This window comes from Panthera uncia, chromosome E1 (genome assembly GCF_023721935.1).
Source record: "Panthera uncia isolate 11264 chromosome E1, Puncia_PCG_1.0, whole genome shotgun sequence".
Taxonomy (NCBI): domain Eukaryota; kingdom Metazoa; phylum Chordata; class Mammalia; order Carnivora; family Felidae; genus Panthera; species Panthera uncia.
Window position 1 is genome coordinate 4,503,159 of NC_064814.1, and position 68,321 is coordinate 4,571,479.

The 68,321-nt window shown below is 54.2% G+C and overlaps 1 protein-coding gene, 1 long non-coding RNA gene and 1 other non-coding gene across 7 annotated transcripts in view; all 3 read right to left on the reverse strand.

Annotated features, from left to right (window-relative positions):
- The window catches only part of SEC14L1 (SEC14 like lipid binding 1), a 51,962-nt gene extending 51,746 nt beyond the window's left edge, over positions 1–216 (reverse strand). For all 3 annotated transcript variants that reach the window (XM_049635617.1, XM_049635614.1, XM_049635616.1), the window contains exon 1: positions 92–216. The gene's annotated coding sequence lies outside the window, so the exon portion shown is untranslated. The remainder of the gene's footprint in view (positions 1–91) is intronic.
- Positions 217–34,070: 33,854 nt separating this feature from the next.
- Positions 34,071–36,726, reverse strand: LOC125926320 (uncharacterized). 3 transcript variants are annotated; one of them, XR_007459075.1, is made up of 3 exons: positions 36,680–36,726; positions 36,211–36,330; positions 34,071–34,290 (listed from the first exon to the last, which is right to left on the reverse strand). It is a non-coding gene; the product is annotated as an uncharacterized LOC125926320 (long non-coding RNA). The 3 variants fall into 3 exon arrangements; XR_007459074.1 differs by lacking the exon at positions 36,680–36,726 and adding an exon at positions 36,453–36,668; XR_007459073.1 differs by lacking the exon at positions 36,680–36,726 and having other exon boundaries at positions 36,211–36,445.
- On the reverse strand, positions 35,986–36,174 carry LOC125927738 (small Cajal body-specific RNA 16). The gene has a single exon (XR_007459425.1). It is a non-coding gene; the product is annotated as a small Cajal body-specific RNA 16 (non-coding RNA).
- Positions 36,727–68,321: the final 31,595 nt, after the last annotated feature.

The window sequence follows — 68,321 nt, forward strand, 5'->3', positions numbered from 1 at the left end:
GCCGGGGGGCCGCGAAGGGCCCCGCGACGCCGGGAGGGGCCGGGCCGGGCCGGGGGCGCGCTCGGAGCCCGCCGCGGCGACGCGCGCCTACCTCTTGTCAGAAAGGCCGGGCCCGGAACGCGGGGCGGCGGGGGGAGCTCATGCCGGCGGCTCCGGGGTGCCGTCGCCGTTCCACTGCCTGCGATCGCAGCTCCGCCGCCGGTTCCTGGGAGTGGACCGGGGGGGGAAGGGGGGGCGGGCAAGGGAGGGGCGCGGCGAGGCTCCAGTGGTTGTTACGGGTGACGGCGAGGGCGGGGCCGGGCGGCCGGAAGGGGCGCGCGTGCGCGAGCGCGGCCGAAGGACGGAGGCGGGCGCTACGACCGTTGCTAGGGGAAGGGGAGGAGGGGGACGACCCGGGCCGAGCCGCGCTGCGCAGGCGCCATCTCGGCGGCCGGCGGGCGTGGGAGGAGCTCGGAGCTGGCGCCGGCCCTGACGCAAGGCTAGTCTCGCAAGAGGCCGCTGGCCCCGCCCTGTTTTCGTCACAGGGCGTGGCTAGGCTGAGGGGCGGGGCTCACGGGCCGCGGTGGGGAGGGCGGGAGGCGGGGCGAGACACGGGAGGGCGGGCAAGCTGGGCCTGGAGTTGCGCCGAGTTGGAGCAAGCCGGTTCCTGCCAGGTCAGAGTCAGCTCGGGGCCGGGGCCAGGCCGCTGCTGCGAGGCCCGGCCGGCGCCGGAGGTCCGGTGCCTCCTCATTTTTTATGGACTGCTCCCGGGCGGCAGGCCTCCCCCTGCAGCGCCCTGACCGCATTCTCGCCGAGTAATGCAGCGGAGGCGAGTGCCAGGGCTTGGGAGGGGCTGGGTGGAACCGAGCATCGTCTTGTCAACACGTCCAGGCCGCGCGATGGAACGAACGCGGGGCCAGGTCAGCCCCTGGGGACCAGGAGGGCTGCATTCCAGCGGGACAGCCGCACTTCCAGCTGTAGCTTCAGAGCGCGAGGGTGATGCACCTTGAGACCCGGCGCCTTACGGGGAGCGAGGGCTGGAGGGGGGCACGGCGCACTTCCCCCCCACACACTGCAAGGCTGGCTTTACCGCCAACACACAATTTCTCCGGCCGTGTCACTACTGCGCCCTTTGCATTAGTCACCCTGGGTGGCTGCACTTCGGATGCTGCCCCTGCACAGGACACTTCCGGAACTGCTTTGGAATTTCCTCCAGGGTCAGTTTAGCAGACACCCAAGAGCACCATTTACAACTTGATCACACCCTATTTTTCTCTGACCCTCATTTTCCAACTTGAGCAGCCACACTGCTCACTAGACTCAGCTCCGACGGGCTTCGGCCAGTTTGTAAAAATTGCATCCACCTTCAAAAGATGCTTTCAGAAAGAAACATCCCCGGAATGATGAACCTCCCGGTAGGAGTAAACAGCGGCACCCATGAAATGGCCTTGTCAAAAATTGACCTGATCTGATAAGCTCTAGGTGTAACCACCAATTTACTGGAAATAGAGAACAGAGAAACGTGCCAAATGATTTCAGGGGAAAAGAATCGCCCAAGTTTCAACTGTGGGAAACACTGCATGACAAACATTATTTATCGAATCAATTCTAAAGGAAAAAGGGGGGGGGGGGAAGGACCTAAAAGAGATTGGGAGATCATTGAGCCATACACTTATGGTTTGTAGGCTTTGGTGTATATATAGTATACTTCAGTTAAAACTTTTCCAAAAGGGGCACCTGGGTGGCTCCGTCGGTCAGTTAAGGGACCAACGCTTGATTTCGGCTCAGGTCATCATCTCACGGTTTGTGGGATCGAGCCCCAAGTCAGACTCCTGCTGCCAGCACGGAATTGAAATTCAGTCTCTCCCTCTCTCTCTCTCTCTCTCTCTCTCTTTCTTTCTCTCTCTCTTTCTCTGCCCCTCCCTCCCTCACACGCGTGCCCACACGCTCTCTCTCAACCCTTTAAAAAAAAAAAAAACTTTTCAGAGGAAAAAAAAAAAAAACAGAACTAAGACATTGACCATGAACCTTATTTCTGTCTTGATTCTCACCAGTGAAATACACTGTTATGAAACCGGGGAGTTTAAACACTTTGAACATGTTACGATACTAAAAAAATTAATTTTTTTAGGTGAGATAATGGTATTATAGCTAACATTTTTCAAAGAAGCCCTATCTTATAAGGATGTGCCCGGAAATATTTTGCAGTGAAATGATGTGGCGTTGGAAATTACTTTCAAAATAATCTAGGTGGGGAGAGGGAGGAGTAAGGGCTAAGACGAAATAAGATTGGTCCTAGGTTGATAATTGTTCATTGTATGATTCTGTCCGCTTTTGTACACTTGGAAATGACCAATGTTTGAGTTACCACATTTGAAATTACCAATGATAAGACGTTTTTCACACACACAAAAAAGATGGCTTGTCACCACTGAGGCTTACGTTGGATTGTTTTTAAATCAGTTTTATTGGGCAATTGTCGAAAATGCACAAGAAACTCTCCCGAGCGACATACCACAGAGTTACGTGAAAAGATCCAGTGTCCAGTCTTTTTTTTTTTACATGTACATGGACCTCTTATTATGTGGCAGACACCGTGTGAAGTGTAAAGATAAGTACAGTGTGGGGGCGCCTGGGTGACTCAGCTGGTTGAGCGGCCGACTTCAGCTCAGGTCATGATCTCACAGTTCATGGGTTCGAGCCCCACATCGGGCTCTGTGCTGACAGCTCAGAGCCTGGAGCCTGTTTCGGATCCTGTGTCTCCCTCTCTCTCTGCCCCTCCCCTGTTCACGCTCTGTCTTTGTCTCAAAAATAAATAAACATTAAAATATACATATATACAATTTATAAAATAAAACATAAGGGGCGCCTGGGTGGCTCAGTCAGTTGAGCGTCCGACTTCGGCTCAGGTCATGATCTCACAGCTCGTGAGTTCGAGCCCTGCATCGGGCTCTGGGCTGACAGCTTGGAGCCTGGAGCCTGCTTCGGATTCTGTGTCTCCCTCTCTCTCTCTGCCCCTAACCTGCTCACAGTCTGTCTCTGTCTCTCTCAAAAATAAGTAAACATTAAAAAAATATATAAAAAAGATGAGTACCGTGTGGAAGGGGAAACGGAGAAGTGCGGGGGTCAGGTCTGGCTGCCGGTGCCCAGGACCCCCAAGCAAATGTGTCATGACAGAACAGAAGTTTATGTCCCTGTGAATGGCGTCCAAGGCTGGTATGGTGTCTCATCATCACTATCAATTGCCGATTCCCCCAAAAGGACCACCCTGATGACCCAAGGCTACGGTGATTAAGTCAAGTCCAGCAGGGGAGAGCTCCACCTTAACCAGAGTCAGCCTGGAGACACTCTTGGTGGGTCAGCTGGGGGAGGTTGGGGGCACATTTCAGGGGATGTGAGTCTGGGCTTAAGCGTTTGAGGCAGCTGTCTCAAAACCGGGACCAAGAAGGACTAGGTCTGTTCGGTGATGTAGTTGTTTAGACCTGATGGGTACAGCAAGCAGCGGGTCTTGAAGATTTGAGCCTCGACGAGTACACGGCCGTCTGCTAAACAAGCTGTTTGCCAAGATGAGCCATCTTTTGTTAGAAGACATTATTTTTTCATGAGTTTCCTGAAGCAAACGGTGAAGCCGTTCGTTGGTTTACGGTCTTATCTTCCCCGGCCAGGAATTTTCCAGACACACAGCGAGTCGTGTCGACACAGGAGTCCCGATAGTCAGGCTGTGTGGACGCGGGCGGTCTCGTCTCTCATCGGCGGGGCCATGGGGTCCTTCCGTCTTGCTGCCTTGTCTTATCTCAATGTTTCCTGCACCCCCAGCCAGCAAGGAGGAGGAGAGCGAAGGTGAGGACCTAACACCCCTCCTTGATGGCGCTTTGTGGATGTAACGCGTGTGCGCGCACGGTAGTGTGTGCGTGACAAGGCAAAGGGCAGGACGGCCGGTGGGACGGCGGAGCACCGGTGGAGGTGACGTGACGCGGCCCCGCTCATCTGCCGCAGCACCCCTGGCTCTCTTCCTCAGACTCGCAAGTTGTACTACGAGAGAATTCTGAGACACCTGGAGTGAGCCCCCAGCTCCATGAGCCTTCTTCCTAATAAGCTCCTCACCTGCTGTCACCTCTCGTTGGGTAGACGGAAGCCTTGATGGGGACCCTGGGATGGAAACCGAAGAGTCCCAAGTTCTGGCATCCATAAAGAGACCCTCTGGTTCCTTTGGGTTGCTCAGCTGAGTGTCCACTAGGAGCCCGAATCTAAAGCTCCTGTTTTCCGTGTGGCCACCTCCGGCTGATGTGGATGGATGTGGACCCCTGGGCTGCTCACACCTGGGCCGGGGCACAGACCCTGTGGCTGTTAACGTCTTCCCCAATAGAAGTAACCTGAGCTGGGGACACTGTCACTGTCCCTGCAGCCACATCTTCTCCATCGCTCTTGGTGCCCTTTCAAGAGTCATTCCGAGGGAAGCATGGGAAGGTGGTGACACCGAGAGGTTTGGGGATATGTTTTAAGGGGAGGGTCATTCAGGGGAGAGACGCTGGGAGCCAAGTGACAGTCTCAGCTCAAATTCCAGCCTGTGGAGCCCAACCGCTTCCCCACAGCAGCCAGAGAAACGGGAAATAAGGTCTGAATGATCCCTTTGAATGTGACTGAGAGTCAGGGTCAATTAAGTATCCAGGCTGTGTGATAGGCCCGATGGCACTTATAGTCCGGCGGCCCTCCCCCCCACCCCCGCGTTGGTCCTTTACACATTGGTCAGTCACAGGGACATGTCAGCCCTCTTCCACGTCTGGAAGAGATTACTTTCTCCTTTGGTGGCAAAAGACAGCCTTGCAAAACGTGACAGATTCTCCTGACACGGGCCATCTGGCGAAGTTTCCAGCCTGGGGAAGTCTGGGGGTTGGGGGAGGTAGATTCCCCCACAGGCACAACTTCCTAATTGCGCTCTGGCGGTCAGCCAGTGGCCTTGAGCGAATACCATTGCCTCATTTCCAACCTGGGAAAACTTGAGGCCAGGAAGCCAGATTTGCAAAAGTTATCATCCGACCTTACCCGTCTCTGAAACATTTCCTTTCAATCCGGAGAGGGCAGAGCTCCCGCTTTCTTAATTGGTTTGGCCGCCCAAGTCTTCCCTCTTCCAGGGCACCCTTGAGGCTGCCGGCAGAATATTCTCTCTCGAAACCACCAACGCAAACTCACCCCTTCACTCGACACCTGCACTGACGACAGAAATCAATGTAAGCATCGAAGCCTGCCATCCGAGGTCTTCTATAAATCTGGTCCCCAGCTTTCCTCTGTCCAGAATGATTTTATTTCCATCCCCCCGCTGCCTGTTCCCTGATTCGTGCCTTTGTTAACTGGGCAAACACTTATTCGGCTCCTTAATTTATTCAGACACCATATCGAGCGCGGGAGTGTGGGAAGATACACTATATAAAAGCAGATTTTCCCTCCAGGTGCTCAGCCTATGGCACAGGACAGACGTGGAAACGGCGAAGAGGTAGCTGCTGAGTTCCCACAGCCCTCCCCGAAGCCTTTCTTGTCACCTGCTCTTTCTCTAGATGCTTATGTGCTTGGCACTTCCGTTGAAGGCAAGCCGTCTTCAACGAGATTATAAAAGAATCGGGTCAGGGCGCCTGGGTGGCTCGGTCGGTTAAGTGTCCGACTCTCGACCTCGACTCAGGTCATGATCTTACCGGTTCGCAGTTTCGAGCCACTTGTCGTCGGGCTCTGTGCTGACAGCGTGGAGCCTGCTTGGGATTCTCTCTCTCCTTCTCTCTCCGCCCCTCCCCTACCCACTCACGTGCTCGCTCTCTCTCTTAAAATAAACTTGAAAAGAAGAACCAGGTCTGTGTCCCATCAAATTGTAAGTTGCTTGGGTCCTAGGACCATATGCACTCATTTTCTCCCACCTATCCTGGCACCTGGCGTTTTTCCAGAGCCCTATTACATATTGGTTGGGTTGAAGTCATGAGCCTTACATTCGGCCTTTATTCTTTTCTTTTTTAAATGGTTTTAACGTTTATGTATTTTTGAGAGACAGAGAGAGTGCCAGCAGGGGAGGGGCAGAGAGAGAGGGAGACACAGAATCCCAAGCAGGTTCCAGGCTCGGGGTTGCAGCAACAGAGCCCGATGCAGGGTTCGAACCCATGAACCGTGAGATCATGACCTGAGCCAAGGTCGGCCGACCAACCGAATGAGCCACCCAGGCACACCCCCACCCCACCCCACCCCAGCCTTTATTCTGAGTGCATTAAACACATCTCTCCATCCCATGGACTGAGCTGAAGCATCCTTGAGGGCGGTGGTCTCCCCACCCCGGTCTGTCCTCTGTGTCACCAGGCTAGGACATCTAGAGCGTAGGGAAGCAGCCTGGCTTAGGAGGCAAATTGTTGCGTGTGCCCTGAGAAGCACAGCACTCCTCCAGTGAGATTTAGGACAACAAAGGATGGCCTGAGGCCTTTCAGCTTCCGGCTCAGAGAAATAAAAATAGCCAATCCAATCATACTTCTTTTTGGTTTGTTTGTTTGTTTCGCAAAATATAGTCCTGGCGTCTCCGCCCCATGCAGCTGTGTGGCACTTTTCTTGTAGGCTAGAGGGGGACTTAGGTTAGCAAGCCAGCACTGGGTCCCCAGGCTGCTCTGCTGGTGACACAAGCTGGGGGTGGGGTTGGCCTGGCAGGACCCACCGAGTGCTAACAAGGGACCGACCAAAGGTCACACAACAAGGGGACCCTGAGCGAGGAATGAGAAGCCGATCCCTCGGGGCGTCTGGGTGGCTCGGTCAGTTGAGCGCCCGACTTCAGCTCAGGTCGTGATCTCGCGGTTCATGGGTTCGAGCCCTGCATCGGGCTCTGTGCCGACAGCTCGGAGCCTGGAGCCTGCTCCGGATTCTGTGTCTCCCTCTCTCTCTTCCCCTCCCCTGCTCACACTCTGTCTCTCTCTCTCTCTCTCAAAAATAAATAAACACTAAAAAAAAAGAAGAAGCAGCAGCTTGAGCCCTCTAAATCTGATCAATGAAGCGTCTGTCCCAAGGCTAACTGTGGACAGCAGCACTTTCAGTCTGTGGCCCAGAGGTCCCCCGCTTTCTCCGTGACACAGATAAAAGAGAGGCCTGCCTCAGACCCCAAAATCTCCTGTCGCCCCAAAGCCTTTTGAACATGGTGAGGGGGGGAGTATTTCCGCTCAATTCCTTATTTGGGGCGCCGCCCACAGCCAGCCGTCCGACAGCTCTGCCTCCAGAATGTTCTGTGGCCTCCCGCTGAGAACCACGCATCTGCTCATTTCACACCTCGCTGAAAATCCCATCTCTCAGCCCTTCCTACCATGGCAGCGCCTGATGGAACCATGGCTGTGGCCCAGAGCAGCTTCGGAGGCCTTGCTCTTGCAAAGGGGGGAAAAAGAAATTTTTTTTTTAATTGGATGTTGATGGGATTTGGTGTCAGAAAACGTTTCTCACGGGGTTTTCAAGCTTAGATAAGAAAATGTTTGCAAAAACCCTTTGTAAACGGTGAGGCTGTATGCAAAGGCTTCCCACAGCCAGACATCTTATAGCTCTGCCTCGGGCACGTTCTGTAACCAGAGATTATTATTACCCTGCCTACGCCTCTGGTTGGTTACTAGAACCATCCTCTGTTTATTTAGATAAGCCCTTCTCCATCTGAAATTTCCCCCCAAACCCAAAAATAACAAACACAGAGTGCTGCTCAAAAGACCAGTCTTCGCCTGAATGGCTGGAGACACAGACCTGCCGGCTTTCTTGGTAAAGCGCCTTCGATAATTATAAGCTAGATAGGACTTGAAGGTGTCGGGGAAATGCAGGCAGAGACGGTCACCTCGCTTAGCTGGGCACGGCAGCCCCGGTCACCGGTCACCCTCCACGTTCGGAGAGCTCACTCCACTCTGAAGTGCTAAGGTGACCTTCCTCCACACCCCCCGGGGACGAGAGGTACACCTTTGAACTTCACACAGCAGGGAAAGGAGACTTTTTACCACCAGCAGGCTCAGGAAGCACCCAAAGCCAGAGGACAAAGACATCTCTGTCCTTGGTGACCAAGGCTGACCTCTGTGTCCGGGCTGGCCTCGTCGAAAGGTTCAGGACGTGCACCTGGGGAAGAGCTGGCATCACAGGCAGGGACGCGAAGGACTTCTCTGGGGACCGGCTTCTTAGCGGCTCAGAGAGTCTCTCTCCGGTGCTGACGACCTGAGTTTATCCCACACTCCAGGAAACCAAGGTACAGGGAGGCCTGGTTGTTTAAACCCTGCAGAGAATTCAGAACTCGGGAGCCGGCTGACCATGCCTCTCTTCCCATAGGACATCCGAAGACGGCGCCCTCTTTAATTTAGTTAAATTAAGAGCTCCAGCTGAGACCAAAACAGCCCCCTCGGCCACCTACCAACCGCATTGGGCCGGTGCTAGGCATTTCACACCCATCCTCACTGATCCTCGGGAGAGCCCATTTTACAGATGGGGGCACCAAGGCACACACAGGGTAAGCAACTTCCAGGGCAAAGACTCTGAGCCCAACACCGACTCCAACGCTCAACGGGGGGTTTTCACGTTGCATCAGCTTCTCTCCGTTTTGCGTTTTGTTCTTTCTTCCAGCTCACCAGCTTCCAGATTTGTGTGCCCAGGTGTCGTGGTGGAAAGCCCATCACCCATAAGCACAGAAGGCATGTGAAATGCCAGGCGGTGTCCACCTGGCGGTGCGTGAGCGCCCGATGGACGGAGGCGCCCGTGCGTCCTCGGACATTCTGCTGAGCGCGGCTGAGCCAAGAACGTCTCTGGCCTTAAGCTATTTCCGTATGGGCCCTGAGTAGCAGTCTGAATCGTCCCGACTTATAAATCCTTTAGCTAACAAGTGGCAATAACCTGCACGACTTTTTAATGTTCCATTTATTCTTCCAAGCGTCTGTGGTTCGGAGATCTATAATCGCGGCGCTCCTGAGCGCCGAGCATGTGACATAACGGAGGGAAGGAACACTCCACAGCTTCGCCAGCCAGGGATGAAGTTCAGGTTTCAGCAGTCTCAGTGTAGTTAAAGCTACCCTGCACTCGGCGAGAATAATAGGAAGAATTTTCTTTCCCTTTCTTTACTTTTTTTTTTTTTTTTTTTTTTTGGTAGCAATCTCTGCGCCTGGCGTGGGGCTCGAACTCACAACCCTGAGATCAAGAGCGGCGCGCGAGCGGACCCAGCAACACGCTTCCGCCAAAGCCCTCCACGGCGGGGCGACCACACGACGGTAATTTTCAGCTTTTAAAAAATTAGCGCAATTATTTATTTATTTTATTATGTTTCATTTTAGGGAGAGCGCGCGCGCGCTGTGTGAGCCGGGGAGAGAGGCAGAGAGAGACAGAGGAAGGGAGAGAGGGTCTTAAGCAGGCTCCGTGCCCAGAGCAGAGCCCGACACGGGGGCCCTGACCCGAGCCGATGTCAAGAGTCGGACGCTCGACCGACCGAGCCACCCAGGTGCCCCTGTCATTGTTTAAGTTATAAAATAACATCTGCCATAGTAGACTGTCTACAAGGCACCCATCCCACGTCTTCAGTCCTCAACGCCCCGACTTTGTTCAGGCATTTGCCCCCGTCCACGTTACGGGGCCCCAGGGCCACCTCCGGCAGGTAGACCAGGTGAGTCTAAGGCATCCCTTCTCCCACGGACAGATTTTTTTTTTTAATTTTATTTTTACATTTGTTTATTTTTTTTTGAGAGACAGACAAAGTGAGAGTGGGGGAGGGGCAGAGAGAGGGGGAGACGCAGAATCTGAAGCAGGCTCCGGGCTCCGAGCCATCGGCACAGAGCCCGACGCGGGGCTCGAACTTGTGAACCGCGGGAGCGTGACCTGAGCCGAAGTCGGAGGCTCAACCGACTGAGCCCCCGGACGCCCCTCCCACAGACAGATTTGGGAGTGAGCGTGTCACCCAGTTGTGACCAATGAGACCTACAGGGAAGTCTGCCAGGGGGTGCCGGAAGGGTTCCCGCACTCTGAAAAGGGAGACGCGGAAACAGAAGTCCCCTATGTCTGTGTCTGGCCCTGTCGTGCCTGCTCGGGTCCCTGAGGCTGCTACCGTTGGGCCGTGTGCGTAAGAGGAGCCAGCGTTTGGTGGGGAGGATGCTGGGGCCACGGGGAGGAGGTGGAAGAAGCAGAGGGAGTCTCTGGTGACGTGTCCTTGCCACGCGTGGGGCCCTCCTTCTGCCAGACATCCAGTCCCGTGAACCCATCGGCGTCCTCACCGGGCGGCCCAGTTTCACGCCACATGTTCTGTTCCTCGCAGCGAAAACCCACCGGAGCGCAGGCTCAACTTAGAAACGTGTTTAAAGGCGGACGCACATCCAGAAGAAAAGAAAAATCACCTGCAACACCACCATGCCATCATAACCACAACGTAGGTTTTGGTGACTTCCCGTCACCCTTTGGTGATGCCCATTTCGAAGCGTCATTGCCTAAGGGCGACGCTCGCTGCCTGGAGAAAAAATTCCAACGGAGCAGTGGCCGAATGCAGAAAGCACTGAGCTGCTGTAACCCCTCCCTCTCGGTGGGGGACCCTTTGCGGTGTTTTCCGAGGCCTGAGCTGCCTGCCCCTGACTCATGAAGACCCACATGGTCTGTTGAGCCCACGGGGAAACTGCACTTTTTTTTTTTTAATTTTTTTTAACGTTTATTTATTTTTGAGACAGAGAGAGACAGAGCATGAACAGGGGAGGAGCAGAAAGAGAGGGAGACACAGAATCTGAAACAGGCTCCGGGCTCTGAGCGGTCAGCACAGAGCCCGACGCGGGGCTCGAACTCACGGACCGTGAGATCATGACCTGAGCCGAAGTCGGCCGCTTAACCGACCGAGCCACCCAGGCGCCCCTAAACTGCACTTTCAAGATCGGGGTCAGAGAAGGGAGACGCAACGGGAGGGGGCGCTCCTACTCCCTTCCGTAAGCGGGGCTGGCCTGGGCGGAGTGATAAGGTGGAGAGATCCCGGGCTTAGCGTGAAAGGATCCGGGCTCCCATTCCCGGGTCACAGTGGCAGGCGGTGTGGCCTTGGGCAGGACCCTTCACCGTTCTGGGACGAGTTGCTCGTCTGTAACACGGGAAGAATCACGCCAACTAGAGCTGTTGTAAGGGTTGGAGCGAACGCACGCGGCGGGGCCATTGTTCAAAATCCTTGTCAGTTTCCCGTATCTTTTTCTAGACTCTTCTGCCGTATCCTGAACCCCCTTTTCCCTGCTCTCTGCTGTCCTCGCTCTGTGTCCACCGGGGGGTTCTTAGTCGCGGACAACAGAGTCCGCTGTGGCTGGTTCAAGCCAAAGAGGTTTCTGAAGGGGGGTGGGGGGGCAGGGAGCTCACGGGGTTACTGAGATGCCGCCACCGGGCAGGCTTCCAGGAACAACCGGAGAACCGGCTCACCGACGGGGCCGCACCAGGATTGGGAAGCTGCCAAGTCAGGATGTTGCTACCTTGGCTCCCGTCTCCAGAACCGGGCTCGCTCTGCCACAGTAGACGCCTCCAACACCGTGCCCTGTCCCCTACCCCTGCCTGCGGCGTGAGTGCTGAGTCAAGCCTCCCACGGAGCACGTGATTAGTTGAATCTAAATCGCACATCTGAGCGCCAGCGGGTCTTACGTTTCCACGTTGGAAAGGGGACACCTGCAATCTGGAAATCTGAGCACAATCCACGTGTAGAGAGAGGTACAAAACCTCTGGGGCAGCCTCAGACTGTGGTGGGGAGAAGATCAAGGACACATGCTTGGGAGTCACGCACCTGCTTCCCCGTCCATCGGAGGTGACTCGGTGACGGGCTCCGGTGTGACCCCAGCTGAGCTCAGACGCGAGAGGGGAGGCCGGGAGATCGAACAGGCCATTCCTGGGGGTACATGGTTGATGGGTCCTACACATTTTGTACTTTTAAGAACATGCTTGGGTGGGGTTCAGGACATGGTACCCCCAAATTTGGCATCTTGGCACGTTAAATATTGCAAGCTAAAGGAACTTGAGAAGACAACAGAAGCAGGAAGTTCAGGCCGACCTCCCTCCACTTTTCCCTGACATAGGTCATAAAATCCTGACATGAGAGGCACCTGGGGGGCTCAGCTGGTTGAGCATCTGACTCTTGATCTCAGCTCAGGTGTTGATCTCAAGGTCGTGAGTTCAGGCCCCACGTTGGGCTCCATGCTGGGCGTGAAGCCTAGAAAGGAAAGAAAAGAAAGAAAGAGAGAAATGAGAGAAAAAGAAGGAAGGAAGGAAGGAAGGAAGGAAGGAAGGAAGGAAGGAAGGAAGGAAGGAAGGAAAGAAAGAGGAAGGAAGGAAGAAAGAAAAAGAAAAGAAGGAAGGAAGAGAGCGAGAGGGGGAGAGAGGAAGGAAGGAAGGAAGAAGGCAGGGAGGGAGGGAGGGAGGAAAGAAAGAAAGAAAGAGGAAGGAAGAAGGGAAGGAGGGAGGGAGGAAGGAAGGAAGGGGAAGGGAAGGAAGAAAGGGAGAGAGAGAAAGAAAAGAAAGAGAGAGGAAAGGAAGGAAGGGAGGAAGGAAGGGAGGGAGAAAGAAAGAAAGAAAAAGAAAGAAAGAAAGAAAAAAATGAAGGAAGGAAGGAAGGGGAAGGGAAAAGAAGGGAAGGAAGAAGGAGGGAGGGAGGAAGGAAGGAAGGGAGAGAGAAAAGAAAGAAAAGAAAGAGAGACAAAAGAGAGGAAGGAAGGAAGGAAGGAAGGAAGGAAGGAAGGAATCGATCCTGGGGCACCTGAGTGGCTCAGTTGGTTAAGCGTCCAACTTCAGCTCAGGTCATGATCTCACGGTTTGTGGGTTCGAGCCTCACGACGGGCTCTGTGCTGACAGCTCGGAGCCTGGAGCCTGCTTCGGGTTCTGTGTCTCCCTCTCTCTCTACGCCTCCCCTGTTCGTGCTCTGTCTCTCTCTCTCTCTCTCTCTCTCTCTCTTTCTCAGAAATAAACATTAAAAAAAAAAATCCTGATGTGAGAGGTGTCCTCCCTCCACCCAGGGCAAAGGGGGCGTCTCCGACGCCAGGGGGACGCCAGGAAGAATCCCAACAAACGGCCCTTCCGAGCGTGTCCCCGCTCACCACCCTTACCTCTAATTTTTGACCTGTCACATTCCTCCACGACCCTCCACTCGGCCTCAAACCCAGCACAAAAATACTCAGGTTTAACTGTTTCCTCACGTGTTCATTTCCTCGTGACAACTCCCGGTGCCACAAACAACTTCCACTCCGTAACCGTTGGGTGTTTTTCTCCGCGAACGTCGTTGTCGGTTTGATTTTCAGACCTCGCCGGGGACCTTACGAGAGTCCAGGAAACGTTCTTCCTCCCTGTGCTTGTCCACTCTTATCTCCAGTTGACAATCTCTCGGCCAGACTGGCCCTCTCCTCGGGGATGAAGATATTACTCATTACGTGCCCTCGGACGTGCTATTTTGCACTCACTCAGCCTAAGTGATGTTCATCACATACACCCCCCCGTTCTGCAGGCGGCTAAAAGAAACCCTGCTTCCTGTCCTGCCAGAGAGCTGGACGCCTTCACGACAACCCGGTCTCCTCTCCCACAGGGTACGGGCCGTTTGTGAGCCTTTCCTCCAGCGACTGCGGTGATTTGAGCCTCGGTGTCTCAACTCCTGAGAGACGCAGGTGCTTCTTGCGTGGCCGGGGGCCTGGAAATGACCCGCAACCCCTAAGGAGGGTGGGAGGCCAAGTGATCTGCTGAAGACTCTTATTTTCCTTCCCCCATCGCTGCGCGCGGAGGCTCATTTTCCTGGCTGTTAATCTAGCTCTTGGGACCCTGCTCGGGAAGACAGCCAAGCCAGCCGCTGCCTCCCTCCCGTCGAAGAGGGTGGGGAGGCTACTGGAAGGTGCTAGTTACTTCTTTCCTGTTCCGGACCCCCTGGGATCACCTTGCCAGCCAAAGCCTGCGCTCCGTGCGTAAAAAGACAGGAACGCGCTTACAGAGGTGATGCTGATGTTACTAGAGACAGCAGCGGGTCTGTGTCCTACCCGCACGCGTGTGAGAACAGTTACGTGACAGAGGCTCCCGTGCTGCGGAAATGTAACCTTGACTCAGGAAAGATGACCTTCTCTGGCCACGGCCAGTGCTCTCCCTGGGTTAAATGCCATTCCTGGACCGGCAGCTGGAAATACTCTGTCCTTTGTCACCTTTGGACTCAGTGGCGCCCGAGATTGCGCGTTACAGAAGAGAAAAGTGTCCGTTGCCACTGGGCAAGTGTAGGGCTCAAAGGACAGTCTGACATGGGTGGAGACAAAGGGGCCTCGTTCACATTCCTTCCCTTCTTTGTCCTTTCTAGTTAGGGTGACAGGTGTCCCGGTTGGCCCAAGGCAGTCTCCGGGTATGCCTGTGGACTCAGAGTAATTATTCACAATGCCCTCCTGTCACTCTCAGAAGTGACCTGGTTGGACGACACATTTTAAGATCATCGGTTTGTAGCGGTCGAGAAGAGGGAGACAAGGCCTCTCTGTGGAGACGGACCCCCTTGAGAGCCTGCCCGGATAAGAGGCGTTAGGTTGAAGAAAGCAGCACTTTTTCCAAACCCTTCCAAAGAGCCCTCTGCGATGCCCACCCTTCGTGGCTCTGAGCAGCCACACACCCCCAGCTCGTGAGCCACTGGGGTGACCAAGCTAAGCCAGGTGGACCTGTTGGCCTTCTGGGTGTGATTAGAAAATCACGTTATTCCTGCCATCCCGCTGACCCCGCAGCCGCCCAAGATGAAAGGCCAGTCTTGCTGCTGGGCCCCCAAGTCTCAGGCCTTCCGGTCGCGGGTTCAAGGGCACATGGGTGCCAGGCTGGCACAGGAGCTCTTGTTTTTAGGGTCTTCTGACCCTGCCGGGTCCCATCACGGCCCATTCTGCCTTCCTACGTACATCCGCAGCTAGAGAGATGGGAATACGGGGGAGGGCCGGGCAGGGGTCTTCAGGGAGCCTCAAAGATCTGACACCCCCCCCCCCACCCAAACTTAACCTTTTGCCTCCAGCTCCGCGGTAATGAAGGCACACCTAATCCCTCAGCCCTGAGAATGTTTCTTCCTGCAGGAGACGGCCAAGGCCAACAGGGGGATGGGTTTTCCTGAGCCATCGCTGGGGACAGACCAACCCCGTGGAGCAAATTCTCCTCTAGGGCTTGATCCGTGAAGTTACTCTATAATTCATCAGCTCTGTCTAGAAGCTGTGGAACACATCGATCACCATTAGGCTGTCAAAACATCCATTCAGCCGGCAAGAATAGCTTATTAGAGTTTTTAAAAATACCAGTCGGGGGCGCCTGGGTGGCGCAGTCGGTTACGCGTCCGACTTCAGCCAGGTCACGATCTCGCGGTCCGTGAGTTCGAGCCCCGCGTCAGGCTCCGGGCTGATGGCTCGGAGCCTGGAGCCTGTTTCCGATTCTGTGTCTCCCTCTCTCTCTGCCCCTCCCCCGTTCATGCTCTGTCTCTCTCTGTCCCAAAAATAAATAAAAAACGTTGAAAAAAAAAAATTAAAAAAAAAATAAAACACCAGTCGTTTGCAAAGACGTTGGTCGGGTCTCTGCGTCTCTGCATGCACCCAGAAAGTGCCTCTGCACGTAGGTTAGTTTGCTAGCGTTTCCTGCAGAGAAGAGAGAGGCTGGAGACTGCGGGGTAAGCGGTGCTCAAAGGGCCCAGAGAGCACCACCTATGGCATCAAAAGGATGCTGAACATTTAATTTTGTAAACATGGGGTGTTGGCCTGTAAGTCACGGTCCAAAATCTCCCCCAGCCCGAGGCCTGGCCCCCCACTCACATCCACAGTCCACGAAGGAGGGTCAATTCTACAGTCGGTGGTCGAGTATCTTGCCTGGTGGCTTCTTGGAGGAATGGGCAGAGGTTGCGGAAAAGTCTGTGGACCTCCACGGTTGTTCGAACACGCTGTCGCTGGTAAAAGTGCCTCTTTGAATTTCAAATCGAAAATCCTGACCTTGTGTGTTTGTGTTAGTTCTCAGACTTGTAAAGACAATACAAAAACAGCAATCAAAATACTGGGTTTCTTTTTTTTTTTTTTTTATGTTCATTTATTTTGGAGGGGGAGGGGCAGAGAGAGAGGGAGAGAGAGAAGCCCAAGCAGGCTCCACGCTGATGGTGTGGAGCCCGACGTGGGGCTGGATCCCACGAACTCTGAGATCATGACCTGAGCCGAAATCAAGAATCAGACACTCAACAGGCTGAGCCTCCCAGGCGTCCCCAGAATAGTTGACTTGAATTTAACTTTGCCCCAAGAGCCAAGTCCATCGTGCTGGGGCTCAAGGGCTTGCTGTTCCGGGAAGCACACGCCTCTCTCCCTTTCTGGAACTTTGAGCCTCTCCCACCTAGAAGGGCTTTGGTCCCAGTATCTGCTCTGAGAAATCCCACTCCACCCCTCACGGTTCCGTTCCTCCGTGTAACACCCAGATGCTAAGGTCAGAATTAATTCCTCTCTCCTCTGGACTCAGGGTCGGGGGTTTTGCTCACACTGTCATTAATGCTCTCATAATGGGGCGCCTGGGTGGCTCAGTCGGTTGAGCGTCGGACTTCAGCTCAGGTCACGATCTCGCAGTCCGTGAGTTCGAGCCCCGTGTCGGGCTCTGTGCTGACAGCTCAGAGCCTGGAGCCTGCTTGGGATTCTGTGTCTCCCTCTCTCTCTGCCCCTCCCCCGTTCGTGCTCTCCCATTCTAAAAAATAAATGAAAACATTAAAAAAAATAAAAGATTCTGCCTGATTTAGCCATTCCACAGATACACCAACTCCCTCCAGGAGCGAGAACACCCCAAAATGGGCTCGTTCGCATCTTTACAGCCTTGTGAATTTTTGTAGGGTTTACAAAGACATACGAGTCAAAGCTCTTTCATTTCTTTCTTTTAATTTCCTTTACGGCACCATGAACGGACTTCAAAACAGGGCTTGACAGAGAGGCTTTTCAATGTAAGTGTTCCTGCTTTATTCTGCCAAGTACTCCCAGGTACTTGGAAAACATCTCCCACGACCAAACTTAGCTGCCAAAGGCCAAGGGCCTGGAGCATTAAGCAGCTGATACAACCACAGAAACGCTCTGCCTGACAGTCCCCAGGAGAAAAACCCACATTTGCATTCAGCGGTCTATCTGTAACCGGTGGACGCCAGACCCAGGAAAGAGCTGGAAGGGGGAAGTTTTCTAGAGTGAATGATTCAAGGCAAAACAAGAAAACAGATCTGAAAGTAGGACCTGAGGGGACCTTTGTTCCAGCATTTCATGGCTGTGGGCCTCCAGAAAATGCGAGCCCACGGGGACTCAATGGTTTGACGTTTGTGCCCGACTCCTGAATCAGGAGGTGGGGTGGAGGGAAAGGAGAGGCTCCTAGGACCTCTATGCTAATGGCATTTATCACAGATCTCCAGGGGGTCCACCCGGTATTGTTAGAAAGGTCTCACGTAGGGCACCTGGGTGGCTCAGTCGGTTAAGCATCTGACCTTGGCTCAGGTCACGATCTGATAGTTGGGGAGTCTGAGCCCCACTTTGCTTTGGGAGGGCCCCGCTTCTCTCTCTCTCTCTCTGACCCTTGTGGGATTCTCTCTGTCTCTCTGCCCCTCCCTCACCTGTACCCTGTCTCTCCAAAATAAAATTAGGGGCGCCTGGGTGGCTCAGTCGGTTGAACATCTGACTTCGGCTCAGGTCATTATCTCACTGTTCATGAGTTTGAGCCCTGCATCAGGCACTGTGCTGACGGCTCAGAGCCTGGAGCCTGCTTCAGATTCTGTCTCCCTCGCTCTCTGCCCCTCCCCTGTTCATGCACTGTCTCTGTCTCTCTCTCTCTAATATCAATAAACATTAAAAGTTTTTAAAAATAATAATCATAAATAAAATAAAAATTTAAATAAAATAAAATAAAATAAAATAAAATAAAATAAAATAAAATAAAATAAAATAATAAATAAAAAGGTCTCACTTAAGCAGGGATAGCACAGACAGTGGCCTCTCCTTCCCACCCCGGGGAGTATTTTAGGTCTTTGAGATAGGATACGAGGTTGTGTTTACAGCACACCAGGAGCAACCATGGCCTAATGTGGAAACAATAAGAAGGGATAGCTCGTGTTTAACTGTGTCGCACTCGCGGGAAGCACGGAGGCCTCGGAGATCTTCACTTCTGAACTGCTGTTTGTCCCAAAGACAGTGGTCCGCTCGGCCCGGCAGTGTTTCCGGGAAGGACGTGCCGACAGACAGATTCCCCCAGGCTGGTATCCGTTCTTAACTGGTTCTTCACCTGCTGTGTGGCCGCAGCTACATTTTCGGGTGCACTTGGCCCGTGATCCAGAAGGTGCCCAAGAGTGGGGGGTGGGGCTGGCCGGGAAGCAACCGTGCGGACGCTCCTGTGGTCAGAGGTAGCACTGCCCCGTCTGGGACACGGGGGGGGAGGTGAGCGGGCGACCTTGCGGGGACAAGGAACCCCGGAGTATCGTCATGTGTTTGTTTCACCTGTTTACAAAAAACCCCCGTGTGGAGCATCCTTTTGTTTCAAAAGTTAAACCTGAAAGCCTGATCGGAGTTTTAAGCAGAAGAGCGGTTCTTCTGGCTAAGAAGATGGCTCTCGCCTGTCCAGGAGCACGAGAGGCTCCAAGGGCAGTGACAACGCGTGGCGGTCTGCTCGAGGCTTCGGCGCTTTGGGTTCATCTCTCTGAACGTCAGAGGCTCAGGCATGCGATCAGGTGCTCGGCACCACACCGGGATGCTCTCGCCTCGGCGAGACAGTGGCGTGAGATTCAAATCGCCTCACTGCAAAAGCGGTACATGCGTTCCCAGGAAAACTGCTGAAAATACAGACGAGGGGAAAAAGGGGCGGGGCGTGGGCGGAAGACCAGCCTTCTCAACTTTTTCCGGTATGCCCGCGGTCGGCAGAAGGATGTCGCCCAGTGTCCACATCCGAAGCCTGGAACCTGTGATATGTTAGGTCACACAGGGGATAAGGGGCCACACGATGAAGCCGATGGAATTAAGGGTGCTAATCAGCTGACCTTAAAATATGGAGATCAGGGGCGCCTGGCCGGCTCAGTGGGTAGTGCACGTGACTCTTGAACTCGGGGTTGTGAGTTCGGGCCCCATGTCGGGGGCAGAGATCCCTTGAAAGTAAAATCTTCAGTGGGGCGCCTGGGCGGCTCAGTCGGTCAAGCGTCTGACTTTGGTCTAGGTCGTGATCTCGCCATTCCCGAATTGGAGCCCCAAGTCGGGCTCTGTGCTGACAGCTCAGAGCCCGGGGCCCGTTTCGGATTCTGTGTCTCCCTCTCTCTCTGCCCCTCCCCTGCTCATGCTCTGTCTCTCTCTCTGTCTCTGTCTCTGTCTCTCTCTCTCTCTCAAAAATAACGCTGAACAAATTTTTTTAAATAAAAAGTAATAAACTCTTCAAAAAATAAATAAATACAAACAAAACAGAGAGATCAGCCGGGATTCTCCAGGGAGCCCAACGGAATCACAAGGGTCTTTCTGTAGGGTCCTTGATTTCAGCTCAGCGAGACCTGAGCCGCACTTCAGACTCCCAGAACTATAAAGAAAACACACTTGTGTTGTTTCAGGCCACTGAGTTTGTGGGAATTTGTTACAGCAGCTGCAGGAAAGAAACATGATGCCCCCCCTCCCAAGGTCTTCTTTGCATATATATTTTCCACCAAAAAAGGGACCATACTGTACATGCTATTTTTTAATGATCTTTTTTTTTAATGTTTATTTTTAAGAAAGAGAGAGACAGAGCGCGAGCCGGGGAGGGGTAGAAAGAGAGGAAGACACAGAATCTGAAGCAGGCGCCGGGCTCTGAGCCATCAGCACAGAGCCCGACGCGGGGCTCAGACCCACAAACCGCGAGATCATGACCCGAACCGAAGTTGGGACGCTCAACTGACTGAGCCCCCCAGGCGCCCCTTTTAATGACCTTTTATTGAGGCACAGAGTTCAAACAAAATCCCAGATCCTCGGCAAACAGGTGGAGATCAGGGAGAGGCACACCTGTGTGACCACAGCCCCAGGTCAAGAGCTCTTCCTTGACCAGCTCCCCTCCCCCAGAAACCCGTCACCCTACTCCAGGTCACCCACTCCCCAGAGGGAGTGAGCCCACTATAATTCTTCGACACCACGGCCTAGTGCTCCTGTCCGTGACCTTCCCAGACAAAGTCACATCGTCGGTACACGGCGGGCTGGCCTTTTCATGGAGCCGTAACTCACACACAGCAAAGAGCACAAAATCTAGGCGTTGTCTTCACATTCGCAGACACGGATTAACTGCCCTGATAAGGTGAGTCTCAGGACCAGGTCCCCAAAGCTCCCTCCCCACTGCTGGCCGGTCCCCCGTCCTCCCCAAATAACTAGTTTTCTGACCTCTGTCACCACAGAATGACTTGTGTCCGATTTGGGACTCTGTGTAAACGGCACCCTACAGGACGCAGAGACCTTCGTCCTCGCCCATCGACATGCCATGAGCACTTCCCACCGCGCGGCCGTGCCCTGCCTCGTTCGCTCGACTGCCCCTTTTTGTCTCGGGCTGCTTCCGGTGTTGGGTTGATATTGAGAATAAAACATCTGAGACACCCCAGGCTTCTCCGGCTCACAGAGGCCAGGGGTACAGATCCGCGGCCTGGTTCTCACGCTTGGTTCCAGCCACGTCCGGAACTGATGGAGAGGAGACTGTCCACCCCCCACCCTCAGAAACAGTTGTTTCCTGACAGTCCCAGGGTCCAGGCCGCTGCCTCTCCTCGCGACCTGGCAACCAAGAGGGTATTTCCTCTCTGAGCTCCGTCAACCGGCGTCTGATTACTCCGGCTGGCAAGTCACGGCCGAGAGCTTCGTGTTCCAAGACAGGAACTTTTCTCATGCATTCTTTGGAAGACAAAGAAAGTTCCTCAACACAAACCAAGTAAACGCGCCCACGCCTCCCTTTTGGGGAACGTGACCGAGGTTGATACGAGTGCCGTTGGCCTGTGGTTGGTCCCAACTATTGTGTTTGCCCCAAAAGTACGGGATTTGGAAGCACAGGGGAGCCCGGCGTATTCCAAGGAAAATGTTTGCAAGCTGACAAATGATGATAAGATATGACCTTACTTTCAAAAAATGTGCATAGTAGGGTGTTAGCTTTTTTTTCTTTAAGTTTATTTATTTTTGAGAGAGAGAGAGAGAGAGAGAGAGAGAGAGAGAGAGAGAGACAAAGTGCGAGTGGGGGAGGTGCGAAGGGAGAGGGAGACACAGAATCTGAAACAGGCTCCAGGCTCCGAGCTGTCAGCACAGGGTCCAACGCGGGGCTCGAACTCACGGACTGCGAGGTCGTGACCTGAGCTGAAGTCGGACGCTCAACCGACCGAGCCACCCAGGCGCCCCAGACATATGATGTAAACACTGCCGAAAGCAGATAGAAAGCACAGCTTTGAACACCTAGTTTCAACCATTCCTCCTTCAGAGAGAAGCACTTAAAATGCCTGATGAAACACGCTTTGCTACTGTGTCACGGGACTTTTGTCTTGGGACGGCCACAGTTCTCACGGACCTGAGATGAAGGCACATTTGGGGTGGGAGACGCCACGCGTGCCCACGATAACTTGTAACACTGGGGTCCCCTCCCTCTGGCCCCGCCTCAGGTCCCGTGGGAAAGAGCGAGAGCCCCCCAGGGCCAGGCCACCCTCTGCGCCTGTCCCCGACACACACCAGGGCCGCAGGCTGCAGGCCTCGGGTTGGGATGACAGGTCAACTCGGCACCTTCCGGATGAAGGTGCCGGAAGAGCCGGGCCGGGCCTGGTGGCACCACCATCAGATGGTACCAGACACGTGGTATGTGCTTACCCGACAGGCTGGCGGGGCTGAAAACAAGGACACAAATCCCAGCCCCAAAGTGTCCCCCTCGCAGACTGTGGAATGGTACCCATCGGCAAAGGCCCTTTGTCACAGGGACTTTTGGGGGCTGCTGACGCTCTAGCACAAGAAAGCTCCAAAAGCACTCGACCGTCCGCTCGTGTGGGACCTTTAGAACTTCTAGAACCTGGGGCGCCTGGGTGGCTCAGTCGGTTGAGCATCCGACTTCGACTCAGGTCATGATCTCACAGTCCGTGAGTTCGAGCCCCGCGTCGGGCTCTGTGCTGCCAGCTCGGAGCCGGGAGCCTGCTTCGGATTCTGTGTCTCCCCCTCTCTCTGCCCCTCCCCTGCTCATGCTCTGTCTTTCTCTGTCTCAAAAATAAATAAAAAAACAAAAAATATTAAAAAAAAAAAAAAAAAAAGAACTTCTAGAACCTCTGTCAAATGAGCCCGTGTGCCGTTGTGGGCTAGAAAGTCAAGAGAAGCGCCTCTCACCGCGCCCCCTTTCGACGTCTTCGTGAACTGCCTCTGACAGAAAACGGAAACCCGTCCGAGACATTTTGTACTTGCGATACTTTGACTCGTTTATGTTTTGTGAGCTTCAACGCAGACGAACGAGACTCTTGTCACTGCCTGTCGCTGGGTGGGTCAGGCACGGCCGGCGTCCAAACCCCGACACTCGCTGGCTGCGGGGCCCTGGCAGCGGCTGTCCCTCCGGCCCCCACGCCCTCATCTGCAGGGTGGGGGACAATGGGGCCTCAGAAATCTGTCCGGAGGAGCAGTGAACGAGATGAAGGCAGTGAGCCAGGCCCGGCACCCAGGGCGGTGAGGGGTCCTTGGGTGGAAAAGCAGTTCTCCGCCCGCGCTCTCCCCCTGTGGGTGGACAGCGCGGGCGGCCGAATGAATGAGACCCTTCATTGCTACTCCGGAATCTCAGGTCACGGGGGCTGCGCGGTGAGCCTCTGGTTTTCTGCAGGACAGAAGCGACTCCTTCCCAGCAAATCACAGCCCCGCGGGGGTAAACGAGGGCTTGTAGGTGGACACGCCAGGTCCTGCTCGTGGGGCCCGGTGGGCTGTGTGGGCAGGACTCAAGGGAAGTCAGCTGCGGGGTGAGGCCAGGTCACGGCGGGAGGTGGGGGGGTGGGGGTGGGGGGAAGCCGGGGCCTGGAGGCCCCAGCCTGCTTCTTGCCTGACTCTGGAAAGGGCCTGAGTGATTTCAACTTCCCCTTACTTGGGAGGAGGGAAGTAAAGGATTTCCTGGACTCCCAGCAAAGTCAGATAAGAAGGAAGCCAGGGAACGGGTCCAGAGCGAGAGGGGTTTTTGGAGCTGTTTGATTTTCCGAGCTCTCTTTATCTGCCCGAACGCAGAGCCTCCGGAGAGGATCCAAGGGTCGCAAGTGCCCTTCCCAGGCTGAGGGGCAGAGCGTAAGCTAGCACTCCCCCCTGCCAAGTAGGATAAGGAATGGGGTTTAAGTCCTTGGCGTGGTGACGTGGGAAACTAAGGCAGAGGAGACACTAAATTCCCTTACTGCCTACGGCCCACTGATGAGTCCTGGAAACGAGCAGAGTGACCACCCTCTAGGAGCTCGGCTGCCTCGATGGTGACACTTTGCGGGGGGCAAAAGGGAATCTCGGCTTAACATGATCGCAACCTCGGGGACCCTGTAAGTCAACTTCCTTTATCTCGACGGCCCCAAGATATATGCTGGCAATCCCACTCCAAGCTCATGGCCCCCGATACACATCTGAAGGGTCTCAGGACGGAGGTTTTATTAAATGGTAATAAATGGCATCTCCCTAGCAACAGCTAGTCCCTCAAGGTCCCGGAAACCTTGCTTCCAAGATTCCTTAGAGACTTACCCTGTCCCTGCCCCCCTCCCGACCTGAGGGGATACAACCCGTCACCCATCACAACCCCAGCGCAGCTCTTCCTGCCCACGGGTCCCGTCCCCCTGTCCCCGTGCTTTCACAAAATCGCCTTTTGGCACCCAAGACATCTCAAGAATTCTTTTTCGGCTGTCGGCTCCGGACCCCACGAACCCCACCATCACCCCAAAACTTCATCAGTGGCACTGTCGCGAAACCATCATGCCTGTCACCTTTTCAAAAGGCTCATTATGTTTTCCAGAAGTCTTGCTTTCCTGCAAGTGTCCTCCCCTCCTCTCCCCAGGAGCCCTCACTTCTAGCCTCCAGAGACCTTTTTCTGCAAATTCCCGCTACCAGCATGAATACAAATCGGACTTTCTCTTGCTAAACTGTCTTTGTCTGTTTCACCTGCAGGCCTCCAAAGAACGTGAGAGGGTAGAAGGGTTCACATCTCGTTACTACTACCGGTAAGGAAAACGCGTGCAGTGACACTTGTTGAGGACGGTGAGGTCGACTCTATTCAGGACCTTCGAGATGGAGATGGGACGGCGGGGACGTGCCGTGGGGGAGAGAGAAGGGGTTCGACTCTTGCTAACGCTGCATTTGACGAGGAAGTGCATGGAAGGGCCGACGAGAAGGTCCAGGCGCCTGACTGAAGTTTGGTCCAAGAGCCCTGGATGACAGACCTCTCCACCAAGGTAGAAGAGAACAGTGCTGTAAGTGTTAAACCACAAAATATAGCTTTAAACCACGACGCGAGGACCACCCCCAGGCCACCCGCTGAAGGGACCGCAAACACAGAAAGAAAACGTGCTCTTTGCGTTCAGTCCTCACGTAGGTTTGCGATTAATCTGGGGCCGGTGGAGTCTGGCCATCCCCTCCCAGGACACAGAGGGCATTAGCCTCCTCACATCTCAAAGAGAACGCTCTCTGGGCCCAGGGAAGACATTCCTGAGTTGGGAGCTGCCTGAGACTGATTCAGCCACAAACAGATTAGCAGGGCAGAGAGAGAGAGGCTGGGAATATAGGGAGTAGGGGTGGGGGAGGCTCTTCCCTTGTTCCTTTCCTTTCCTTTTTTTTTTTTAATTAATTAATTTTTTGTGTGTTCCTTTACTTTTCAACAATGCCTTATTTTTACAGGGTTTCAGATCCTTTCTTTAAAAAAAAAAAAAATTTTTTTTTAATGTTTATTTAATTTTGAAGGAGACAGTAAGACACCATGAGCGGGAGAAGAGCAGAGAGAGGAGACACAGAATCCGAGCTGTCAGCACAGAGCCCGACGCGGGGCTCGAACTCCCGGACGGTAAGACCATGACCCGAGCTGAAGTCGAACACTTAACCGACGGAGCCACCCAGGCGCCCTTCCCAACTGCTTTTAAATCCCCGTGTTCTCAGAGACCAGGGAACAAGGGCCACCAACGCCGGCTGGGCGTGGGGCCGCCCCTCTTTTCCCGAGGTTCCCAGACCTCGACAGCGGTGTGCCTGACGTGCCAGAAATGCCGGAACTACTTGTTAGGCTTCCACGCCAGGCCCGCGCTTTCCCACGGGAAGTAGAGTTCCTCGATGTGACAGTTCTGGCGTCAGCGCTGGATTAGACACATCCAGTCATTTCCCGGTAGGAAGGAGGACAAGTCACTGATGCTATGCACGTCGTTCCTTAGCTGGGAAAGGACTTTCCAAGGCATCGCGGCACGGCCCGACCGCTGCCAGGAACAGGCTGTGGACCAGGCCCGTCTACATACGTTAAATTTCTAGCAGACCGTGACGGACTCCGCAAACTTATACACAAAGGTCAAATCTTGGGAGTTTGCTCCCAGAACCAGGTGGGAGGCCTTGAACAAGCTGCTGACCTGGAGAGTCTGCTGGGCTCTGCATCTACCTCCTGCCCTTACCGAGAGCCGACCGAGGGGCGTGGGGCGCTCGGGAAAGCATCAGGCTGCGTTTGCTGCCTGAGCCGCAACTTTAAGCATTTCCACCGGAAGGAAACTCCAGTCCGCAGGCACGGGTCCCGTGGGCCCAGCCTCTGCTCCGAGAACGTGTTGACTGAAGGGGAGAACAGACCCCCTAGATATGCCTCTTTGGCATATTATCTTAAATTGGTTATTTTTAAGAAACTGCAGGCACAGAAGCTCTGAAGGTAGGGGAGAGGTACCCTTTGGTAAGAGACATTTCATTCTAAGAGAAATCTCCACGGATGCGGGGGTCTCCAGAGATCTCTAGAAACTCATCAGTGGAGGCGGTGTGGACTTATATGCACACCACACCCTCGCCTTGTTGGTGGTGCTTTTCCTGGCCCCCTCCCACAACTGATCCCTCACCCCGACATCTCCTAGGTCTCTAGCCGGAGGTGGTATCTAAGGTGATGGCTTTGGCCATTTGGGGGAGTGACTCCGTTTTTTTCTGCCATGTTCACAGGAGGTATGCATTTGATTAAACTTTTTTCTTTTTTTTTTTAACGTTTATTTATTTTTGAGACAGAGAGACACAGAGCATGAACAGGGGAGGGGCAGAGAGAGAGGGAGACACAGAATCCGAAGCAGGCTCCGGGATCCGAGCCGTCAGCACAGAGCCCGACGCGGGGCTCAAACTCACGGACCGTGAGATCATGACCTGAGCCGAAGTCGGACGCTTAACCGACTGAGCCACCCAGGTGCCCCTAAACTTTTGTTTTTCTCCTGGTAATCTACCTCATGTCAATTTAATTATCAGCCCAGCCACAGAACAGTAAAGGGCAGAAGGAAACTTCTTCCGCCCCTGCAGCCTCACAGGGTGACCTCATCCCTCCCCTACACCTGCTCCCCCTCCCCCACCCCACTCCTCCCACGAAGGAAGTGTCCTTTTTGCTGAACTCTTCCGTGGCAGATCCCTGGTCAGAGCATTCTCCCTGGCGGGAGAGAATCACCCTCACAATCATCCTTAACAAGACAGTCTCTGTTTCCTAAGTCGGGATTTGTTTTTTGACACGGGGCAGCACAACAGCAGAGGCCTTGGTGGGGAGACCATGCTCTTTGGGGTCGGGAAGCACAGGGTTCCGGTCCCAGGGCCACCCCGCTAGTGGTGACCTGTTGTGCGGCCTTTGCACATGCTGTTCCTGCCACCTGCAATGCCCTTCCCTCTTCATTCCTGGCCCATGGCTTCCTGTGGTTCAGCTTTCCGTGCAGACACCAGCAGGGAGGACTTCCCTCTCCTCCAAGCCAAGCGGGAGCCCCAGCCGCACCCAAGCGCAGACCAGGGACCTTTCCCCAGCCGTGGTGACACTCGTTCCCCCTGTATCCCCGGGGCCTAGCACGGTCTCTGCGTGTGTCACCCACATTTGTGAATGAGGAAGTGGACACTGGCCTCTGACCCCAGCAGTCACCTGTCCTTGCTGAGCCTCCTCCCCCCACATGAGACAAGAAGTTTGAGGAGGAAACATTTGCAAATTACTTGGAACCTACCAGACCCGTAAGAAATTTTGCTTCCCATTCTCTCTCCATTATAGAATATTTCCTTTTCTCTCCAATTCTGGAAAGCGTTCAAATCAACCTCAAAAGGGTTAATGAGGGGAAGGTTGGGACAAAGATTCTTTGTCAGGCTCCTGAACCTTCTGGCAGCCCCATCCGCGAACTTCCTTGTCAAATCCAGTTTTAGCAAGAACCCTGCTGAGTCAGTTTCACAGAATCACCCTCCGCTTCCCAGATACCTGACTGGGTTCCCCATCCTCCACCGGCCCCTGGGTGACGCCTGACCCCCCGGCCTGCCTCCGGCCAGAGTCCTGCTGGGTCGGATCAGCCAGAAGCCCCCTGCCCCTTGATGTATTGTCCTCGTAGCGATTTTCCACCCGCTGCCCTCCTCCTGCTCCCTCACCGTAAATCCCCACCTGTCCCCGCTACATTTGGAATTGAACACCGGTCTATACTGATGTCTCTTTTCCTTTATTGCAATAGTTCTGGAGAAAACCTGTTTTTACCACTTTAATCCAGGCGCTGATTTTTGACAGCTGGGAGGTTTTTTGTTTTGTTTTGTTTTTATATTATATTTCATGTGACCTTGGTTTTATGAGGCAAACGGTAAGGAGATGTTTATCATTGCTTCTTGCTGTAGCCAGCTGTAGAAGAGGCCTCACAGAACCCAGCGTATATAAGGAGGGAGTTCAGGGTCAGATTCTAGGCCCAGGTGCACAGACTGTAAGAGATTACCACTCCATGCTGCACAGGTAAGGCCTTCCCTAATATAGGAAACTGGCTCGTGTGTGTGTGTGTGTGTGTGTGTGTGTGTGTGTGTGTGTAGCTACTGCTGGTAACTACAACCGGGTGTGTGCCACACAAATGAAACCCACACCCAAGCCTATCATCAATGGGAGATGTACCTAGCAACCAAAAATGCCCTCCGTCACTCCTCAAAGGGTGGCCCCCCAGACCAGCATCCCTCGGGAGCTCATGAGAAATGCAGAGTTCCAGGCCCCACCTCAGCCCTGCTGTGCCAGAATCTGCATTTGACAGATCCCTGGTGGGGGACGGTGGTTGTGCACATGTTGTTTGGGAAGTGCTGACCCGGGCAACACTTTTCGTTTATGTTCTTAGAAACGAAATGCAGCAAGACGCATTCTTGAGCAAGTCAGAGGCGAGGTCTAGGTCAAAAAGAGGGTATAAAGATTGGTCTAGAGGCGCCTGGCAGGCTCAGTCGGGAGCACGCAACTCTTGATCTTGGGGTCGTGAGTTTGAGCCTCACTCGGGGGTAGAGATTACTTAAAAATAAAATCTTACCCCCCCCCAAATTAGTCTAAACCTGGCTTGGGACGGAGCCTTTTTTTGAATAAAATCTGTTCTTACCACTTTAATCCAGCTCTGATTTTTGACAGATGATAAAATTCATAGCCTCCTTCTGGGAAGATTGGCCTCCCTGATATAATTTGCAAGGAATTTCCTAGGAAACCTACCCACCCAGATGACCTTTAGCTGGGATTCTTTTTGTATTTACTCTAACAATAATCCAACCTCCCCTGTAAAATATTCCAAACTTCCCTGCAAAATACAAAATCCCTAACTGAGATCACCTTGGGGACTGGCCTCCTGGGGCCTCTCCCCTTGCACCCGAGATTGTAACAAAACCGTAACAACACTCCCACCACAGCTGAATTGTCTGCAAAGTCTTTCATACATCTAAGCGACAGACCAAACGGACAGATCACGAGACGTGGTTGACCTTTCACGAGACGTGGTTGACCTTGTGCAAAGTTAGGCAGAGAGGCTCCGGGCCCTGCAGGAATGAGAGTTGGCCACCAAAGAAAGTTTGGCCACGGAAACCACGAGACAACAACTAGGTGGGGAATGGGAAGGAGACGCAGAGGGTCTGGCCAGACGAGTCCAGGAGGCGGGTGACTGTTGTGTCCGCACGACAACCGTGAACGCTGGCTGAACAGAAATCGCGCAGGAGGACTGTACTGGAGGATGGGGAAGGGGAAGCAGAGAGGGTCCGTGAGTGCTCAGCCTGAATCCGCCAGAAAGGAAGTCAGCGGGCAAGGCTCAAGACGATGGGTCAAAAGGCGCAGCACACGGACGTTACTCAGACACAGGAGACCCGCACGCTTGGAAGACAGAGCCGCACGAAGCGGGCGCCGAGGCCAGGCCCCTGGGAAGCCGGGCGCCGGGAGCTGCTGTTCAGCGCCAGCCTTTTAATCCTCTGCGCTTTGCAACTTGTGCGTTGTTACCGTGGGGGGAAAAAACTAAAGGCAAACACCCAGCAGGGCTCACACGTATCTACAATGACCGGAGAAGGAACACCTTTCTGTTACTTTGACTCCTTCCTCTCTCCTATCTCCTCCGTTGACTTTCCAAGGGGTGCAGCGATCTGGTACAAAGAAGGCACGTGGGTGAAGGGGACTCCGCCCATAGCTCACCCCGCTGGAGGACAACCGAGTAAAATTCCCAAAGGGGCACGTATGTCAGAAGTTGGGCTTTAAGAAGCGTATCCCACCGTCGGGCGGGAGGGGGGGGGGGGCACCGCCGCAAAGACGGACACACACACGGCTCACAGAGCCTCTAGTGGAGGTCAGGGTAAAAACCCAAGTCTGGTTTTCACAAAGAATTTGTTGTCCGAAGAAAGGCCAAGTCTTATGTTAATTCCACACGGTAATCTGGGCGCTGTGCTGACGGCCGCTGCATTCTGGAGCGGTGCTGGGTGACCATCCCACAACCCCACGGCTGCCGGGCCCGGACACACGTGACCTTCCAATGACTCACTCGGCTCCGTATTTAACTAAGTCTGCAATAAAAGAACAAGTTTTCTGCTGTGGCTGCATTACTGATCTGCACAAATACCGGAACGAAGAGCTGTTTTAGCCACATTCGTTATGGACGGCCACGTGAAACCGGGACAAGCCTCGGCCTCGTAAAGCTTCGAGGAGAATGCGCTTTCTGTAGCCTTCTTGGCGGTAATTTAAATGAAAACACATCTACTGTTCGTTGAGAAAGCAAGGAGGGACACGGCTCCTGCGAGGGGGCAACAGGCGAGAGAAAAAAAAAAAAAAACCAGCGGGTGAGTCCTAGGACGGAGTCCCGTGTGCCCGGGGCCCTGCTGCTCTGAGACCAGACGTGTGGCCCGACTCCGGCTTCATCCGTGAGGTGAAAGGCACGAGGTCGGCTGTCCCAGGAGCTTACACCCAAATGTCTCTTGCCGTGTCAGCCATCCTGGGGACGCCACAGCCACGGCTCAGCAGGGCCGAGAGGGAGCCTCCCACAGCTGCCAAGGGGAGGGGACACACTGTGCAGATCTTGGATCCTCTCAGGGGGCAAATCTGCTGACACAGGAACAGGAAATGCTTTGAATGCAAACTACTCTGTTGGGGGGGGGGATGGTCTCTAAAAGATGAGAGAAGACATGTAAGCTAGTGACACCCACTCGGGGAGTAAAGGCCAGACTTTCCTACAAGGCCCCGCAAGCCCCCACGCCCCCGGCCCCTCCAACCCGGCTCAGAAAAGCCTTGTTCACTCACCATCGTGCCGGGCCGGACCGGCTGCCTTTGCACTGGCTGCTCCCTCTGCCCCGCCCCCGCGCTTCCAGACTGTCACGTGACTTCTTCTCTTCCCTTAGGATTTGGGCCCTTTCCTGACGACCCCTTCTGAAACTGAACCCCCCCCCCCCCCCCATCCACCCACCCCTCCACACTGGCCCCGTTTTCTTTTCCTGCAGAGCACATACCCTGCTTCTCCACATTTTTAAGGACTGGGTTCTGGTCCCCCCTGCTCCAGAATGGAAGCGCTCCGGGGGGCGGGGAGTTTCCTGTGACTGGCTCCCGTCCCGGCCTCATGTGGCCAGCAGGAGGCGCCCAACCCACCGTTTGTTCAATTCATCAGAAAGCAGTCAACCAGGATCACAAACCGGAGAACATTTAGTACTCTGCCTAAAATTAGGCTTCGGGATCGCAACTCTTTCCCCCGATTCAGCAGCACTTTCCAAGCGGACGACAACCAGCAATCCAGACCTCACCAGCTCGGCATAGATCTTGTTCAGCTTTGGTCTGTACCTTTCAACTTGCAACTATGAGCAGCGTTCTCTGGAGAGATGCTTCTAAACCCTTCATACACGTCTGGCACCTCAAATACCGGTTTGTGTATTGCACTGGGGTCCTTACCAAAGAAAATCTGCTCACACTGAGTAAAGCCACCTGCTGTCGGGTGGGGAATCCGGAGTGAATCCGGATGGAACGTCGCATCACCCTCTTCTCCCCAAGCGCCAGTGTCCCGTGCCCGGGTTTGGTTCAGCTCGTCCATGACACGATCAACACCTCTCAGACACCGTGTGCAACTGGGACACCCTGGCAGATTCCTAACAAAGAGCCCAGCCCTGCAGATTAACCTTCCGCATAACTTTCTGGTGAAATAAGGGCTCGGCTGCATTAAAAACCTAGAACTGGACCAAGTTGCCAAAGAGAGCAGGGTGGTGTGGGATTGCATCCCCTAGTGGCCAGAGAGGGAACTTCAAAACCATGACTCGCTGTAACTCTTCCGCGGTTGTTTTCATTCCGTTTCCTGCTACGGGCCTTTTGTGTTCCACGGCTGTTGTTGACATTAAAAATCACTTCTCGCGGATCACGCGTTTCGTGATCTAGTGCTCCGCTGAAGAGTCTTTGGCAGCCTGGGCTCCTGCCCCTACTTCAACCCTCTCTCACACAATCCAGAGGAACAAAAGCCAGAGATGCTGAAGCCCAAGGGCGTCCTACCGCAGCCTATTTCAAATTATGTGTTCTTTGGGGAAAACACCGTCGCCGCGCCCAGGCAGGCATGAAGGAGCTGCGACCGAAGGAGCGGGAGACCGCTGGCATCAGCCACACGAAACGGCCTCCCGAGTCTCCTCCCGTGGGTTCGGGGCTGCCCTCCCCTCGCCAACAGCGCCCAGCACACCGCGTTCGGGCACCGAGGTGCAGTCGCAGAGACGGGGCTGGGGGTGCAGGTTCAGAGTCAAGCAGCCCCATCAGGGGAGCGCTCCAGCAGACTGAGAAGACGAGCAGGCATCCTGAGGGCTGCGGGACTGCCAAGGAGGACCGCGTGGTCTCAGCCCACACCACCCCGCATCGGAGCATCCCTTCCCCTGTCCCGGGCGGGCTCTTCCGCCCCAGGTCTCAGACCAAGCCACGTGGACCCACCGGGGACGACACTCGAGCACCCAACCCCCGCCAACATCGATGTCAAACGGGAACGGAAGAGGGTACGTGCACATCACAGACGACTGCCCAGCCCAAGCACATCCGGTTTTGCCTTTCCCGCCCCGGAAACACCACGTTCCTGCTCAGGGGGGCCCAGAAGGATCTGAGGCCTCCGGTGAACCTACCGAAGCAGAGGCTGCAGTAACTCACTGAGCCAGTCTGCAGACAGAGCCCACGGCTGCTCCGCTGGGCGCCACCGAGGCCAGACCGGGCCCTGCCCACGGCCACAGTGGCCGTTTGCCCTCAAGAAAAACACCGCAGGAGAGCAAAGCAGGAAGCGGGCGTCGAAGCTGCTTATTATTCCAGAAATGCCAACAACACACGCTGTGTTCCCCAGTACACACGTCTTAACACAATGTCAGTCTGGGCAACTGATACTTCCGCCGAAGATGAGCGTGTAGAGGGCGGGTGACCACACTGAGAGTCACGTGCTCGTGTGAGCGCCCCAAACGTAGACACTGTTAGCTCAGAAAGCCAGAAGCCTGTAGCAAACCCGCCTCAGCTCCCACGCTTGGCAGCAAGGAGGACCTTCCTGTCGCCCTCCCGGGGCCCGCCTGCGCAGCAACAACCTAGAGGCTCACAGCCGGAAGCACCGTGAAAGGCTCCAAAGGTCCGAGAATGTCCATCAGCCAAGGCGGATCTCAAGTGCTCCTGACTCGCTCACTGACTCCTCCCAGGCACCCGCCCGTGGGCGTCCCTCTCCTCAGAGTCCCCGTTTTACTAAGAAACAGGGAAGGGGCCTGAGGTCGCAATGCAGGCCAGGGCGCAGCTGGGATGGGAGATCCCGTGCTAACTGTCCGGGCTGTGCGGAACGTGGGAACGCCTGCCCTTCGGTGCGGAGGCGCTTTCTGGGGCCTCTGAATGGACATTTCCCTTGGGGGCCACGCCCCCCACCCCCACATCTGTAGTCTCGGACTGTCGGTCCGTTATAAAGCCCGCTGACAGTTCACCTTGCAGGTTTGAAGTTACATCCTCGGCTTTGCAGGCACCCGTGGGCCCGACCCTCCCCGCACTTGAGCTGGACAAGATGAGGGGCGGGGGAGAGGATGCCAAGACACCCACCCAGTATGGGGGCGCCTGGGTAGCTCAGTTAAGCATCCGACTCTTCACTTCCGTTCAGGTCATGATCTCACGGGTTCGTGGGTTCAAGCCCCATGTCCGGCGTTGATGGTGACGGCACAGAGGGATTCTCTCTCTCCCTCTCTGCCCCTCCCCTTCTCACGTTCTCTCTCAAAATGAACAAACTTAAAAAAAAAAAAGGACATTATACCCCAACTGTAACGAGAAGAGAGCACGAAAACAGTCCGAGGCTCACCCTACGTGTACAACCGTCACTAACGCGACAGCTACAAACACAGGCGGGCTGGGTTTTCCTTTTCTCACATCAGTAGGTGGTGAACAGTCAGAAGACAGGAAGGCCTGGGAGAGACGGGGCCGGAGACATCGGGGAGGGAGCAGGGACGGGCAGTGCCTGGCAGTGATCAGTGCCAAGGTCATAGCCGTCTTTGGAAATTCTACCCCAAGTGACGTCTGAACAAGGTGACCACCACCTTGAGCTACACCAGCCTTCCCCCTGCCCCCCTCAGATCACGGAGACAACAGTCACTTCCCTCCACGCGTCCCCAGCGCTCACACTTCCTAGAGACCCGTGGCTGGCTCCCTAAGTCACTCTCCAGCTGGGAACACTGCTGCCATCGACGTTTCTCAGAAGCAGAAGCAACACGTCACGCACAAGGTCGCTGGGAACGAAAACCACGAAGTGCGTGAAATGCTCCTTGGGGACTGACCCCTTTTATTCAGGTCCATACAAAACAGGGTCTGAAGCACGAACAGGGCCCGCGTTCCAAAGTGACATGGTTGAGGGAATGAAACCAAAGGAATCTGGAAAGTTCCAGGCCCCAACAATTCTATTTCAGGCACAAGGAACCAGGCAGAAAAGAAACTGGCACACGTTCAGCCTGCACACAGATCTTCCCGTAAACTCACCTGCAAAGAAAGTGCACGTCAGTTTTTATTCTACCTGGGCAAGTCTGTTAGCACCGTAAGACACCCTCCAGAATCGAGCAAGCGGCCCCGGGACACAAGGTGGGAGGTAGTGACCCTGCGTCTACCAGCCCCTCCTCCCTCCAAGCCTGCGGGCTCCCTCCGAGGGCTCATCACCTTCTACCTCAAGGCACCCACAGTGATTTCCCAACCCACCTCCCCCTGGGCTGTAATCCGCATACCGCCTGGGGCCTTCCTCAGAAACCTGCCTGCACAGGAGCCATGGCAAACCTGAACTCTGACCGAGCCTCTACACCCCACGCCCACCCACCCACGCCTTCCTCCCGTCCTGCCCGATTCCGGCCATTTAGTTCCCCAGTTTGGCCCCAACGTGTGAGCTGCTCACATCCCCCAAGCATTTTCAGGCTTCCTGCTTTTTGCCATACTTCAGCAGCTGGAAACAGCCGTTATGTCCTCACAGGGGTCCCATTCCACGAAGTCCTATTGGAAATGTCCCTTCCCGTGGCTCCATAGCATATGATGTTCACCTCTCCGGATGCTAACCCCCTCAACACCCAGGACCACTTTTCCTCACATCCCCTCCGAGGCACAGACGTGACGCGGCGACCCCGGCAGGCACTGCTCCCTCTGCATGGAGACAGCCCACCAGGCCGAGGAAGCAGGAGGGGCAGGAGGACGTCTGGCCAAGAGCCCAAAGTCCCAAGTCCCACCAGCAGGCACTGCGGTGTGCGAGCTCCTCGGGAGACAGTGGGAGGGTTCTCAAAAAGCAGGATCCCTCTCAGCCTTGACCCGGGACGGGACGCGGTGCAGGAGACATGAGAGGGTGCGTGTGGCATGATCCCAAAAAAGGTGCTCCCGTGCCCTTCAAAACGCGCTACACGCGTGCCCGACGGTGGCGGCCACCAGCTACGTGTGACTGTTTATGCTGAAATTAACATGACAAATCTTGTTCCCCAGGAGCACCAGCCACGCTGCCAAGTGCTCACTGCTACCTGTGGCTCGTGGCTGCTCAACTGGACAAGGCGGGTGTAGACCACTTCGTCACCGTGGCATGTTCTATCGGACAGCACAGTTCTGTACACAGTGTTCTCTTGAAATTACAGATTTTAGCACCTCATCCTCTTACTTAAAACCCACAATGCCCCACATTCTCAGGAAAGATCAAAATGCTCACGTGAGCCACAGGCCCTGTGTGGTCTGGCCCTTCCCCGCCTTTTCAGCTTCATTCCACCCCATTCTCTTGCTTTTTGGGTTATAATGGCCTTCTTTCGGCTCCTCCCCTAGCCACAATCTGCTAGGCCCCCGGGCCTTTGCACGTGCCCCCCCCCCCCCAGCCTTCCACGGAACCCCCACATATCCTCCAGACTCCAGCTCAAGGATCCCATCCTTAGGAAAGCCTCCATCACGCTGTAATTTGCCTGCTAACAAGGCTGGGCTTTGAATTACACCCTCTTTAGTGCAATCATTTAACCTCTTCTCCCCCCCGACGGGGGCTGTAGCTCCCTGAGAACCAGGGCCTGGGCTGTTTTGTTCATCTCTGTACCCTTAACGTTCAGCACGGTGCCTGGCCAAAATTATCAACATTTATTAAAAGTCTCCACACTCTGTTTACAGATGTTTGGGAACCACCGTTCTGGGATACTAACTGTAAGGGTTTTTTCCTTCTTTCAGCGTAGGTCCTGTTTGCAGTATCATACATGATCATCAAACTGCTGCTAGAATGTTCACACCTGTTACTGCAAATTCAAACCCCAGGAAAAACTTGCTCCCGGGAATTTACTTTAGGTCAGGGTCGGGCTGTCTGGTTACAAGGCTGCACCCGCAAGCGGGCAGGTTCAGCAACACAGGAGCCTCTCCCCAGACCATCGGCCTCAAGACTCTCCGTCCCCGTGACTGGCATACCTGGATCCCCATAGGGAGGGTGCTCTGGGTGCTGTGACCGACGAGGACAAAGCGGCCAATCGGTGCCTGCCTGCATCTAATCGCCGGGGGACGGGAAAGTTCTCGTTTTCCGAGGAGACCCTGGGGAAAGAGTAACAACGCGCTCTAGGAGGGTGTCTCATCCGCTATCTACACGCTCCCCAGAAGCCGCCTTGTCCCCCGCCCCGGCGGGGCCTCCAAGACTCATCGGCCAGCAGCCGCACCTACTACTGCCCGCCCCGCCCCGGCTTCGGAGCCCGCGTTCGGCCCGAGCCCCCTCTGCCTCCCCGTCCGGGGCCTGCGGGGTGCGCTCCCGAGGCCCGCGCCCCGCCGAGAGTCGTCATCACCGCCCCCGTGATCAGCCCGAAGCCAAGTGCGGGGGACAAAAGGGGGGGGGGTCCTTCCCTCCCAACACGAGGAAGCACGCTTCCGCGCTCGCTGCCCGCCCCACCTCGCGCCAAAGCCGCGGGACGCACCGACTTCCGGCCGGAAGTGACGTATCACCATAGAGGCGGCAGCCAGAGGGTCTCCCTGGGCTTTGAAACTGGGTCCTCCATGGCCGTCTTAAAGGGGCCGAAGCCGGGGATGCGGGTTCCAGGGGGATGTGCGCCGCGGCAGGTGGTGGGAGAGCCCTAGCGCCAGGCAAGCGGAAGGGACCCGTGTTTGTCGAGGCTCATCCAAGCTATAGCATGTATGAGTGCTTCATTCTTGTTTATGGCCAGATGACGTTCCACTCTAATAGGCAAGAATTTTTTTTTTTTTTTTTAATGTTTCTTTTTGAGCCGCAGGAGAGGGGCAGACAGGGGGACAGAGGATCTGAAGCAGGCTCGGCACCGACAGCAGTGAGCCCCATGCGGGGCTAGAACTTACAAACGGAGAGATCATGACCCGAACCCACTGAGCCACCCAGGCGCCCCAATAGGCAGGACTTTGAAGGTTATGCCCACATCAAGAGGAGCGTGGAGGTGCCAAATGCCCCCACCTCCAATGGTGACTTGCTCGAGCGGACACAAAGGCTCACACTGCCTGTCCTCTGCTTTCTTTCTGGCCTCTCCAGCGGAGATGGGCCGAGCAGCCAGCACAGGGACTGTATGTCCCCTGAATCTCCTGGGCAGAGCCGTGGCCTCACCCGCAACCCCCCACCCCAGGCTGCTCTGTCCTCAGGTCCTCAGTGCTTAGTGGTGGCCTTCTTAACGCAGAGCCACCTCTGATTGCCCAAGGGCTGTGGGCGGCTCCCCCCGAACTGTGCCACACACAGGGGGAAGCCCTAGGCTCCAGGATTCCCCCCCCCCTCCCCGGGGCCTCTTCTCTCCCCTCTGGGTTCCCACTGATGAAGTTTTGGGGTGAAGGGGGTGTGTGTGTCCATGAGGTTCAGAGCCAACGGCCAAAAAGGAATTCTTGAAGACGTCTTTGGTGCAGAAAGCACGGGGACAGGACCCATGGGCAGGAAGAGCTGCACTGGGGTCCTGATGGGTCACTCACTGTATACCCTCAGGTTGGGACAGGGTCAGGGGTAGAGTAAGTCCGTAAGGAATTTTGGAAGCAAGGTTTCCAGCACCTTGAGGGGCTAGCTGTTGCTAGAAAAATAGCATTTATTGCCATTTAATAAAACGTCAGTCATGAGACTGAGTCACGTGACAGAAAGCCAACTCAACTTCTATTAGAAAGTGGACTTACTCATGGGTGGAACTGATGTGTCCGGGGGTGGGGGGTGGGGGGGGAGGAGCTGCAGAAGTTCAAGAACCCCGTCACGGGATGCAGTCAGGCCTCTGGACCTCTGGCTGCCCTCCCTCCTCTCCTCTCCAGGTGGTGGAGGGAGGGTGAGGGTGAGGCGGGGCCCAGAGTGGACAGCTCCGGAACAGGTGAGGCCGGAGGGACAGCGGTATAGCGGGTCTGGGAGGCAAAGTTGCTGTTCGTGCCCCGGTCCCTGGACCCTGTGCACGTCACCTCACAGTGCAGAAGGGACTTTGCAGGTGTGATGAGGTTAGGAGGCCTGGGGTGGGAGATGGTCCAGGGCGCTCCAGGTGGGCCCAATGTCATCACAAGGGGCCTCCCCGAGTGGGAAGCAGGAGAGTCCGGAGATGTGACAACAGAAGCTGCTGCACTTGAGGGTGGGGGGAGGGGGCCATGAACTTGGAATGCAGCAGCCACTAGAAGCTGGAAAGAAGCAAGGAAAGGCTTCTCCCCTGGAGCCTCCAGAAAGAACCAGCCCTGCAGATGATGAGGTTGTGGGGGGCGATGGGGGGGCGGAGGGGCTTCATGGAGTCTGGAGCCGACGGCCAAGAAATAATTCTTAAGACGTCTTTGGTGCATAAAGGTGATTTTATTAAAGCATAGGGACAGGACCCGTGGGCAGGAAGAGCTAGCTGCCCCAGGACCATGGGGAGAGACTGGTTATGTACTTGGGAGTTTGGCGGAGGTCAAGTCCAGGGGAAGTTTCCAATGAGATTTTCATAGGCTAAATTAGACTCACAGGATCCTGGAGGCCTAGCTATTGTCAGGCTAAGGTTGTCTTTCCCTCTAGCAAAGCGCCAGCGGTAACAAGCGGGGGGGTTCCTGGAGAAACGTTTTGCTCTGCCGGCCTCAAGGATTTGCCAGTGGGCTGCTGGTTCTAAGGAAATTTAATTTCATCTGCCATTTCCTTCTGCCATTGTTTCCCACGTCGCAGTCAGCTTGATTTATCACATTTGGCCACCAGGGAGTTTAGAAAAGTACAGCCTTTTAACTGGGTACTCCTGCTGCCGGAGGGACAGGGGCTATTGGGGGGTGACTCTGGTCTCTTCCGGGGCCCTGCAGGGTGTTTGGAGGCCCAGCGGTGAAAGGGCCAGGCGACAGCTGGTGCTCGGAAGCGGCTGATGTGCGGCTCTGTGTCTTTGTTTTCAAAAATGTCTCCTCTGAACGCCGAGCGCATTTATACCTGTAACAGGAACTCCCCGGATGGGCAGTGATTAAGTGATTTGGGGACCCGTTACTTTGGCGTAACAACCTCTTCATCATACAAGAGTCACAGTGGAGAGGAGGAACTAATGCCCAGGTTTGGAGTGATGCCCAGTGGTGAGCGGAGTGATGCCGGCTCAGCTTAATGAGGACTCTTTATCCCCTTCAGTCTAGTGGCTCGGAGAGGCCCAGGAGGACCCAGCTAAGCCCTGTCACCTCTCCGAGTGACTCTGGGTGTCCTCGCCCGGAAGCCGGGGGGCTGGGGCAAGCCACGATTCAGCAGACAGGGGCTGTGTTCTGGACCCACCTTAGGAGACTTCCTATTGGGGGCCAGCGAGTCCTGGGGTTCGAATGCCAGGATATTGTGCGCCTTTGAACCTGACACCCGGCACGCCCCCTTCCTGGGGCGGTGGGCGTCCTGCCCTGGCTTTGCAGAACTGGCCCCCTGGCCCCCCGGCCTTCCTTCCCCTCTTTCTCATCAGTGTCGGGAGCCCTTCCAACATGCCAGGGGTTTTAAGTGCACTGCCTTATCCCCACGACAGTCACACGAAGCAGGTATTGTGAGGAGGAGAAAAACTGAGACCCGGGGGTTAGGGACACAGAGCTGCCAGGTGACAGAGGCAGAATTTGAACCCAGAGTGGGTGCTCTCAACCCTACACTATGCCCCAAATCTGAAGTCCCCCCCCAAAGTATTCCAAGCAGGGCTGCTGGATTTAGCAAAGCAAAACAAACAGGTTGCACAATTAAGTACGAATTTCAGATAAACAACACATAATTTTTTTTAATGGGGAAAAAAATTTTTTTAGGTTTATTTTTGAGAGAGAAACAGAGACAGAGACAGAGCATGAGCAGAGGAGGGGCAGAGACAGAGAGGGAGACACAGAATCCGAAGCGGGCTCCAGGCTCCCAGCTGTCAGCACAGAGCCCGACACGGGGCTCGAACTCACGGACTGTGAGATCATGACCTGAGCTGAAGTCGGACGCTCAACCGATTGAGCCACCCAGGGGCCTGTTTTTTTGTTTTTGTTTTTGTTTTTTTTCATCTTTGAGAGACAGAGCATGAGCGGGGAAGGGGTAGAGAAAGGGAGACACAGAATCCGAAGCAGGCTCCAGGCTCCGAGCTATCAGCACAGAGCCCGACGCGGGGCTTGAACCCACGAACCGTGAGATCGTGACCTGAGCCAAAGTCAGAGGCCTAATTCTGACTGAGCCACCCAGGCACCCCCAGAATTTATTAATGAGGGATTTTGCTTTTTATCTTTTTAACCTAGTCTTTGAAATCTGATGTGTATTTTAAACTCACGGCTCATTGGGGTTTGCACAAGCCCTGTTTCAAGTGCCCAGGAGTCATGTGGGGCTTGTGGTGGCCTGGAAAGTGCTAACACCTGGAGGCTGGCCAAGCCCGGTGCCCGGATTCTTCGGGATAGACGAGGAGGTAGGGAAGGTAACACCACCCCCATGGCTGCCTGGGTGCGTGGCTTTGTGATAATTGCTTTTCTGTACATAGTGTGATTTCACCTTCAGAGAAAGCTTAGGAACTAGGGATTACTGTTATTATATTGGAGGCTCCGACTTGCCTGAGGTCACTCAAAATTCCCTGGTCGCCAACTCCCAACAGCTGACCGCCCCCATGATCTGCCAGAATCTGTGATGTCCCCAGAATCTGTGATGACCAGCCAGGCTGGTCAGCTGGCTCAGGGTTTTGGCTGCCCCGTCCTCCCAGACCACCTCCCCAGGCCGCCCTCCAGGGTAGCGCGGGGGTGGGGGGGGGCCTGGGAAGCCAAACACGACAGCTCTCCCTCGACTAAGAACGAGTTCTGGAGGCTGAGAGCAGACGTGCTCCGTTCTGCCTTCTGTGGAAGGAGCCGGGGGTGAGGGGGAGCTGGGGCCCCCACCATGCGTCTGGATTTATGCCCTTGCCCCGCAGCCTGCCCATCTTGTGGTCACACGCTTTCCTGTAGCAGCTGGTACATTCGTTTTAAACCCATTTATTTAGCTGGGTGCTCAAAGGACTTCTGGTTACTGTCACTCTGCGGGACTGCCAGAACCGATTTCCTAGATCTCTTCTCATTTGCTGCTCTCAAGCTGTGGGTTCCTTCTGAGTCCCGGAAGGAAAATATTTTCGAAAGATGCCATCTTCGGGAAGGACCCTCTCCCTGCCAGGCTGGGAGTTGGAGGGGGCTTGTCCTGGGCTGCCCCAGCCTGGTGCCTTCTGCACACAAGTAGGCACATTTCAGGACCGGAGAGGCACAATGGGAGGCAGGTGGGGCAGGGGAGAGGAAGAGGAGGGAGGGTGGGGGGAGGAGGGTGGGGAGGGGAGGGGAGGGGAGGAGAACTCCTGCTTGGATGTCTTCAGAGCAGTGCTTCTCTGGGGCGCCTGGGTGGCTCAGTCCGTTGAGCGTCCGACTTTGGCTCAGGTCATGACCTCACGGTTCTTGGGTTCGAGCCCCGCATCTGTGCTGACAGCTTGGAGCCTGCTTCAGATTCTGTGTCTCCCTCTCTCTCTCTCTCCACCCCTCCTCACCCCCCGTCTGTCTGTCTGTCTCTCTCTCTCAAAAATAAATAAAAACATTAAAAAAAAAACAAAACACAGAGCAGTGCTTCTCAACTTGGGTGGCACCTCAGAATGCTCTAGGAGCTTTAAAGACCCTGAGGCCAAGCATCACCCCCACTCGCCCTGAAATACTGATTTTATGGGTCTGGGGTGTGGCCTGGGAATCAGGATGTTTCAAGGCTCCCGACCCATTCTACTGAGCTGGATTGAGGTGAGACAGTCCTGCAGGTGTGAGAGGACTGAGTTAGTCCCCTGTCCAGAGTCCCCTGTCCACCTGAAAATGGAGAAAAGGATATGAGCGCTTTCAACGGGGCGCGGCCGCAGCGCCCTCCCCAGAGCTCACCTGGTTTTGGAGGAGTGTGTACCTTCCCATCTATTGACTGGACAATTTTACACCTCTTGGCGGGGCGGGGAAGGGGGAAAGAGAAGTTAAGTCATTAAAACTGAAATAACTTTTGTCCATAACATCACAAATGGCTTTTGTCTCGCGGGGACACGAGAGGGTGGCATCGATCAGCAAATCCCATTCTGGCATTCCTGATTGCCCGGGTTCATGGCTGATTTGCACATTCTCTTTTCAACCGGTCATCTTGTCAGTTTCCTCATTTATTAGCAGGTTGGAAAAATTATTTATACATATTCACTTTTTTAAATTAAAAAAAAATCTTTTAACGTTCATTCATTTTTTGAGAGGCAGAGAGAGACAGCGTGAGTGGGGCAGGGGCAGAAAGAGGGAGACGCAGAATCCGAAGCAGGCTCCAGGCCCCGAGCTGTCAGCACAGAGCCCGACGTGGGGCTCGAACTCACAGACCGCGAGATCATGACCTGAGCTGAAATCAAGAGCCGGATGCTTAACTGACCGAGCCACCCAGGCCCCCTAGTCTTTCTTATTTTTAATACGCACACTCAGGGGTTTCACTGACCTCTAAACAGCAGGTTAGCTGTATCTCACGTGTTTTCGTATCGCACAGGACCAGGACACATGGGACAACTCTCCTGCCCTCCGGCAGAGTCTCGGGGCCGTGCTCCTCCTCCCGCTGCAGCCACTGCGGTCACGACTGCTCGTCCTGGGCCCAGACCCAGCGTCCAAGTCGGGAACGCGGAGGCCGTAGACGTCTTCCGTCACAGCCTTGGAAATCACAGCATCGCTTCCAACAGCCCTGTGTCGACCCAAGCCAGATCCTGTCGTGTGGCCAACTCAGCCACCTCGCATCCGCCACGGAAATACTGCACGTCTGTTCGACTTCCATCAAGTGCAGAAACAGACCCGACGCATCTGCAGAATAAGTGTCCGAATGGTGGTTGCGTCTGGGGGTGGGGATAGACTGAAAACAGCACAGGGGAATTGTCTGGGGTCCTGGCAAGATTCTACGTGTTGTGTGAGGCTGTTGGTCACATAGGTGTATGTGCGTTTGTCAAAACCCATCAAAGTGTGCACTTAACAGCTGTGCATCTTACTGTATAGAATTGTATCTCGGTAAGTAACCAACAACCACAAATACCACATGCCTATCTGGGTCTTAGAACCCCTCCCCGCAACACACACACACATACACACACACACACACACACACACACACACACACACACCCAAAGACCAGAGCCAGCGACTAAGGCTTGTTTATTTAGGAAATAATCCTGTTCAAGGAGTGAGGGGCTGGGGGACGAGACAGGGGAGGAGGGAACACCAATATCAACCAGAATGTATCATTAATTTACTGCCCCCGGTGACTGGTGCTTGACTTCACCGGGACCTTCTCGGGAGCCTTATGAAACGCATCTCGGAACCGTCTGCCTGAGAGGGCAGAGGGGAAGGACTTTTCCATTGACTCCTGTCCCTCATGGGTCCCAGTTGACTTCCCAGGCATTAACTCACTTGTGCTTCTGGGTTGTTCAGAGGTTCATAGGCAGCTCCCAGGTGGCCCCCAGGGACGCTTGCTCCTGGGATTCTCAGCCCTGTGTAGTCCCATTGTGTTCTAGCACTTGGGGACAGAGCATCACCTGTTGGCCATCCATCTAGCACATCCACTCTATCCTAGAGGATGGTTCGGCTACACGGCAGGACGTTACCCCAGTCAGGTGCCTTTGACGAGCCTTTAGTGAGCCATTCCACTGTTCTCTTAGTCCAGATGTTTCCAGATGATGGGCTATTATTTATATGGTAAGGTCAATGGATCTCACGGTCAAGTGCACATTATCACATCTCCTCTGCCTCTGGGACTTAGGAGTGGGAACTGATTGGGACGGGAGGGAACTTTCTGGGATGATAGCAATGCCGGGTATAGTGATAGAGGTTTGTGACACACAGTATAGGAATCTGTCAAAACTCGGCAGATATACGCTGAAGATCTGGACATTTCTTTGTGCTTTACTTTGCCCCCCCCCCCCAAAAATGCAAATAAATGTATAGCTCTAGTGAACGAAAGCCATGCTCAATTATTTCGGGGTGTACCGTGACAGCAATTTCCTTTTATTTATTTTTTTTTATTTTTTAAAAGTAATCTCTGGGGGCGCCTGGGTGGCTCAGTTGGTTAAGCGTCCGACTTCGGCTCAGGTCACGATCTCGCGGTCCGTGAGTTCGAGCCCCGCGTTGGGCTCTGGGCTGACGGCTTAGAGCCTGGAGCCTGCTTCCGATTCTGTGTCTCCCTCTCTCTCTGCCCCTCCCCCGTTCATGCTCTGTCTCTCTCTGTCTCAAAAATAAATAAACTTAAAAAAAATTTGAAAAAATAAAAGTAATGTCTGCACCCAATGTGGGGCTCGAACCCACAACCCTGAGATCGAGAGTCACATGCACCACCAAAAGAGGGAAAGGGGGTTCTTGACGCCTCGAGGGCGTGGGGGGACTTGAAATAATCTGGACGTAAGCATTCTTCCGGACAATAGTGATCCACGGAGCAGGACAAACTGGGGATTGATTTGGCCGCTTCTCATCTTTTTTTTTTAATTTTTTTTTCAACGTTTTTTATTTATTTTTGGGACAGAGAGAAACAGAGCATGAACGGGGGAGGGGCAGAGAGAGAGGGAGACACAGAATCGGAAACAGGCTCCAGGCTCCGAGCCATCAGCCCAGAGCCCGACGCGGGGCTCGAACTCACGGACCACGAGATCGTGACCTGGCTGAAGTCGGACGCTTAACCGACTGCGCCACCCAGGCGCCCCTTGGCCGCTTCTCATCTTGAGGGTGTGACGAGCAGGTGCGTCAGGGCTGCGGGGAGCTCATGACCGAGAGGACAGGCTTCGAATCTTGACAAACGATGTCGCAGCGACGCGAATCGTCTCAATCGCGTCCACTTGGAGGTGAAGTGTCAGGCAAGTCGCTGAAACTTTGCTTCAGTGCGTTTCCTCGCGTGCAGTGTGGGCATCGTTACGCCTCCCCCCACAGGTAGGGTTAACCGGAACCCTGTCTGCAAAAACGTGTTGTGCCTGGCACACGTAAGTGCTCAATAAGGGGCAGTTTTTATTCCTCTACCTACGTAGGTAAAGCACTTGCCCCAGAGTCGTTGATTTCATCCGGGCCACGATTCAGGAGGACACTATCTGTCGGGATTGGAGCCCAGGAGACAGCCCGTCAAGTACAATATTTCTGACATGTGGTTACTCGTGGATCCTGTACGTCCACTGCTTCTCAGCCCCTTTGATTTTCCGCGGAGCTTGACAAGAAAATCTCCTACATCTCCCCTCGTCCCACAACGTGTCAGTGTCGCTCTATTATCTGCTACATTTCTTTTCTCCCCGCCGTCTTTCTTTCAAAGCGGCAGCTACAAGAGTGAGGAGCTTGTACGTGTTTTATAAATCCTTTCTCCCTCCTGTCGATTGCTTGGCAAGCGTCCGATCCCATTATGACACGGAGAATCAACTGCGGGCCGCGGGGGGGGTGCTCGCCGAGCCGCTGGAAAGCCTGGGCGCCCACTCGTCACCCTCTCCCGCGCGGCTGCCGGCCCCGATGTTCAGCACATCAGACACTCGATGGCTCCCGACTTCCTCCACCGGGCTTCATATTTGACAACCAGCAGGCTCTACAGAGGGTCTGCTCCTTCCTGCTTCGGTGAAAAACTGGCAGGTGGGGGGCGGGGGGGTGGATCGTAAAGTCCCCTCCTCCTTTCTTTTCCCTCTCGTCTGTGAGGGCTTCCAGACACACATGACTTATTTATATTCTGACTCTGAAAGAGGCTTGTTGTGAGGATGCCTGCTGGGTAATTGAAGGATGGTCTTTGGAATTTTACTGTTTCCCCTGTCAGCGTGCTATTCAGTTACCCACAATGGCATTCCTGCAGAATAGAGTGCTCTTGCCAGCTCTGGCCTGATTCTGTCTACACTCGCTGCTTCCTCGGCCACTCGAGAGGCGGGGGGTGCCGGATGGTGCCCAGCGGCGCCCAGGAATGGGTGGAGAACGATGGGAAAAACCTTTGTTCGTTCTTTTCCCCCAAGGTTTTCCCATTCTTTTTGCTTTATGGCATCTGTGACGGTTTGCCCGGGATGCAAACCCGTGAGGCAGGGGAATGCGCACAGACTCTTGGGTCAGACGGCCCCGAGTTCAAATCCTGGGGCCCCGCCTGTGGTCGATGAGACCTTTGCTCCCGACTCTCCACTCCCCACCTGTGTCAGAATGGGACACTGTTGCCCTTTGGCGTGTGCGTCTGGGTGTGAGTCTCGAGTCCCTCCTGCCAGATCGGGCAGGGCCTGTGGCTGTTGGGGGCGGAAGGGACCGTGTGGCCCAGGGCATTTCTGCCGTATGTCCTCTATCCACCATGAGAAGGACCGTGTCCCCGTGACTGCTGGCCCCCGACGAATACAGATGGAGCCCGCCTGATCCCACCCTGCAGCCTGGGAGCCGTCCTAGCCGGTCCAGACGACTGGGGTGGGGGAGAAAAAGAAATGTCGGCAGGATTTGGCTAACTTTTTCTTCACAAGACCGGCTACTAATTATTTTAGACTGTGAAGGCCAGATGGTCTCTGTCGCAACTCCTTAACTCCAGCCGTGTGGGGCTAGGCAGCCACAGACGGTTCATAAACAAATGAGTGCGGCCGGGTCCAATAACATTGTATTTATGGACATTGACATTTGAATCATACATAAATCTCTCCTGTCACAGAATAGTCCTCTCTCGGATTGTTTTTCTTTCTGACCATTTAAAAATGGAAAAACCAGGGGCGCCTGGGTGGCTCAGTGGGCCAAGCGGGTCCAACTCCGGCTCAGGGCGTGATCTCGTGGTTTGTGGGTTCGAGTCCCGGGCCGGGCTCTGTGCTGACAGCTCGGAGCTTGGAGCCTGCTTCAGATTCCGTGTCTCCTTCTCTCTCTCTTCCTCCCCCATGCATGCTCTGTGTCTCTCTGTCTCTCAAAAATAAATAAATGTTAAAAAAAAAAAAAAAGGGAAAAACCACCCTTAGCCTGTGAGCCTTAGGTTAACAGGTGTTGGGCTAGACTTGGCTCCCTGGTTATCGTTGGCCCCCTCCCCCGCCCTGGTAAGTCACTGACATTGGTAACATTTCTTTGTGATACAGTAAGACAGATGAATCCACTGTTCTGATCATGCAATCTTGGACAAAACACCGTCTCTAAATCTCAACTTTTTGGAGGCAAAACTAGAATATTCCTCTCAGGGTAAATGAAATAGTGCATACAAATTGCTTGGATTATGAGTGTTTAATCTGTTGTGATTTTATTTTATGTTCCAGTGAGGGCGGGGGACGGGGGGTGCCAAGCGAGGCAGTGTTTCCCTCCCCACAGTGGGGCTCCAGGGGATAACTCTTAGCCGTTGACAGGGTCTGTGGGGAGAGGCCGTGGGGGGCCGGCCCCTAGCTGGGTGCCTCCGGGGCTCCAGTTTTCCCTGTCCTGCTCTCAGGAGTGGAGAAGGCGTCCCTGGGAGAGCCAGGCTTGGGCCTCTGGGTATGGTGCTCATGCAGACATAGGAACTGACAAACCCTTGCCACCTGGAACATTCTGGGGTGCAGGTACCAGGAAGAGAGGACAGGGGGTCTCCTACCCATTTCTTCCTAGTTCTTAGGAGTCATCGGAGAGCGCCTCACTGATTCCTAGGGTTCCGTGCGCATGACCATGACACTGAGGATAGGCAGCAGTCGTGCAATGCCCGGAGACGTCCCACAGAGGGCTAAGGGCCCAGACCATTGGCACGGCCTGGGCGGACATGGGCATCTTTTCAGAGGGCGTCCTCAGCCATGGAGATGCCCAGAGTCTGAACATCATCCCAAGAAACTCGGAGGGGGAGGGACCTGCCATCTCCATGGAGACCACCTGGAGGGCAGCAGCTCCCCTGGACCAATGGAACGAGACCAAGTCAGAGACAGATGGGGCGGGAGCCCTGCCCACACCTGTCTCAGGCTGCGGCAGGGACAGAGACCCGAGGGCTCAGAACTGGACTGAGAGGAAACCAGAGGGAATTGATTCTTCTTTATTTATTTTTTTTTTTTATTTTTGAGAGAGAGAGAGAGACAGTGTGAGCAGGGGAGGGGCAGAGAGAGAGAGGGAGACACAGAATCCAAAGCAGGCTCCAGGCTCTGAGCTGTCAGCACAGAGCCCGACGCGGGGCTCAAACTCACGAACCACGAGATCATGACCTGAGCCAAAGTAGACGGTTGACCATTTAACCGGCTGAGCTACCCAGGTGCCCCAGGGAATGAATTCTAATAACAGAGAGTGACCAGAAGGCGGTGGGACCTGCCTGAGATGTCAGCAGGAGATGACAGAGTGTGGCTGATGGCGTTGATTAGACAACACGTAAAAGCATCTTATGTTTTTATGTTTATACCCTCGAGCCTGAGGCCGCTCCAGAAGCCAGGTAAACGTTCGATTACAATCCTCATGGTTTCCCTGCACCCCATCTCCCCACTCCCCGCCAGTGGGGAAATGTTTCAGCCTCTTGCCGGAGGAGGGAAGGAAAGGGAGAGGGAGAGAGACAGACACTGTCTGTTAGGCTATGACCTACATGGGTTATAAAAACCTGGAAACACAGCTAAAAGGACAGTTTATGCTACTGAGCTCAAATGAACCAAACGCATGCTTTCTTTCTGGGTCCCTTCCCTGCTCTTCCCCTTAAAACTTCCCATGCATGGAGCGCCTGGGTGGCTCAGTGGGTTAAGCGTCCAACTTTGGCTCAGGTCATGATCTCCCAGTTTGTGAGTTTGAGCCCCGCATTGGGTTCTGTGCTGACAGCTCAGAGCCTGGAGCCTGCTTCCGATTCTGTGTCTCCCTCTCTTTCTCTGCCCCTCCCCTGCTTCCTCTCTCTCTCTCTCTCTCTCTCTCTCTCAATAAATAAACTTAAAAAAAATTCCCATGCATATCCAAGACCCAGTTTTAACTACCTCTTCTCCCCGAGTGGTTTCAGACCGAGGCATGGAGGCACAACTCCTAGCTAAGAACATGAGGCCTCCCCAACCTGCTTGATGGGCAAATTCAGTCCCCAGATTAAAAAACATGTTCTCGTATTCCTAAATTCGTTGACTTGGTCTTACGCCCACCACACTTGGAAGGCTTTCCCAGCTTCCAGAACCTCAAAACATCCGTGCAGATTTTCTTCTAGTTACTTCGATGATTCCTTTTTTTCACATCGATATCTAGAATCCAGCTGGAATTAAGTTGGGTATAAGGATAGAGGCAAGAGGCAAGATGTTGAGACAAATCTGTGCTCCCCGGAGTCACGTAACGCGGCGCTCTCGCGTCACACCTGACAGGTACCGTTCGCACGGCTGGCACGCCCCTGGGAGCCCGTGCAAGGGCCAAGCAGGTGCAGGCCAAGCACAGAGACGGCGGAGTCGGGCAGGACGGCGGCATTCTCCGAGGCGAGTAGCAGACAGAGAAAAGCAGGCGTTAAGCTCTGAACCTGGAGACACTGCCAAACCTAGGAAGCAGAAACAGGAAGGAGAGCCCTCAAGGGGACAGCCGGCAGAGTCCGCCCAAGTGCGGGCAGCCTGGCTGGAGCTGTTTCTGCTGCAGCTGGGATGGGCATTTCCGGGACAGCAAGGGGTGGGCTTTGGGGGTCTGACATCCTGCCTCGGCCTTAGTCTAGCCGAGAAACCTTGACCCGGCTAACTACCTTTCTGCAAAAGCCTTCATTTCCTGCTTTGTAAACCAGAAACAATGCTCGTCCCTGGGGTTGCTGAGGATTAGCTGAACATTCAGCAAGCTCCCTGGACGGTGCCCTGTGCGGGGAGAGCCTAATATGTTAGTTCATTTCTCTTCCCTCCCTTTTCCTTTGAATTCCACCAGAGGGAAGCTACTGCTGGGAAGCCAAGGACACATTGTTTCTTCAGGTAAAAAGGTTGCAAGGCATTCTGGGTGGGTTGCTCTTGGGGCCAGAGACGGCTTGGCAGGATTGTTGGGTGTGGGTGTTAGAAAGCAGGGTTTCTCTATCGCACCCACCCTGGAGGGGAACGGAGCCCCAGCAGCACCTGCACGGCCCTTCCCCGGGGAACCTGTAGCCTGTGGGTGTCTGTCTGCCTCGAGGGAAGGATCATGGGGTCCGAAGCTCTGCCCCCAGGACCGTGGGGACTTAGGAAGCCAATCTGGCACCAGCTGCTTGGAGCAAAACAATTCCCACGTGGACCCATCTCCTGGGTGTAAAATAGACGCACCGGCGAAGCCCATTTGTAAAGGTTTATGAGTGAGCCGGGGTTGCGGGAGCACCTCTCCAGCTCTCCAGAGGGGGGCGCTCGCAGGAAAGGATGAATCACCGAGCGGAGATACAGATAGCCCATTGGTGTCTGGAATCATCTTGGAATGCGACACGGACATAAGGTGCCCTCTCCTTCCTTTCTCTTCCTTTTCTGGTTGCGTTAGAGAGAAACAGAGAGGGAGGGAGGAAGAGTGAGATGACCGATGAAGGGGGGGGGGGGGGGGGCGCGCACGTGCCCTAAGGAAGGACGCTCAAGATGATAAAATAAAGCCCAATTTTTGTCCCTCTAGGGGTGCTCGTCGCTGAAGCCGCTACGGATGTCAGTGGATGTCAGCGCTCACGCGCAAACACAGTGCTCCGTAATCCTGCAGCCACGGCCTGAGGACGGTCACATGTCACCCATGTGTAGGGACCGGGTTCCTGCCGCTCGCGGTCCTTCAGTCATGGTAGGAGGGGAGCAGAGTGTTTAGACCCACGCCCCGGCGCCTGCCATCTCTCTCCTACCTGCTGGAGATGCCCCTGCGGGACAGACATGTGTTCATCAGACGGATGTCCCTCTGCGCACAGGGGCTCTCTCTGCATAAGTGCCCAGCGAGGGGGGTGTTAAGGGGGTGCGTGGGGGTCCTTTCCAGGGTAGGCTATGGCAAGCCCTCTGGGGGGCTGTCAGCGTTTGTTGCGCTGGTATTCTGGCTCCAACCGAGGGTCCCTAGAGCAGAGATGCTGGACAGTCGTATGACACGGGTGGAGGGAGGTATGACCTAGCTGGAGTCAGAGGGAACCAGACGTCGTCCCCAGAGATGGCTCGTGCTGCCATGACTCGGCAGCGACCGGGCGTGCTTCTAATCCACCGGCGATGCCTTGCTAATGGGTCACCAGGCGTCACCAGCGTAAATCTTCTTTGTCTGCTGTCTGTCCTCACCATAGAGCTTGGGTTCCGTGAATGCGGGGAAGGTTTTTGTTAAATTATTATGTCCTCAGTAATTAGAGCAGGGCACAGAGTGGTACTGAGGATATTTCGGGAATGGCCGAAGAAAGGAATGAGCAAGGAGGAGAGTGGACGCTCCCGAAGGCAAGGTGCCGGGATTTGAGAGCCACATCTCCACGGACCGCGGCCCTGTTTGGGTCCTTTGCCTCCCTCTGCCCGAATGGCTTGGGTGATCTCTGAGGTCCCCAGGGCTCAGACCGTCCTGAGGCTGCCTGCCTCCTCCATCACTGGTCCAGTTGTTCTGGAAATCTCCTTTATTTTGTTTTTCGGTGACAGAGATGACAAAGGACAGGGAAAATTTAGCCTCCAGGCCCTTGGTTTGCTTAACAGGTTTAAGGGAAAAGTCACTTCTCCAGCCCACTGTGAGGCTGGCTTGCAATTGCGTTGGTTATGGGTAAATGAACATGCAAAAGCCGAGCTTGGCCTTGAGAAAGCCCGTGGTGCCTGAGAGGGAGTGGGGTAAACGCAGGGGGGAGCATAGATAAAGGGCACTTGGGGCCTTCCAACATCCCCCCTACCCCCCACCCCCGCTTTCAGAGGTGGGAGGCGTGGGGACAGGGTGGCCGTCCCTTTGCCCGACCACGTCGGTCCCCAGCACCAGGTCTGCGCGGTGGCCGAGACTTCGTGTCCAGGAGCCACCTGCTGGGCCGGGAGGGGGTTTATTTATCAGTGTGAAACACTCCACCCTCCCGAGTGTTTTATGGGATTCCCAAACCATGGCAAGCAGACGAATGTTCTTCCCCCAAGCTTCCCTCGGGAGAGAGAGAGGAAAAACACGAGGATGGGAGAGATGAAAAGCTTTTTTTCTCCCCCTTCCCCCACCCCCCTGCAAAACTGGGACTGCACTTCAGATGAAAATAATGCGTCTTGAAGGTGGTGATAAGGTAGAGGCGAAAATTGCCCCCGCGCTGTTTAAGACGGTGCTTCCGGCTTATCTCTGCGGTGCCCGTCAGGTGGAGACGGCATTTGCTGCCGACTGAGAGACCCCAGGGTGTGGAACAAAAGCTGTCTTTTGAAACGCGGTCTCTGAGAACACTGGCCTATTTTTTTAAAGTGTTTAATTTCAAGGCTTCAACGCATTCTTTTTTTTTTTTTCCTTCTTTACAATTTTTTTTTTTTCTCTATAATAGGCGATTGTGGGGCGCAAACAAAATGTGGCCGCCGATTAGGGCTGTGTCTCGCTTGCTCGTCCAACTGTTCTGTCTTTTGTTGTGCCGTGAATGCGTTTTCCTAAGCCACTTGGCTTCTCGGATGCTGTGTATTTAATTTGCCTCGAACATTCCTGCAGATCAGGCCCTTTTAGACCAGCGTTTCGTTAGGGCCTCGTATGATTGCACAGGGAGTGGGGCCATGGGTCCAGGAGACTGGGTAGGGGTGAGGGCGGTCTGCTGGCCCGCGCAGCTGGCTCCACGCCTGCCCCTCCAGGCCGTCTGACGGGGGCTGGATGTCTCAAACATCTTTCCCCAGTTGCCCTGGCTTTTATCTCCCCCCCACCCCAGGCTCTTGGGCAAACTATTTCTTTAACATACCAAAAAGCTGACCACTTGACCCACAAAAGCCTGACTTTCTAGAACATTCCTTTACACTCAGAACAATTGTTTGGACTCAGAACAATTCTTTGGACCCCTGTCCTTCAGAGGCCTGCCGGGATGAATCGGGCAGTGAGGGCATCTTCTGAGCTCTGCCGACTTTGAGGGGTTTCTGCTCCGCCGAGGGGCGTCAGCTTGGTGGTGTTGACCCTAAGACATGCTTCATACAGCCGCCCCCATAATTGCAGCAGGTGCCTGACACCCGTGAGGGCCTTGGGGGACGGTGACACAGGGTGGGGCCTGGGGACTGATCTGGGGCCACTTCCGGGGGTAGGGACATCTCTGTAGCCTTTTAAAGACAGGGAGTAATGGAGCTGAGTGTGGGAGGTGAGCAAGCCAGATGTGACTGACATTTTGAGGTCAGAGCAGGCAAACCTGGTGGGGAGGGCCCACGGGACATCAGATACAAGTGGACTTTGCTCTTGACCCCGAGGGAAGATGGGAGCCCGATGATGCACGATCCGTCTGAGGGTTGCCGTGGACAAGAGTGTCCCCTCCTCAAAAGACATACTCAAGCCCTAACCTCCGGTGAACGTGACCTTATTTGGAAATAGGGTCATTGCAGATGTAATCGAGCCAAGTTGAAGGTATACTTGGTTAGTGTGGGTTGGGGCTCTAATCCAGTATGACTGGTGTCCTTATAAGAAGAGAAGACACACACACACACACACACACACACACACGTGCCCACAGGGACGATGCTGTGCGGATTGCCCACAACTCCCAGAAGCCAGGAGCGAGGAGGCATGGACCAGTCTGTGTTAGGGCCGCCAGAAGGAACCAAGCCCGCAGACTCCTCGGTTTTGGAGTGTGGCCTCCAGAACTAGGAGAGAGTACTTCCTGATGCTTTAAGTGACCCCCTTGTGGCCATTTGTGACGGGAGAGCGACAGGAAACTCACACGAGGGCCTGCTGTGGGCCGAGGCTTCATATCCATCTCCGTCGGATTCTGACAACAGCCCAGAGGTGGACGGTGACTCCTTTTCCAAGATGTTCTGAGTGAGCGGCAGGGTCAGGTTGGGAACCCTGGCCACCCGATTCCTCAGAGGGCCAGCCCGGGGCAGAGATAGCTCTGCGCCTCTCGTCTCCTGCCCGGACACAAACCCACTCCTGCGTCTCTGCCTCTGGAAGGCTTCTGCCCTCGCCCCCCACCCGCCCCTGCGCACGGGGCCAACTTCTTCTTTCTGCATCCCTCTCGGACTTTGGCCACCCTGCCCTCCACACCCCCTGGCCTCTGGTGGGCAGAGCCGTGGAGCCTGGATGCTAGGGGGAAGCTGAGGTCTCCATCTGAAGTTGGAAACCCTCCCGCAGACAGGGGGCAAGCGCCCCCGGGTGGGGTCCTCCGCAGGATGAACAGCTGCATCCGTTTCCCCTCAAGCAGGTCCCCCAGGGCCACACCAAGCCTGTTGCTGTCAGAGGGCTGGGCCTGGGTTTGCCCCGTGGAGATGAAACAAGCTGAACTACAGCATTTCAAAGGCGCCTGGAATTCTGGTCTCCGTTTTGGAACACTCCTCCTTGCGGTAAGTCCGGGAGCCACTAGATGGCAGTAAAGACCGAGGCTGGACCAGTGTCACGGCCAGGGGCTGGACAAGGCAGGGGGTGGGAGGGGGGGAGACCCAGAAAACCCATTGCGGGAGAAGAGAGGGCACTCGAGCCGCCGCTGTCCGTGAGGGACCCAGGAAAGGGGACGGAAGGATCAACGTGCAGTGAGGCTGGGCTGGGAGCCCGACGATTGGACGCACGGGAGCCTCTTGGAAGGAAGTCGGTCGGAGAGTCCCCCTGGTTCCTTCATTTTGAAACAGGTGACTTTCCAGAGCCCCAGGCATTTTTCTCAGGGATCACAGGGCCCAAGGCTGTTTGCCGGACGATGCACATCTGTGTGTCAGGCCAAGGAGACCCAGGGAGATGGCGGCAGTGGGGGGGGGGGGGGGCCACAGCAAGGCAGAGCTAGGGGTACTGAGGCACGTGGGCCTGGAGGACAAGCCTACCAGCTAGTGACCCCAAACAGGTGACTTACCCCTTCCTCGCCTGTAAATTGGGGTAATGACAGGTAATGGGGTAACCATGGCGGGGTTACATGAGACAGTGCAAGGAAAAGACGCACAGGACCTGGTACCCAATTCAGCCCTGAGCCCGTGCTGTTAGCAGAATCACCAACTCCATCATGCTTGTTCTTCTGTTTTTTTTTTTTTTTAAGTTGTTGTTTATTTATTTTTAGTAATCTCTTCACCCAACGTGGGGCTCGAACCCACGACCCCAGAGATGTACCCCTGACTGAGCCACCCAGGTGCCCCCATGTTATTCTTGATAGCATAGGGTTATCTTAGAAGAGGAGTCAGGTGTAGGGATACCTTGTTGGGCATCTGACTCTTGATTTTGGCTCAGGTCATGATCCCAGGGTCGTGGGATCAAGCCCCTGGGTCGGGCTCCACGCTGAGCATGGAAGCTGATTAAGATTCTCTGTCTTGGGGAGGGGTGTCTGGGCGGCTCAGGTGGTTAAACATCCAACTTCGGCTCAGGGCATGATCTCGCGGTCTGTGAGTTCGAGCCCCGCGTCGGGCTCTGTGCTGACAGCTCAGAGCCTAGAGCCTGGAGCCTGCTTCGGATTCTGCGTCTCCCTCTCTCTCTGCTCCTCCCCCGCTCATGCCCTGTCTCTCTCTGTCTCAACTATAAATAAGACAGTTTTCAAAAATTAAGATTCTCTCTCTTGGGGAAAATGGGTGATGCGTTGAAGAGAAGGGAGCTTGTTGGGATGAGCCCTGGGTGTTGTATGTAAGTGATGAATCATGGGAATCTGCTCCCGAAGCCAACGGCACACTGTATACACTGTAGGTTAGCTAACTGGACAATGAATTATAGTAAACAAATAAATAATAATAAAAAGAGAAGAAAAATGGTTCTACAAATATCTCCAGCTTCATTTCCTTGAGCACGACCTACCTATTCTGACCCTCTAACATTCCCCGATCAGGGCTCAACATGCTGAATCCTGAAGACACAAGATGCCAGGACCCAGGGCTAATGGGACACAGAAGACAAGGGCTGCCCGAATAAATACCATCACCATTCCAAAAAGAAAAAAAAAGATTTCTCTCTCTCTCTCCCTTTGCCCCCCCCCACTCTCTCTTGAAATGAAAGTAATAAAATGATAAAAATAAATAAAGAAGATGAGTCAGATGCAAAAAAAAAAAAAAAAGCAAAGCAAAGCAAATCTGACTCTGTTTCGCTGCACCCTCTGCACGCAGGATGCCCGGCTTTGGATTGTAGTGCGGTCCACCCGGCCTCTTCCAAGATGCTTTCCAAGTTGTCCCTTCCCATGGAGGGCTCAGCTTTGCCCGTAGATGTACGCAGGCTCCCTCCCTGAAAGTCAGGGAGGGCCCTACATGCGGGGGCATCAGGCGGGGGGCTCCACCTGCCTTTATCTGTGATGATGGAAAGTGACACAGGAGTTGTGTCCTGAAGGGGCCCCAAGGTCAAAGCCAAGAGAACAATCCCCAAGCCGGACATCGGCCTCAGGGCTGGGCTGAGAGTGGGAGCCACAATGTGGGAAAAGATGAGGCCGGGAAGAAGGTCTAGGAGGACTTGGAACCCGGAGGGCCACCCAGCTTTGGGGACAGACCCCAAAGAGAAAACACAGGCCGTGTGGCGGCCTTGATGGTCATTCCGCAGCTCGTTTGGATGGCTGATTAACAAGGCTGAGCAGCGGCGTGCGGGCTCAAGGGAGAGTATTATTTGGTTCTGGACATGGGGGAGGCCCGGGGGTTAGGTCAGAGGCCCGTGTGTCCCTTCCAGGAGCCGCTCCACGCAGAGCGATCGCTTTCAATAAATACTGACAAAGTGCCGGCAAGTAAGAGCACGAGGCCTCCTGGTCACTTTGAACGGGGTGCCCTTCCATTCACCACACACTCATTAGATAGGATCCTTCTGGGTTAGTTAGCTCGTCAGATCCTTGGGGTCCTCGAGAGAAGTACCACTTACGTTTGCCAGAATGCCTGGCCACGTTCGGTTCCCCTGGGCCAAAACCAGGACCATCCTACAAGATGCTTCCTGGGGTCTTTGGACCTGGTGTTGACAGTGATGACAAGGCAGCAGGGGAGGTTTGTTCTTTTCTTTTCTTTTTGTTTAATGTTTATTTCTTTTGAGAAAGAGAGAGCAGGGGAGGGGCAGAGAGAAAGAGAGAGGGAGACACAGAATCTGAAGCAGATTCCAGGCTCTGAGCTGTCAGCACAGAGCCCAACACGGGGCTTGAACTCATGAGCTGTGAGATCATGACCTGAGCCGAAGTTGGACACTTAACCCACGGAGCCACCGAGACGCCCCAAGACATTTTATTCTTAGAAAATAGATATTATAGGGGCCCCTGGGTGGCTCCGTCGGTTAGGTGTCTGACTCTTGATTTTGGGTCAGGTCATTGATCTGACAATTTGTAAGATCGAGCCCCGCATCAGGCTTTGTGCTGACAGCGTGGAGCCTGCTTGGGATTCTCTCTCCCTCTCTCTCTGCCCCTCCCCAACTTGCGCTGTCTCCCTCAAAGCAAATAAGTAAACATTTAAAATAAATAAATACTGGGGTGCGTGGATGGCTCAGTTGGTTAAGCGCCCGACTCTTGGTTCCGACTCAGGTCACGATCTCATGGTTTGGGAGTTCGAGCCCCACATCGGGCTCTGGGCTGACAGTGCGGGACCTGCTTGGGATTCTCTCTCTCCCTCTTTTTCTGCCCCCCCTCCCCGCCACTCTCGGTCTCTGTCTCTCTCTCAAAAATAAATAAATAACATTTAAAAGTAAATAAATAAATACCATAAAAGCTAGCATCTGTCGGGAGTATATGATGAGCTAAGCACTTTGTGTATGTTACCTAATTTAATTCACAATGACCCTCTCAGAGAGGGAGCAAAACAATAACTCTGATGAAGAAACTGAGGTTCAGAGAGGCTCAGAGACCTACGAGGCAGTGTCACGAGTCAGAAAGCCCTGGAACCGGAGTTTAAAGCAAGCCTTGGCTCTGTTGAACCCGCTCTATACAAGAAAGACGCTCACCATGTGTGCAAAAATGTGTCAGGATGAGAGGGGAGGCGTTCAAACTGTCTTGAGGAAGGGGTTGGTGGCAAGGCTCCAGGTTGCAAACATGGTTTCCGGCACAGTCCCACCTTCCGCAGGTATCTCTGGTAGAACCCTACAAGAGATCTCCTGAGGGAGCAAGATGGCTCCCCAGATAAGACAGTTTGGGCAATGTGGATTAAGTGCACTGCAGTAGGGGTCTTTATGGCAGGATTTCCCTGGGCTTCCATTGAAGCCCAAGTGGGTCTCTGACAAAGGAGGGTACGGGGCGGGGGGGGGGATGACGGTCCCAAAAGCTGTTTGACCACAGCCCCTTCCTGGGAACGGCTGGAGGGGTTTGGGTTCCAAAGGACACACTTTGGGAAACGCTGCTCCCTTGTACTCCGGGAGACTGAAGCTGTGATTAGCAGAACAATGACTCCCCAAGGACGTGCTCTCGATCCTGGAGCCGGTGGAAATGTTAGTGTCATGGTGTTCAGAGACTGACCTTGCCCAAAGAGGGGTTCAGTCTTTGTCCTCAGCTCCTGGGAAGTTACCTCTGAGCCCTTGGAAGGTCCTGTCTGGTAAGAGTGTCTTCGTGTCTCTGGGGACCTTGGGCCAGCCAGACAGTCTATGATAACAATGAGTTCTAGGGTTGGAGCCTTGGGCCCCAGGGTCCCAGCTCAACCTCTGGGGGGGCTGCGGACTGAGGTCAGCATGGCCAACAATCAGCTGTAGTTACAGGACTTAGACCCGCTGAAAACTCTGGATACCAGGGCTCGGGTGAGTGGCCCTGGCTGGCAGTGCCCCATGTGTGCTGTCACCCATCTTTGCTGGGAGAATGAAGGGCCATCCGCACGGCCCTGCCTGGGAGCTTGCGCCTGGCTTCTCCCAGACCCTGTCCCGCGAGCCTCTTCCCACTGCTGATTTTCATCGGTGCCCTCTCATTGTGATCAACCCTAACCATGAGCATTTTTTGTTTCTGAGTCCTATGAGCCTTCCTAGTGAGTTATCAAACCAGAAGGTGGTCTTGTTGACTCCAAAACTTTGTACGTGGCCGCCGGGACTCTGCGGGTATAGTTAAAGTTAGACATCTTAAAACAGGGAGGTTAGTTTGCGTCATTGGTGAGGGGTGGGGCATCTCATAGCACGAGCCCCTCAAAGCAGAGAAACTTTTTTCCAGCTGAGGTCAGAAGAGGAAGCAGAGAGATTTCACGGATGACAGGAAGCCAGCCTGCCGTTGTTGGAGGGACACAAGAGAAGGAATGTCAGCATCCTCCAGGAGCAAAGATCGGCCCCCGCTGACAGCCAGCAAGGAAGGGGGAACCTCAGTCCTCCAACCTCACAGAACTGAACTTGGCAATTACCCGAGCGACCTTGGAAATGATTCTTCCCAGAACTTCCTGATCAGAGCCCAGGCTGGCTGATACCTTGATTTTGCCCTTGTAGAACCTGGAGCGGAGAAACCAGTTGGAGCCTGGATATCTCACCTGTGACCTGACAGATCTCTGTTGTTTTAAGCTACTGTGTGGCAATTTCTCACGGTAGCGGTAGGAAATTAATACACTCATCGGACACGGATCTTTCCCTTTCCTGTTTTCTGAACCAGACCGCATGATCTCTGGCCCTCCTGCAGCAATGTCCCATCTGGAGAGAGGCTGTCACGCTCTGCCCTGGCTCCAGGGGTGAAGTCTGAGAGCCAGAGCTCAGAGGTCCTTTTGAAGTTCTCTGTATGAAATAGGGTCTTCAGAGGCTGGGGGAGAGGCGGGGAGGCAGGAAAGATGTGCTTGGCCCAACAAAAGCTATTTTGGACCCCAACACAAAGATTCCAAATCTAGAAGCCTTCTCCAGCACACAGACTGCATAGAGAATTAGAGTTGCTTAAATATAATTATCTGGCTTTATGCAGAGTTAAAGAAGCCAGACACAAAAGAGCTCATTCTGTGTGATTCCATTTCTGTGAGGTTCTGGAACAGGCACAACTAATCTTTGGTGACACAAATCAGAACAGTGGTTGCCTTGGGGTGGGGGTGTTGGGGATGTTGGAGGTGGGGTATTCGGGGTGGGGGTGTCGGGAGTGGGGTGTTGAGGGTGGGGGTGTGGGGATATTGGGGGTGGGAGTGTTGGGAGGGGGGTATTGGGGTAGGGGTGGTAGGATGGGGGTTTGGGGAGTGGGAGCACTGGGCGTGGGGGTGTTGGGGATGTTGGGGGTGGGGTATTCGGGGTGGGGGTGTTCAGGACAGAGGTGTTGGGGTGGGGGTGTTGGGCATGTTGGGGGTGGGGTGTTGGGAGGGGGTATGGGGGGTGGGGTTGTTGGGGGGGGGGGTGTTGGGGGGAGGGGTGGAGATTTATTGGCAAAGAGCATGAGGGAACTTTCTAGATGAGAGAAATGTTCTGTGTTTTGGTAATAGTGTGGGATACACTGGGATATGTATTTGTCAAAAGTTATCCAATTGTATACTTAAGATACATACATTTCAATGCATGTAAATTCTACTTGGATTAGAAATTAGAAAAAATTAGAATAATGGCTTAGAAAAAAATAGCTGAGTCTTGTGAACAAGCCTCTGTCATTCAGAGAGAGGTGCCTCAGCTTTACACATCAAGAAAACACATTTCTCTCCAACGTCCAAATAACACACACTTTAATGGGCAGGACTGGCTCTGGGGTCCAGGGCGAGTGACAGATGGTCTGTTTCTGCTGCTCTGTCCCCTGTGGGTCCTGACTGGATGGGAAGTTCATCGGTGTGTCATGGGCTGAGAAAGGATGGGAAATTCTGGTACATGGTTTAGGGCTGCCCAAAGCAGGGCTGGAGCCCAGGACCCCCCTGAGGAGCCTGTCAGGTGGGTTAGGGGCACCCCTCCACCCCCAGCTGCTATTTGTGTGCAGGAGAGGCTGTGAGGAGGGTGTTAAGTGCTCAGAAGATTCCCCTGGTGTTGAGAAAATACTTCTTTTCAAGCACTGGTGTTATAGTCTTGGGTGACCCCTGCGGAGACCGAAAGTTGGGTTAGACCTGGTTATGCCCGCCGGCCTGAGGGGAGCCGTGTCCTCGGGAGGGGGCATGAGGGGGCACAGAGTTCTGGTGGCCCTGCCTGCAGCTCCTTTGAGCACCGATCCTAACCGTGTGAAGGCGGCAGGGACCTGGGCTTCGGCCAGGGCTGAGGAGCGTCTTGACAAGCTTGGTGTGCGGATGCTGGGAAGGTCTCGGTCAAGGCTGCAGGGTGTATGCCTAGGGGAGCGCTGGACCCCAGGGGCAGACCTGGGGAGGACCCTTCCCACCATCAGCCCTAAAGGATGGGTGGGCAGAAGAGGGCAGAGACAGACGAAGACAGAGAATCCCAAGCGGGCTCCAGGCTCCGAGCTGTCAGCACAGAGCCCGACGCGGGGCTCGAACTCCCGGACCGTGAGATCATGACCAGAGCTGAAGTCGGACGCTTAACCCACTGAGCCTCCCAGGCGTCCCATTCCACTTTTTTTTTTAACTTTTAGATCTAGGGGTGCATTGGTAAATTTTAATGACTGACTCTTTGGACCAAAAGTAAAAAAAAAAAAAAAAAAAAAAGCCATGATTTACAGTATTTACCACTTTCTGTGGTGTCAACACTCCCGCTGTGGTTGATTTCGATCTATCAGCATGAACACAGAGCTACTCGATACCGTTCATCTGGTATTTCGACCGTGTGAACACTTACGTGGACGTAAGCGGCCTCAGGAGCACAGAGAACAGGAAGACGTCGTAATCAGGAAGCGATGCGTTTGGGTTTTCGTTATCTTTTTATAGAATCCCTGTCGCTGTACGTTTGCATCATTTATTCTTTTTAGTAACGGCCGTGTTTGACAACCGCTGTGCCGAAGTCCTGAAAACCTCACGATCTCGCGAGCAAGTAGGAGTTGGCCCCAGGACCGCGCCGGTGCTTAGACCAAATCCGAGACAAAGGAAAGCCAGAGCGGCTCCAAGCTGGGAGTGGGGACAGTAGCCAAGCCCTTGAGCAGTCTTCTGAAGATTGGGGGGGGTTTAGCCATGCTCTCCGCTGAGATAGCAGAGCCCCTGGGAGGGACAGGAACAGAATAAGCCCTCGACGGGCCTCTGGGCATCCGGCCAGGAAACGGACACTTACCTTTCCCTCCAGTCCCTCCCACGCATTCTTGGTGCACCATTTAATACCTTGTATCTTTGTGCCCTGACTTAACAGTGCCTGGGTTTCCGTGCCCTCTACTGTGGATCTCAGTGTCAGAATGTTGCAGGTTTTAAGCTCCTGGATGTCCCGTTCTATTGGGCAGGGATTCTCAACCTCAGCTGAACAGTGGGACCACCTGGGAGGCTTTTAAAAGTTCTGAGGTCTGGATTAGGCGCCCCCCCCGCCCCCAGATTCAGAATTATTGGCTCTTGGGTGCATCCAGCAATGGGTGGTCTAAAAACTCCTTGGGTGATTCTAATGTTCAGCGGAGGACCCAGGCGATGGAGAAATAGGCGAAGACACCCTTGTCCCAGCCTTTGGGAGCTTAGAGTGAAAGTCCAGTGGGGCAAGTCCAGGGGGTCCAGGCCACCAAGGGAACGGTACTCGTCCTGGTGTCTGTTCCCCAGCACTACTGCATCTGCAGTCGATTTGCAAAAAATTGTCCACCAGTTCCTTCCGTCCCCGCACGGGTGTCCCTTTGCAAGGTGACTTTGCCAACCCTTCCATTCTGAGGTGAGTCTACTGGCCATCCCCTTGAGTTGGTCTAACCTTGCGAGGGGCTTTGACCCACAGAATGTTCCGGAAGCGGCGTGTGATGGCGTTGAAGCAAACCGCATGGTTTGTCGTCCACAAGACTGCCCTCAAGTTCAGACACCAGCCACGAGTTCAGGGGTTGGCGATGAATTTGGGGGTCCCCACCAGCCCCCTCAAGTTGGACATCTCACTCAGAATGACTCAGAGCTCAAGAAGGGGTTATATTTAGCATTACGGTTTTATTAGAACAAAAGGATACAAATCAGGACCAGCCAGAGGACAGGTGAATGGCAGGTAGGGGTCCAAATGTGAAGCTTCTGGTCATTCGTCCTGTGGGGTCCTGGACCATGTAACCTCCTCCTGGCTACGCTGTGTGTCAGCACACAAGAGCATTGCCAACGAGGGAGGCTCACTGAGGCTCGCTGTCCAGAGTCTCCCTGGGGCTTGACTTCACGCCTCCACACGCTGACCTTCAGTTACCAGCTCCTCTGGGGGTTGCAAGAGATGTGACACGTCCCGAAGTCCATCATGAGTCACACTGGCAGACTTCCCAGTAGCCGAGGGCGGAGGCCAGACCTATCGCCGGACGACGTTATTCTGAGTCTAGACCTCAAGAGGCTTTGCGGTCTCCACTTGTGCCCTCTTGGAAGGTTCCTGTCACCTTGTGAGAAAGCCCAGGCTGGCCTCCTTAAGGGCGAGAGAGCACTTGGAGGGAGAGGCCACCTGGCAGCCAGACTGGATGAGCGAGGCCATCAGACTGTCCAGGCTCTGTCGGGCTGTCAGATGACCGCAGCCACGAAAGTGGCCCTGGGCTAGGTTGCCAAAGAAGATACGGAATTTTCGGTTAAATTTGAATTGTATGTAAACAATGAATAGTTTTTTAGCATAAATTATTGCCCGGGACAGACTAAAAAAATTATTTGTTGTTTCTTTGAAATGAAAATTTAATGGGGCATCATGCATTTAAAAAAGAATTTTTTTCTAACATTTATTTATTTTTGAGACACAGAGAGACAGAGCATGAATGGGGGAGGGGCAGAGAGAGAGAGAGAGACACAGAATCCGAAACAGGCTCCAGGCTCCGAGCTGTCAGCACAGAGCCTGACGCAGGGCTCGAACCCACGGACCTCGAGATCATGACCTGAGCCGAAGTCGGACGCCCAACCGACTGAGCCACCCAGGAGCCCTGCATCATGCATTTTTAATTGCTAAATCTGACAATCCCATCAGAGGAGAGACTGAAGACCCCGCCAGGGGAACCAAGCCCGAACTGTTGACCCGTAGTCACAAGCAAACAAAATAGTTGTCGTTTAAGATGCTAAGTTTTGGGGTGGTTCGTTCCACAATAGGTAACGACACTCCATCCCAAATGGGGAGTCTCAAGCAGGGATTCTCAAACTTCACCACGCGTTAGAATGTTCCAGAAAACCCATTAAAATGCCATCTGGAAACAAAAAATTAGTAGCATTTCAGTTTAACCTAGGTAAAATGTTTTGTTTTGTTTTTCTTTCTTTTTTTTTTTTAATAAAATCATATGCCTCTCATTTTACACAACCTTGGGAACTGGTATTTAGGAAATCCCGTAGGCAATGTAGAAGTTCATCTTGGGTCGAACAGCGGTTAAACCATGGTTTATAAAATCTATAATATGAACTATATTACCGCTAATAAAATATAGTCTAAAAAAAAGGCAGTCTGCGGAGGCCCACCCCCAGAGATTCTGATTCAGTGGTTCTGGGACGGGGCCCAATAATCTGCATTTCTAACAAGTTCTCCAGCGGTACGGATCGTGCGGGTCTGGGTACCACGCTTGGACAACCACTGGTCGGTTTGAGCCAGAGCCTCCGATTTCCGTGGCCAGTGATTGGCTCATGAGTGAACATGTGACTCCATCCTGATCAAGGGGCACTGAGGGAGTCTGCTGAGGCACTTCTGGGAAAGGTTTTCAGGAGTCTTTTCTTCCTTCGGATGCTGTCCTCTGGACTTGATGTCTGGAGCTACCTCGGCCATCTAGTAGCCCTGGGGAGACCAGCCTGGTGCCACAGCCAGTGCCCTGGGGGAGGCAGAGCTGGGAGAGAAAGAGGCTGAATCCTTGTGACATTGTTGTTGTTGTTTTTTAATGTTTATTTATTTTTGAGACAGAGAGAGAGAGACAGAGTGCGAGTGGGGGAGGGGCAGAGAGAGAGGGAGACGCAGAATCCGAAGCAGGCTCCGGGCTCCGAGCCGTCAGCACAGAGCCCGACGCGGGGCTCGAACCCACGAACCGGGAGATCAGACCTGAGCTTAAGTCGGACGTTTAACCAACTGAGCCACCCAGGCGCCTGCCTCTTGTGACATCGTTGATCTGCTGACCCTAGCCTGCTCCCTGCCCTTCCCCCACCGCTCTTGCTGTGGCGATAGCAAGGCCCCTCATTAATAAGGCCCTTCATTACTGCAGCCAAAATCACCTAAGCTGACCTACGTATAAGCAATTGCCAAACGGCGTGACAGGTGCTAGAACGGAGATACGACCGGTACCCGGCGCAGCTCGCTTAGGTGCTTCCGGAAGATTTTCACGGACAGAGCTGGTGATGATGTGGGGAGGTGGCTGCTGGCCTGTGAGGTGGGAAAGAACACCAACCATCCTCCTTGTGCCCCGGTTTCAAGGTTACAACGACAGGGACCACTTGACAGCCAGTGTTAGGAGTGCTGTGTGCACCTGCGGCGGGAAGCAATCAGATCAACCAAAGGTTTAAGTCTGTCTTATAATAGCTGCCCTGGGCTAGCAAGAGATTTGAGGGGACGGGGGATGGCCAAGGGGGCTCTCCAAGCCCTTCTAGGAGGTGGGGCTGCTTCCTAACTAATTTCATGTGGGGAGACTGCTTTGCAGTCTTCGAGGAGAATTAAAGGGGATTTGGGCTCCTGGGTTTGGCTTAAGGAGACAAATACACCCTCGGTTGTTGGATTAGCATCTCGCCGGGGCAGCGGCCGATCCAACTTTCCTTTGGGTGCTCGTGAGCAGGACGGTAGAATCTCAAGAGCGCTTGGCCGCTGTCCAAACCCTGCCTCGAGGCTGCTAGGCTTTTTGTTTCTTTTGGACATGGTCTAAAAGTAAGAAGTAAGGTCCAAAGTCCTCAGCAAAGGGCATTCAGATGCCCCATCTCGACGGAAGCCCTTCCTCTGACAAATACAGGTCCTGGAACAAAGCAAGGGAAGGAAGGGGCGGAGGATGATGGAGCTGGGCGCCTGGATGGCACAAGGTCGGAGCCTCTGCCGCGGGGCTCTGGGAATTGGGTGCTGAAACAGGAAGTAATTTGACCCGAAAGGGGTAATTTGCGTGAGAGCCAGGCGTGAAGTCATTAGTCATCATTTGGAGTTAGTGTGACTTTGCTTTGTTTTCGCTTAAACATCGAGACAAACCTCACATAACTTCAAATAACCAATTTAAAAGCGAACGATTCCGTGGCACTTAGTACGTTCACAGCGTTGCGCAACCACCACCTCTAACAAGTTCCAGGACATTGTAGTCCCCCCAAAAGGACGCTCCAGAGCCATGAAGCAGTCGCTCTCCCTTCCTCCCTCACCCTGGAAACCTCCGATCTTCTGTCCTTGTGGATTTACCTATCCCGGATATTTCGTACAAATGGGATCATATGATATGTGACCTTCAGTGTCTTTCGCTTAGAATGAGGTTTTCAAGGTGCATCTGTAGGTTATGTACCAGTACCTCCTTCCTTTTTTACAGCTGAATAGTATTCCATTGTATGGATATACCACATTTTGGAGGTTTTTGTTTGTCTGTTGGGATACAGTACATTTTGATTATCCACTCACCTGTTGATGGACATTTGCGTTGTTTCCACCTTTTGGATATGACGAATAATACCGCTTGAACATTCGTTTCTACGTATTTGTTTCGATACGTGTTTTCAGCTCTTGGGACATGTTTTATATTATTTATTTTAGGACATATTTCCAGGAACTTCTTATAGGGTAGGTCTAAGCATACGGGCACACACACGTGCTCACACACGTGCCTGAGCGTGCATGTCAACGCACACACACACGCGCACACACACACTGAGATATCCGAATGTTCCAGCTCTTACACCCCCAAGTTGTTACACAAGCATTTTAGGGACTGGAATAAATGAACCCTGTGCACTGGCGTCCCACAGGCTCCCACACTGAGCAAAAAACAATTTCCTCCCTGAGAATGTCAGATAAATGATAGCACATTCAGAATACGGAATACAGTGTAGCCATTAAGACGATTTTCCAAGACCGATGTCTCTAGGTCACGAGATTATGCTCAGCAGAGCAGGCAGAAAGCCGGCGTCTAATATGCGATGCGATCATTATGTGATGAAAAAATCCCTGCACGCAGATGACGAACTACAGGCAAATGGATGGCAACACCACGGGCTTTACTTCCCTTCGTTGTTATTTTGTATTTTGCAAATTTTCTATACTGAAAATATTAGGTGGACTAAATGAGTTAATCCATCTAAAAGACTTAGAACAAGGCTTGCTGCACAGTGACTACAGTAGATGTCTTTGCTCCCGTTATAACAATTTCTGCTTAGAAACACCATTTTTAATTTTTTTTTTTAGTGTTTTATTTATTCTTGAGAGAGAGAGAGAGAGAGAGAGAGACAGAGCACAAGCAGGGAGGGACAGAGAGAGGAGGAGACATAGAATCCGAAGCAGGCTCCAGGCTCTGAGCCGTCAGCACAGAGCCCGACGCGGGGCTTGAACTTACGAACCGTGAGACCATGACTTGAGCCAAAGTCAGATGCCCAACCGACTGAGCCACCCAGGTGCCCCAGAAACACCATTTTTAAAGGAAAAAAACCCACTTTTTGTCTTCCTACCCTTCCTCGGGATCGGAGCTGCATCTCTGAGGGGGCAGGGAGGGTCTGGTGGGGCCTGGGGGTGGGGGTGGCCCCACAGATATGGGAAGAAAGGCAGAACTCCTTGTCCCTGGCAATTGTCCGAGGATGGGGTGAGACACTCCCCTCTCCCCATGTCACCAAGATCCCCTATCCGTTCTAGAAACTATGCAAAGAGGGCTCCAGAGTGCTCTCTGAACAACAAGGAGATTGTTGCTATGAAAGGTATAAAATTGCATCAGGCTGGAGTCCAAGGTGACACTGGGGAGGGTGGCGTTAGTCCCAGGGGAGGTATCGTTTCCAGGTACCCATGGGGCTCTGCCCCCGAAAAGCACCGGGCTGCAGGTTTCTTTCTCTAATACCCAGGGTTCTGGGAGGAGGAGGGGGGCCAGCAGGGGACAGGAGGGGTGTGCTTGTATCTCTTGCCTCCCCCCACCCCTTCAGGTGTCGCGAGGGCACCTCGACACTCCCCCCCCCCTCCCCCTACCGCCCGGCGGGAGCCGCTGTGCCTGCACGGCTTGGCCACAAGGGGGAGCTCCGGAGCTTGGATGCGCCTCCCGTAAAAGAAAAGGAAAATCATCTTCTCAAGGCGAGGGGTGAGGCTTTAGCTGCAGCAGACCATTCCTAACAGGGGGAGGTGCAAGCAGGGCCGAGGAGGGGCTGAGGAGCAGGTTTCGAATAATTTCCCTGCCTGGCCTCAGGACAGGACTGAAAGAGCAGCCGCCTGTGAAGGAGGCAGGAGGCAGGAGGCAGGAGGCAGGAGGCAGGAGGCAGGAG